Source organism: Marmota marmota, unplaced genomic scaffold, assembly GCF_001458135.2.
Source record: "Marmota marmota marmota unplaced genomic scaffold, marMar, whole genome shotgun sequence".
NCBI lineage: Eukaryota > Metazoa > Chordata > Mammalia > Rodentia > Sciuridae > Marmota > Marmota marmota.
The window spans coordinates 19,817,949-19,890,037 of record NW_025999982.1 but is presented as its reverse complement, the minus strand read 5'-3'; the positions used below and the strand labels follow the sequence as shown (position 1 = coordinate 19,890,037).

The 72,089-nt window shown below is 37.5% G+C and overlaps 2 protein-coding genes across 2 annotated transcripts in view; one reads left to right on the top strand and one right to left on the bottom strand.

The window, feature by feature from the left end:
- Positions 1-17,961: 17,961 nt before the first annotated feature.
- Positions 17,962-57,583, bottom strand: Fbxo9 (F-box protein 9). Its single transcript, XM_048805734.1, is given in 11 exon segments — positions 17,962-18,534; positions 21,342-21,493; positions 23,060-23,153; positions 23,470-23,576; positions 41,484-41,602; positions 42,348-42,478; positions 45,136-45,235; positions 47,561-47,618; positions 50,069-50,227; positions 52,289-52,375; positions 57,240-57,583. Coding segments are annotated over 11 exon segments (1,434 nt in total). The 5' UTR covers positions 57,558-57,583; the 3' UTR covers positions 17,962-18,425.
- A 2,754-nt stretch (positions 57,584-60,337) lies between these two features.
- Cilk1 (ciliogenesis associated kinase 1) overlaps positions 60,338-72,089 on the top strand; it is a 53,342-nt gene continuing 41,590 nt past the window's right edge. Inside the window, exon 1 of the mRNA XM_048805733.1 lies at positions 60,338-60,474. The gene's annotated coding sequence lies outside the window, so the exon portion shown is untranslated. The remainder of the gene's footprint in view (positions 60,475-72,089) is intronic.

Here is a 72,089-nt window from a genome sequence, read left to right as displayed (position 1 = left end):
TCTTCCCAGAGACTGCCTGTCTAGGCTTGGATGCTTATTTCCTCCCCAGGGCTTGTCTTGTCACTGGAAAGAATGTATTGGAAAAGGATCGATGTTATCAATCAATAGCTTTATTTTTTACTCACTTTTCCCAGGCCGCAGTATTCTGATGTTTTTCATTTTCCATATCCAACAAATTGTACCCATTTGTAGGGTACAGTGTGACAATTTTACATATATACAATGTATTAAACATGTCTTTTCTTGACTTAATTGGTAGCCCTTCCTCATTTGAGTGAGGAAATATGGCAAGCTTTGGCAGAGTAGATCAAGACATATCACAGCAAATTATCAATGAGCCTTTTCTCATTTTGTCCACTCCCTGACCACTGTTTTCCAGGGAGTTTGAAATGTGTGGATGTACATACAGGCACATCCCACTCATCTTCCTTCTGCTGAGGAAATTGTACCAGAGTAGGGCATGGCTGGAGCAGCAAATGTCACACTCCAAATGCTGCATTCACAGAGGCAGGAAGGATAAGACATATCAGAGGCACAGCTTTGAAAGGTGTGGGAGGCCATCCTCGCATGTGATTTGAGTTACCTCCCTGGCTGGGTGAGAGGCGCTTAGACACAGCTGTGTTAAAAGCCTTCCCCACCCTTTCCCAGGTCCAAGGGCTTGTCCGTGCAGAGGCGTGCCTGGCCACTGACCTGAAGATCCAATCATCGTCCTTGACCTTGGGATGCTGCCCCCTTAACCTTCATTGGATGGGATTTTCCCTGGAATTTTTTGTTCCCCAATAAAAGCTCACTCCCTGGCGTGCTCTCCCTCTCTCACTAGTCTCTTCTGTAAACCTCGCCACCGCATTAGGTGGCTGGAGGCGGGAGCTAGGAGAAGCCATCTCAGAGCTGGTTATTTAAGGTAATGAGAGTCTGTCTCTTTAATTTAAAACTCCCTAGTAATTTCTTATGAACCAAACCTTCTTTCATGAAGCTCGCACTGGTCACGTGGCAGAGAAAGGGAGTTTTCAAAAAATGTGGTCTTGAGACATCTCGTTGATGTTTTCAGAACACTTCAAATGGTAGTGGCAGATCTGCTGCTCAGTGGGGAAAAGTTCTTAGAGTTGGATTTAGCTGTCCTGGATCTCATCTAGAGCTGGCCCATGCCTTGTCCTAGTGAAGCCGGAATTAGACAGGCAGTCAGTCTAGATAGGTAAATCAAGTCAGGTCGGATCAAGGAGACCAATTTTGAGTGAGTCCAGCAAGTTGGAGACTGTCCCCTGAGGGATTGAAATGTTAATTCCTTCAGAGCCCTTCCTCTATCCTTATCAAACACCTCCCCCTGCTTCAACCTGTTGCCAAGGTAACCGGTCCCAGGAATTGCCCCTCCCTACAGGGAGTTATAAAGTTGTTGATTAATGTGTCCTGGGCTGCTCCATCCTGCCCTTCCCCCTTCTGACCACCTGTTTCCCACCTTTTGGCCAACCCACTGAGCATTCCTGGGCCTAGTCATGTAGGCTGGAAGGAGAAAGATAAGGGGAAGAGGGCAGGAGAACAAAGGAAGCCTAGGACACATAAAAAGGTAGAACACCTCGCTTCTTGGGATACCATGATACCAGCTATGGCCCCCTTCTTCCTCCCGGGAGAAGTCCATGTTACACTTTTTGAATAAGCCCTGCTTTATATGCTTGCCTTAGGTGCTTCTCTAATGTTCAAACTTCAACATGTGAGGGAGCAGGACTTGTCACCGATAACTGGTGGAACATTATTGAAAGCCACACTTCTCTGGGCCTCAGTTTCCCTCTTTAATCTAAATGTCTCTAGGTCCTCTGTTTAAAAAAAAAAACAAAAAACCAACTTTTTTTTTTTGTCCCTAGGGCCTCTCTTGACACTGATATTTTAGGATGGTAATGGCAGCACTAATCTGGATTTGCCAGATCTAGGTGCCATTTCTTCAGGGCATCTTCACCTGTTTCCAGCCATCTGGGCTGCTTTTGGTGGTGGTAAGAAAATGGTAAGATGGGGCTGGATCTTGCTTTAGAACCTCTGGCCATAGAGTCAGGCCTGGTATTGGATATTTCTGGATCAGCCAAAGGACAGAGAATGGAAGCTGGTAGACATGACCAAACTCAAATGTGTGCAAACCTACCTGAAGGAAGACTTGATGTATGAGATGATGCCTACAACCATGAGTACTAAGCTGCTGGGACTGTGTTCAGGCCAATGCCTGCCTGGTGATACTGCCTTGTAAAAAACTCTGAGCTCATAACCTACATTAAGACCCCTAGGAATGGAGGCATAGAGGTTGAGCAGTGCTGATGGAGCCCAGGAAATCATGGCTGTGCTAGGCAGAATAAGAGTCCTGAAGAGATGTTCATGTCCTAACCCCTAGAGCCTGTGACATAACCACATGTGGCAAAAGGGTCATTCGTAGATTGACTAAGTTGTGGATTTTACAGTAGGGAAAAACACCATGGATTATTCAAGTGGACCCAAATAAATTGCATGGGAAAGGGGAAACTTTCTCAGCTGTGGTTAGATAGGTAGCTCCGATTAGGCAAATATGGCCAGAGAATCAACATTGCTGGCATTGCAGATGGACGAGGGGGCTATGAGCCAAGGAATGCAGGCAGCCTCTTGAAACTGGAAGGGGAAAGGATTCTCTCCTAGAGCCTCCAGAAAGGAACATACCTTGCAGACACCTAGATCGTAGCCCATCCAGAGTCATGTAAAACTCTGACTTTGAAAAGTACACAATGATCAATTTGAGTTGCTTTAAGTCATTAAGTTTGTGGTAATTTGTTGTAGCAGCAATAAAAAACTAAAAGAATGACTGAGAATGAAATTAACCAGGAGACAAGGATTATTGCCAAGGAATTTTCATGAAGAATATTGAAACTTTGGGCTGGAAATTACCTTTAACATTTCTTTTCGAAAATTTTTATCAACACATGTTAATTGTGTATCTTGATGAATTTGGTATATTTCGATACATACACAGAGTGTGCATTGGTCATATCCAATCACCCCTTTCCACCCCTCTTTCCCTAATCTTCTCAGTCCCTATTGGTCACTATGCTATTTTCAGGTTGACATTTTCAGTTTCCATATATGAAACAGAACATGCAGTACTTGTCTTTCTGTGTCTGGCTTAATTCACTTAACATAATGTCTTCCATTTCCATTCATTATATTGCAAATGACAGGATTTCTTCTTCATTTTTATTCTAATTAGTATATATGACAGCAGAATGTATTTTGACACATCTTACATAAATGGAGTATAACTTCTCATTCTTCTGGTTGTACATTATGTGGTAGAGAGGAGGCCATGGACGCCTTCGCTTCACTGTGAAGGTTAACTGTGATGGTCTGGATTGTAAGTAAGAACATATTTAGGGCTGGGGATGTGGCTCAAGTGGTATCGCGCTCGCCTGGCATGCATGCGGCCCAGGTTCGATCCTCAGCACCACATACAAACAAAGATGTTGTGTCCGCCGAAAACTAAAAAATAAATATTAAAAAAAAAAGTAAGAACATATTTATTGAACATCTGTTAGAATCATGCTCTGCACTAGGTGCTCTGAGTTCTTGCACTCTGATTCAATTTATGATACACCACAGCACACAGCTCTCTGCATATCACAGGGCTCCAAAGAGATCCTCCTCTAGATCACATGGAGATGCAGCACCAATGGGGTGTGAAGAAGAAACAGGCAGGAGAGGAAACCTTTCTTCTAGCCTTACTCTCACACTTTAAGAAGGTACAAATCATAAGGCAAGGGGACGATCTCTCTTGGTAATTGTCCACATTAACTTGGGATTGTAGGTCCAAGCACAGTAGAAATCAGACATTAATCAGACTAAAATCAGGAGCAACTAATGAAGCCAGAATTAGATAAGCAGTCAGTATAGACAGGTAAATCGAGTCAGGTCGGATCAAGGAGGCCAATTTGAGTGAGTCCAGAAAGTTGGAGAGGGATTGAAATGCTAATGCCTTCAGAGCCCTTCCTCTACCCTTATCAAGATAACCAGCCCTTACTCCAACAGGTTACCTGTTGTTAAGGTAACCTGTCCCAGGTATTGTCCCTCCTTTTAGAGAGTTGTTAATTATGCCCCCTTCCTACTCAGATCTCCTTGGCCCCTCTGGCTCATCTGCTTCTCACCTTTTGGCCATCCCACCAGCATCTCCTGGACCTTGTCAGGAAGGAGAGAGATAAGGGGAAGAGCAGGAGAACAAAGGAAGCCTGGGACATATACAAAGGCAAAACACCCTCACTTCTTGGGATACCAGCATACCAGCTATGGCCCCCTTCTCCCTCTCCAGGAGAAGTCTGTTACCCCTTTTTAAATAAGCCCTGATTTACATGCTTGCCTCCGCATGCTTCTCTAATGTTATACTTCATTATGCGAGGAAGAAGAACTCCTCACTGGTGGTATCAATATGAGAAAAGTAGAAATTGATATGGATTTAGCTATTTTTCAAGCTGTTGATAATTACTGATACCAAAACCTCTGTTAGTCAAATGCAGAAGTTGGTGGCATTCTGCAGGTCTTCAGAACCCACTGCCGTGCCATGGGGGAACTTGCTACAAAGTGGTTTCACAGGAAAGTATGGAAATTAGTAGAATCTATTGACAGTCACTTTAGAAGAAAAGAAATGGCAAAACCAGAATAAACTTCAAGTTAAATCTGATGAAAAGCTGACTGTAGGGCAATGGCCTTATATAGTAACTATTCATCCCAATTTCCCCACGAGTCTTGTTTATGGTTGTTGTCCCATGAAATTATAAATAAAGTGCCATTCTTCCCACTAAAAAATATTCTGCTTTTGACAGTAAGTTGACTGCCACTTTGCTTACATAGCAGGTTTCAACTTAATGCTCTTTTGGCCTGAATACTATAAACTGGGTTGGATATATTGCCAGGATTTGAGAAAAAGTATGCCCAGAAAAGTCATTTTGTCAAAAAGAAACTGGTGCTGCTTATGAAATGTCCATATGATTATTCCTCAATCTGCTACCTGAGAGCACACACCACAGGTCTAGTGTTGTCAGTATTCTTAGAACAGTCTTGAGTCTTTTGTGAATCTCAGTTCTGCTGCTAAATGAATGGATTCACAGCAATCAGGTGCATATATGGAAACCTTGAGTGGATTTAATGGTGATCACCCAAATCTCTGCCCTTAAGCAAAAGAGCATAGGAGAGGCTCTGAGAGTAGATAGTCACACACTGGGCTATCTGCTTGTCAAATCGGGTCAGCCTGGCTTCTCTTCTGATTCCCTTCCAATTCTCTAACACCCCATAATCATTCCAAGATCCCTTTCCTATTTATTCCAAAGCAGAATATTCAATGTCCTCAAAAGGCCAAGACCCACTGGTCAGATAAAAACTGAGCAAGACAACTGGGGTTTCTTGACTAGTTGTTGAGGAGTCCATCACGGCAGGATGAAGGGTCCTGTCATCAGGTGGCTTTTCCTTCGGGATACACACCTGGATTGACAGATCCTACCATTTGCAGCTTTGATGGTCATTCAGAAAGATTGGGGTGCCCTGATTTTCATGGGATTGTAAAAGTCAATTTCCCCTAGTACTGACCACAGAAAAATAGAAAGTTCAGGACAAGAGTGACACCTAGTGGCAAGAGCTTACTTTCATTCATTTCTTTTAAGAAAGGTCATGGAATGTCTGCTGTGTTGGCGTTATTTTCTTTAATGATCACAACACAGATCTGCTTTAGAATCAGGGATTTGAAAGAACTGGACATTGTCCTCAAAGAACCCACAGTTTGATGGAGGGCACTGACACATAAAAACAAAATTAAATTGGCATGTGGAGTAAGGATTCTGGAATCATTTTTGTTTCATATCTGGGGTGAACTTGAGCAAGTGAATTTAGACTCTCTTAAGCCCAATTTTCTTATTTATAAAATGGGGAAATAACACCTGTGTTTTGTGATCATAAATGAGATGACATCCATAAATTAAAGGCTTCCCCACACACACTTAACACATGTCATCTTAACATTGTCAATAACTTTATTATTCACACATATATTCTTTTTTCCTCCATATTTTTATTGACAAATTGCATATATGTGGGCTATAATATGGCGATATATATATAATATATATATACACATACATATATACACATACATACACATACATGCATGCATTGTGGAATGATTAAATCAGGCCAATTACATTTCTATCACTTCACATTCTTAATCTTCCTTTATGATGAGAATATCTAAGATTTACCCTCTTAGCAATTTTGAAATATACATTAATTGTAGTCACCATGCTGTACAGCCAATCACTAAAATTTATTCCTTCTGTATCACTGAAACTTTATTTACCCCTTGACTAATATCTTTCCTTTCCCCACCTCTATCCTCTGGTAACCACTATTCTGCTCTCTAATTTGTGTGTGTGTGTGTGTGTGTGTGTCCATGCGCACGCACACATGCACGTGCACACACATGCGTATGAGCTGGGGATTGAACCTAGGACCTCATGATTGTTAAGCCTATACTTTACCATGGAGGTACACTTCCAGCCTCCAAATCCCATTTTTAATAGGTGCACAGAATAGTCAAGTGATAAATACCATAAAAGATAATAAACACTATAAGATTGAGAACAATTATAATAACCAGGAAGGGAGGAATCAGGGTTAAAGCTTTGCCCTAGGTATATAATTCAAGTCCACAGCCCTAGCCCCCAAGAGTACCCAGCAATTCTACCTTGTCTTCTCAGGTATAGGAAGCTGGTAGGGAGGAAAATGCAAGAGAGGAAAAGAGGGTGATTCAACACATTAATTCTTAGGCCAGATTCTCTCTCTTTTTTTTAATAATTTTTAAAAATATATTTATTTTTTAGTTCTCGGCGGACACAACATCTTTGTTTGTATGTGGTGCTGAGGATGGAAACCTGGGCCGCACGCATGCCAGGCGAGCGCGCCACCGCTTGAGCCACATCCCCAGCCCCAGGCCAGATTCTCTATGAGGACATGTGAACTAGTTTAAGCAGGATATGAAATGCAATTTCTGGAAAATACTTTTGTTGATTCCTAAGAATCAATCTGGATAATGCTGTTGGATTTCTACCGTACTGATTTCTGTAATATTCAAACACAGCAAATAAAAGACATTTTTTTTTTTTAAGTTAAAAAGCTTCTATTGTAGGATTTGCCAAGAACAGGAGAAAAAAGTCACATAGCAAAAATTTTTTTCTGGTTAACTTTGGGTATTAGGGTCATGTTTCTTATTTATTTATTTATTTATTTATTGCACTTGTTAGTTTTTAAATTCTTTTTATATACACACGACAGTAGAGTGTATTTTGACATATTATACATACACAGAGTATAACTTATTCTAATTAGGATCACCATTCTTGTGGTTTAACATGATATGGAATTATACTGGTAGTTTATTCACGTATGAACATAGGAAAGTTATGACTGATTCAGCCTACTGTTTTTCCTATTCCCAATCCCCTCTCTCCCTCTCCCTTCCCTTCATTCTCCTTCATTAAATCCAATGAACTTCTATTCTTCTCTCCCTCTCCCTTTATTGTGTTAATTTCCACATATCAGAGAGAATATTCAGCCTTTGTTTTCTGGGGGATTGGCTAATTTCACTTAGCATGATAGTGTCCAGGTCCATTCATTTACTGGCTAATGCCATAATTTCATTCTTCTTTATGGCTGAGTAATATTTCATTGTGTGTGTGTGTGTGTGTGTGTGTGTGTGTGTATGTATCACATTTTCCTTATCCATTCATCTTTTGGAGGGCACTTAGGTTGCTCCTATAACCTAGGTATTGTGAATTGAGCTGCTATAAACATTGATGTGGCTGCATCATTATAGTATGCTGATTTTAAGTCCTTTGGGTATATATTGAGGGGTGGGATAACTGGGTCTAATGGTAGTTCATTTCAAGTTTTCTCACGAATCTCCATACTGCTTTCCATATTGGCTACACCAATTTGCAATCCTACCAGCAATGTATGTGTGTATGTGCTTTTTCCCCACATCCTCACCAACATTTATTGTTACTTGTGTTCTTGATAATTGCCATACTTGTTGAGAGCCACAGCCGAAGGGGCCCCAGCAAACTTCCAGCTGCCGGCTGATGATTGGCTCACAGCAGCCCCAGCAACATCTAGCTGATTGGCTCCTCTGCGGTGATGCTCATTGGGCTGTTTCCCTGCCCTTTCAGACCACGGAGCTGCTCATTGGGGGACTTTTTTGGCTCCGCCCACGTGACCCAGCCAATCGGCCTCAAGAGCAGGAGGATTGTGGGAGGTGGAGAGAAGCTTGTGGGGGAAGAGAGGCTTGTGGGAAGCCGGTGGTGGCAGTTGAGGCTCTGAGGGTTTTTCCTGAGAGGCTGTTTTGTTTGGCGTGTGTGGTTCTAAAAATAAAGTTAGTTTCTTTTGACAAGTGGCTCCTGATTGTGCCCAGCCAGACTGCGGCATTTGGTGGCTCGCACGGGGAGCGACTGAGGGTAAGTGAACTGCTCGCCCCTGAGGGCAGGGCAAGAGGATGGGTAGCCATTTTAAGATTCTTCTTTTGTTATTTTGTTTCACTTTTGTTTTAAGTTGCCTGTCCCTGGAGATGTGTAAGATGGAAGAAAAACCGCTCACATCTGAGGAACAGATAGGGAGAAAGGACGGATGGACATTTCAGGAGGCTATTATAATGATTTTGTGTTGTTCCAATTTTGTTTCACTCTGTTTCAGTTTTGTTAGGCGTTATCTTGTTGGGTTGTATTATAGTAGAAATACGGGATCAGAAATTAGTAAAAAACAAACTGAAAGAGTGTTAAGTAAATTGTTAGAGGAAGGAGGCATCTCAGTAAAATCAAGAACAATCAGGGCATACGTTGATACAATACAAAAATGTAGCCCATGGCTTTTTAAGGAGGAGTTGTTAAATATATCACAATGGAACCATCATGGTGAAGATTTAAAAAGAATAGAAAAGAAAAGCCCAGGGACTCTGCCAGTTGGCACATTGCCATTGTGGACGTTCATATCTTGTTTGCTTAGTCCAAAGCCTTCAGTTCAGACAATGGTAGAGGAAGAAGAAGACATAATGATTCAAGTAAAAGAGAAGGTCTCTCAAGTTAGTCAGACAGAGGAAAAGATTCAAGTAAAAGAGAAGGCCTCTCAAGCTAGTCAGACAGAGAAAGAAAGTGTAAAACAGAAAAAGCCATCAGGGGGAAAGTTACAACAGGAGACTGCTACTAACACCTTTCTATCACCAGAGGGTGTAAGTGTCCAACCAACAGCACCACCTCTACAGGAGACTGCTACTAACACCTTTCTATCACCAGAGGACGTAAGTGTCCAACTAACAAGGCCACCTCCATATGCTGGGAGGTCCCCAACCCCCGCAGTTGATAGTTGGGATCCTGAGACAAGATCTCAAATATTAACATGCCCTGTATTTGAGGCAGGAGGGCAGCGATTTTACCAAGTTTTAAATTTCAAAACAGTGAAGCAGCTAAAAGAGGCTGTAACAACCTATGGTCCTCAAGCACCCTTCACTGTAAGCATGGTCGAATCCATTAACAACTTGAACATGACGCCAGCAGATTGGGCTAATATGTGTAAAGCTGTGCTAAATGGAGGACAATACCTGTTATGGAAGGTTGCCAATGAGGAATTTTGCAAGGAGACGGCTAGGCGAAATGCAGCAGCTGGTTATCCTCAGAGAAATCTAGATATGTTGTTAGGAAAGGGACCTTATGAGGATCAGCAGCAACAAATTGCATATGATCCTGGTGTATATGCACAAATTGCTGTAGATGCAATTAAGGCATGGAAGACTTTACAAGGACATGGAGGTTTACAAGGTCAATTATCTAAGGTAATACAAGGAGCTAATGAACCTTATGCTGAATTTGTAGATAGGCTTATTCAAACAGCTACCAGAGTTTTTGGGAATACAGAACAAGCAATGCCATTACTAAAACACCTGGCTTATGAGCAAGCGAATCGTTGGTGCAGAGATATCATTAGACCATGGAAACATGAAGATTTAAACACATATATTAAATTATGTAGAGACATTAATGAACAAGAGCAAGTCGTGGCAGCTGCAGTAAAACAGGCTTTAGATGCCAGAGACATTAATGAACAAGGGCAAATTGTGGCAGCTGCAGTAAAACAGGCTTTAGATGCCAGGCCAAGAACATGCTACAATTGTGAACAAACAGGACATTTTAAAAGGAATTGCCCCATTGGAGGAGGGTTTAACAAAACTAGGTATCAAAGGAGTAGAATACCAGGTATTTGCCCACGATGCCGTAGAGGGAGACATTGGGCTAATGAATGCCGTTCTCAAACCACCATAGAGGGTACTCCATTATCAAAAAACGAACAAGGACCAGGTGTTTATCCACGATATCGTGGAGAAAGGCATCGGGCTCCATTGCCAAAAAATGGACAGGGGGGCCCAATGCTCCGGGGCCCAAAACCACAAATATACGGAGCACTGGAGGAACCCAGCAACCCCATCAGGGTAGTGCCCAGGACACATTGTCCATCAGATCCCTCATCAGACAAACCAGAGGGAGCGCAGGGTTGGACATCTGCGCCTCCGCCAGAGCAGTACTAACTCCAGAGATGGGAGTTCAAATCATTCCCACAGGGGTGAAAGGACCTCTTCCCAAAGGAACAGTAGGCTTATTATTGGGACGCAGCTCTTCTACTCTAAAAGGACTTATGATAAGTCCTGGGGTAATTGATCCCGATTATGAAGGTGAAATAAAAATTATAGCCAGTTCTCCAAAGGGTATATCAGTAATTTCACCAGGAGATAGAATAGCACAGTTACTAATAATACCCAGCCTACATGATAAATTTTCCAGTCGTACTGTAGAAAGAGGTTCCAAGGGATTAGGCTCCACAGGTGTAGATTGGGCTATGCTTTCTTTAAATTTAGATTCTCGCCCCATGCTAAAACTAAATATTCAAGGACATGAATTTAATGGGCTACTGGATACAGGTGCAGACCTTAGCATCATCTCTCGTCAAGAATGGCCAAAACATTGGCCATTACAACAAGCCACTCAAACGCTTCGAGGCCTAGGAGTGGCGACTAATCCCCATAGAAGTGCAATGGTATTAGATTGGAAGGATCCTGAAGGATGTGAAGGAACTATACAGCCATATGTATTGGATCATCTTCCCGTAAATTTATGGGGACGAGATGTCCTAGATCAATTAGGTTTGACATTAACAAATAACATCAACCAAAATGCACCCACTATTATGACTAGACAAGGTTTTAGGAAAGGAAAAAGATTAGAAAAACAAGAACAAGGTATAGCAGCACCAATACAAATAGATCAAGGAACAGACAGACATGGGTTGGATTTTCAGAAAGGGCCACTGAGACAATAAAAATTACTTGGAAATCAGAAAGACCAGTATGGGTTCCTCAGTGGCCCCTGACTAAAGAAAAGATACAAGCAGCCCATGACCTGGTCAAACAACAATTAGCAGAAGGACATATACAACCTTCTGTATCTCCCCATAATACTCCCATTTTTGTCATCAAAAAGAAATCTGGTAAATGGAGATTATTGCAAGATTTAAGAGCCATTAATAATGAGATGGTTATTATGGGACCTGCTCAATCAGGGATTCCTCAATTGTCTGCTTTGCCAAAAACCTGGTATGTTTTAGTTATAGATATTAAAGATTGTTTTTTTTCAATTCCAATTCATCCTGAGGATAGTCCACGTTTTGCATTTACTATCCCTGCACTGAATCATGAAGGTCCTGATCAGAGATATGAATGGAAAGTACTCCCTCAAGGGATGGCTAACAGCCCAACTATGTGTCAAATTTATGTTAACAAAGTAATCCAGCCACTTAGAAATCAAAATCCTGAACTACAAATATTTCACTATATGGATGATGTATTATTAGCACACAAAGATAAAAACACATTGCTAGAATGTTATGCCACACTTACAAACTTATTAAAAAATTATAATCTAGAGATAGCAATAGATAAAGTACAATTAAATTTTCCAATTAATTATTTAGGAGTTCTATTATCCTCAACCATGGTCCGTCCACCAAAAATTCAAATACGAGTAGATCAACTCAAATCACTTAATGACTTTCAAAAGTTATTAGGAGACATAAATTGGATAAGGCCTTATTTAGGTATACCAACAGGAGAGTTGGGACCTTTATTTGATATCCTAAAAGGTCCATCAGATCCAAATTCACCCCGAATGTTAACGCCTGAAGCAAGAAAGGCATTAAAAATCATTGAAACATATATGGAAAATATGCATTTGGATAGAATTGATATAAGTTTGCCTTTATTATTTATTGTACTACCAACAAAAAATATTCCTACAGGAGTATTTTGGCAAGAAGGTCCATTATTATGGATACATTTATCTTATTCTCCTAACACTATTCTTACTAGGTATCCTGAGGCTGTAGGACAATTAATACTCAAAGGAATAAAAGCAGCAAAGGGAGTGTTTGGAATTTCTCCCAATAAAATTATTACTCCATATACTATGAATCAAATTGATGAGTTAGCTAATGAGTTAAATACTTGGGCAATAATCATGTGCAAATCTAATGTTTCATTTGATAACCACTTACCATCTAATCCTTTATTGTCTTTTTGGTCATTGCATCCTGTAATTTTTCCAAAAATGACAAGAAAAACACCTATCATGAATGCTCCAAATATATTCACTGATGGGTCAAATAATGGTACAGCAGCAGTAGTTACCCCTGATCAAACTTTTACATTTTTAGTACCCAAACAATCAGCTCAAAAGGTAGAGCTTAATGCAGTTTTACAAGCTTTTGTGATGTTTAAAGATTCTGTATTTAATTTATTTTCTGATAGTCAGTATGTAGTTAATGCTATAGTATCTCTTGAAGATGCTGGTAGGATTTCCCCTTCTTCTACTGTTTTCTCTTTGCTTTCCACTATACAAAGTCTAATCTGGGACAGAAAAGATCCATTCTTTATAGGACATATCAGGGCACATACAGGATTGCCTGGAGCCCTTAGTTTGGGCAATGATTTAGCAGATAAAACTACACATGACATACATATTTTCTCTACACTAGAAGAAGCTATAAATTTTCATAAAAAGTTCCATGTCAATGCTAATACTTTACAAAAGCGTTTTAAAATAACTAAGGAACAAGCTAGACAAATAATAAAACAATGTCAAAATTGTGTGACCTTTTTACCACAAGTTAATCTTGGAGTCAATCCTAGAGGATTGATACCTAACCATATTTGGCAGATGGACGTCACACACTTGCCAGAATTTGGAAAATTAAAATATTTGCATGTTACAGTTGATACTTCTTCTGGATTTTTGATGGGCTCCCTTCATGCCGGAGAAAAAACTAAAGATGTTATAGCTCATTGCTTACAAAATTTTGCCACTGTGGGTGTTCCAAAACAGTTAAAAACAGATAATGCCCCTGGTTATACTTCTACCTCTTTTAAACAATTTTGCTCAACATTTGGCATTACTCATATAACAGGAATCCCATACAATCCACAGGGACAAGGCATAGTTGAAAGAGCTCATCAAACTATTAAAATGTACTTATTAAAGCAAAAAGAAGGAATTGGGAAGGGGTATATATTCCCCAAAGATAAACTTAAAATAACCCTTTTTACTCTAAACTTTTTAAATTTGGATTCATCAGGACTTAGTGCTGCGGAAAGGCATATGTGTCCAAAAAATGTACATAAGCCCAAGGTACTTTGGAAGGATATTCTAACAGGACAATGGAAAGGTCCTGACCCAGTAATTGTCTGGAGTCGGGGGTCTGTTTGTGTGTTTCCACAGGGAGAACAGCAGCCGATTTGGATTCCAGAGAGATTAACCAAGGTCCTGACCCAGTGATTGTCTGGAGTCGGGGGTCTGTTTATGTGTTTCCACAGGGAGAACAGCAGCCGATTTGGATTCCAGAAAGATTAACTAAAGCGATTTCTACAGACCAAAAAGAAGATGATTTGGCTCAAATCCATAACAACTGATATCCAAAACTCCAGTTTGGCTATTCTTACATCTGCAACAGAACCAGGATGCTTTTTTCAATATCTATTTTATTATTGCCCTTTGCCATATCATGAAGTTCTATTTTGTTTTTTGAGCTCATACAGACCTAGGTTAATGTTTTGCTGATCAGTTCTATTTTTTGACTATAGAGTTTTTAAACATTGCAATGGAGATTTCACCTGTAAAAAGTTATAAGGCCTTTACTATAATGTTATGTGTTGTATGTATTATATTATGTGTGCACACTTGTGTTTTGTGTTATATGTTTGAATGTATGTATGTCCATATATCATATATGATGAGCGCTCATGATAAAATGGATCCAAATATTTTTTTTTCACGTGATTTATATGGTTTAATTTAAATTGGGTAAACAACTGTTGAGGATTGTTTTAATATGTGAACAAAAAAGAAGGTTAACAGATCTGTTTGTTTACTTTCACCTTTCCTTTTCATTATATTTAATAATTCTCTTAAAGACAATGTAAATTGTTAAGAAAATTGTTTTCTTTTAGTGCCTTCTGTAATGTTACATAATTTTTTCTTTAGCCATTATTGCCAGAATTCCTATCTTCATCCCAGTGCTGGTGAAGTCAAAGATAAAACCAATCTACAGCTTCTACAATAGCCATCACTGAACTGCTTGCAGAACTTGCCTGGACACATTGTGAGCTCACCTGTATGCATTGTGAACTATCTGTTGGTGCAGCGACTTGTGGTAGTGTTGGGGTATTTTTGCTGATGATGTCACCGGTGGTACAATTTTTCAAAGGAGCCCTCAATTGGCTTAATGTCATGGCATTTTGCATCCTCCTCTACTAGTGATGGTCTAAAATTTGGGGGCCAACAGAGGTGAGGCAAAGAACCTCACCCCCCCACTGGTGCAAAGGCCTATCCACAAGTATAGCTGTATGCTGGACCGGTAGTCAGTGACGGGTATGATCCAATTGCAGTGGTACCAACCTAAGACAGGAGGCTGACGCCTAGAGGTCAGTTCATCCGATGACGGGTAAGGACCATATGTTGAATTGGACTGCCTAACAGACACGGTCCCTAAGCCACATGCTTGTTGTTTAAACAGAGAGGGGGAGATGTTGAGAGCCACAGCCAAAGGGGCCCCAGCAAACTTCCAGCTGCCAGCAAACTTCCAGCTGCCGGCTGATGATTGGCTCACAGCGGCCCCAGCAACATCTAGCTGATTGGCTCCTCTGCGGTGATGCTCATTGGGCTGTTTCCCTGCCCTTTCAGACCACGGAGCTGCTCATTGGGGGACTTTTTTGGCTCCGCCCACGTGACCCAGCCAATCGGCCTCAAGAGCAGGAGGATTGTGGGAGGTGGAGAGAGGCTTGTGGAAGTTGGGGCTCTGAGGGTTTTTCCTGAGAGGCTGTTTTGTTTGGCGTGTGTGGTTCTAAAAATAAAGTTAGTTTCTTTTGACAAGTGGCTCCTGATTGTGCCCAGCCAGACTGCGGCAGTCTATGCAAACAATATAAAGCAGTAGACAGGTACTTAGATGCTATTTTGATGTCTACTGTTAACTGGTACACTATGTAGGAACAGTAGGATCAACATTTCCATGAGTAAAAACAATAGAGTCATGAATTATGTTTGGCTCAAAATCAAACAATAGGTGTTGTCTGACTTCTGCTGTATTAATTATTGCTGTGACATTGGTGGTAGGGGCAGACATTATATACATCAATTAGTATTATGAGGTGTTAAGGATAGAGTTGAGGATGAGGAAAGAAGAAGAGATCAGAAAATTGTTTACAATTTCAAAGGATGAATAGGGCAGATACAGTGGTAACTTAGAATATGTTGTTAATGTGAAAGGGGAAGAAAAAGTAGAATATAAAAGAAAAGAGAGAAAATGGAATTTAGGTGTCAGCAACAGAAAAAAGAGAGGGAGAAAGGGAGTTAGAGTAGCGGCAAAGACAACACAAAACAAAATATGATAATCAAAAACCCTAACCCTCAAAACAAATAGCATGGGAAAATAACATCTTCAGAAAAAGAAAAAAAGGGGGTGGGGGGCTAGAAAAGAGGAGAAACAAGTATGTGTATGTACAGAAGTGTTTGAATCAATCAGTACACATCCAAATAAAAAACTCAATATAGAAACCAAAAACAAAAAGGAAAACAAAACAACAAAAAAGGAAAAATCTTGGTGAAATGCTGAGAAATTAAGGAGTCATTTCCACTATCATGGACAAAACAGTCAGTGAGTATATGTTCACTATGCCCAGCTGATTTTATTTTTGTTTCTTCTTGAGGTATGGTCTAAGCGTCAATATGTGGGTTGCCGAGTCCTTCCTTTTTATTTTGTTGCTCATCGAGTTGAAGGTGGGGGTTTAAGACTTCCCAATTTCCCTTCTTGGGACATCAGTTTGGGTAGGACAAATGGTGAAGCCATTAGCTGGGGTAGATGGGCCTAGTAGTGGATTGGTGTGTTAAGCAAGCTGGGCTGCAGCTGGGCAATGACACAACTGGCCATGACCTAGGGGCCTAGCTGGCCTGGGCCAGGTGGATCAGGGGCAGATGCTAGGTCCTGTGGACTAGTGGCAAAGATGTGTGCTGGGCCAGATAGGCCTGGCAGCCAGGTGGCAGCCTGGCTTGCAGGGCTATGGGCCAATGGTGAAGCTGTGGGCCTAGTAGGCTGAGCTGTGGTCCAAGGTCTGAGGGTTGGGAGACTGGGGACTCAAGGTCCGGAGGGCCCAAGTTGAGTGCTAGACTGGTGCAGCACCTGGCATGTCTCTGATCCAGTGGGTGTTGTAGACTGGGGCGGGAGCCAGGGACAGAGCTGGTGGGCCTGGTGGGCAAGCCAAGAGCCAAGTACCCTCACACCCAACCTTCTAGTCTCCTGACCTGCTACAGCCAGCCCTGTCATCCCCTCAAGGCTGCAGGACTCATAGGGCTGGGGAGAATGGGTATCTCTCCAGCCTTTCTAACCTGTTCTCCTGGGAAAAATGCTCCTTTCTGACTTTCCAGGGTTTGCTTGGCCCAATCAAGCTCTTGCTAGGCTCAGACAGGCCCACGCAGACCTAGCTACAAACTCACAGATCTGGGTTTCTAGTTTCTGTTTGCTCCACTGCCTGTCTTTTTGTTCTTTGCGCATTCTCATTTTCTCAAAATAAATGTATGTTGCTCTGGTATTTTAAAAAAATATTGTATAGAGAGAATCTACTTTGTAAAAAGTTACTGTTTCTACCTCTAAACTAAATAAGAGAAAGTTGGTTTAGCATTTGCAAAAGTATCCCTGTTTGAACTCAGTGTCCATTACCTGGAACAGATAACCTGATCCAGGAACAAACTACAAAACACCAGACTTTTCAAATTCCACTTTCCTTAAGAATATATTTTTTTTAGCTATATGACTATGGGCCAATCATATGTTCTATTAATTTATCAAAAATAGTCATGTGGAGCACATCTGTAATCTTACTGAGGCAGGAAGATCCAAGTTCAAGGCCAGACTCAACAACTTAGACCCTGTCTCAAAAAAAAAAAAAAAGTCATACCATGGACATCTGCCTTATCTTAGGCATGTGTTTTTTTTTTTTTTTCTTTTATAACTTGAAAATTGATGATGGGGATGAAAACCCAGGGACACAATCAGTCTTAACATATGAGCTCTCTAAAATGCCTCATACTGAATTGTGGGAACTTTTTTTTTTTAATGTCAATATGAATTTGGAAGCAGATTTGAGTCAGATGAGCTTGTTGAAGAGTTCCAGTCCTTAGGGATTCACTCTTTGACACACACTTGTATAGTACCTGGATGAAGTCAGAACATAGTTTCAACTAAATATAAAGATGAATATTGAAATAAGGCAGTGTTTTTTAAGTCTTTGCTGGCTATCCTAGGACTGTTTATTAAATAATCTCACATTTTTAGTGAAATATATTTCCTTGAAAGAAACATTTATCTTTATTGGTTCAACAGTTTCAAACAAATCCAGAACAAGTTTTCACACTTTGAGCCTTAGTGCAAAGACACTATGTCATGCAGGAAATAAAATACTTATTCGGTAAAGCTCTCTCCTGATGCAATTAGATATTAAAATGATCAGGCAGAAGACAATTTATGTGATGGAAATTTGCTTGAAAAAGGACACGATTAAAACCTCTATTAAGGTTGTTCATAACATAAATTTGCTCAAACAACTTATAATTTCAAAACAAAACACCCCAAGAATCAACTATCCCTTTAAATAAAAAAAATAATCAATTTATACTCTTCTTAAAAGAATTCCAACAATTTAAAATAAGTTCCAATTCCATATATATATATGTACATTTATAACTTAGGTGCTCTTTTGCACTATATACTTTTATTCATGCAACAGTGATGGGACTGGACTTGAGGCTCTACAGTGGTCTTTCTGAGAAAGCAGTATAACTCCTTACTCTGGCAAAGAACAAGGGGGTGTACATCTTGTCAATCTCAAAAGCACTGACTGCAGTCTCACCAGTTGATCTGGAAAGAAAACACAAAATTATTAGTACTGGTATGGATCGGAACATCTCCCAAAGGCTCATTTGTTGAAGGCTTGGTCACCAATGCAGCAATGTTCAAAGGTGGAGCTTGTGGAAAGTGACTGAAATTATGAGAGGTCTGAGCTCATCAGTGGGTTAACTCACTGATGAACAATCTGATGGCATTATAGAGGGTGACAGAAACTATAGGAGGTGAGGCCTAGTTAGAGGCATGTCCTGGAAGGAAATTTCTTGTCTCTGGAACCTTCCTTTTTCTCTTTCTCTGCTTCCTGGCTGCCGAGAGGAGAGCAATCTTCCCCTGCCTTACCTCAGCCCAAGGCAATGGAGCTGTCCCACCATGGACTGATAACCTCTGAAACATAAATCTTTCCTCCTCAGTTATTTCTCATAGTGATGAAAAGCTGACTAACAGGAAAATTCCAACTCCTTTAGAAACCTTCTGTGTTTGTAGGGGTGAGTTTATTTTATGCATCATTAACTTTTTAATTTTTAATTTATCTCAGTAAGTTCTAAGTAACTTAGGCACACTGTAGAACATTTAGAAAATTTAGGAAAGTATAAAGGTTACTAATTGTTCTACCACCCATATGAAGTACTTCTCATGCTTTTCCCAAGCACCTGTCTATGGAGGGATCATACTCCATCATTATTATGGTTTGGAGAGAAGGTGTTCCCCCAAAACTCCTGTTAATACAGGAATGTCTAGAGGTAAAATGATTGGATTGTGAGAGCTGCAACATAATCATTCTGTCCTTGTTTGAATGGACTGGGTGCTACCTGTAGATAGGTGGGGGTCTGACTGGAGAGTTTGGTCACTGGGGGCATGGCATAGAAAGGTTGTTCATTCAGAGGCCCCTTCCTCTCTCTGCTTTTTGACTCCATCATTACTCCTCTGGGCACTTCCACCATGATGTGCTGCTGCACCTCAGGCCCAGAGCAATGAAGTTGGCTGTCTATGGACTGAGACATGAGCCCCAAATAAACTTTTTCTCCTCTAAGTTGTTCTTATGAGGTATTTTGGTCTCACAGTAATGAAAAAGTAAAACAGTAATCCTGTTTCCTCTACATTATACTGCCTGTCTAAACAATTTATTTAATTCTTCTTTTGGAGATTCAGGTTGTTTTTGGTATTTGGCAATCTTAAAATGGTTTGGTTTTTGTGTGTGTGTGTGTGTGGTGCAGTGGATGGAACTGAGAGTCTCATGCATGCTAGGCAATTGTTCTATCACTGAGCTATAACCCCAGCCTTTTTCATTTTATCTTAAGAAAGGGTCTCACTCAATTGCCCAAGTTCACTTCAAACTTGGGATTCTCCTGCCTGAGCCTCATAAGTAGTTGGGATTATAGGTATATGCTACTGTACCCTACAATGTGGTACTTTTATTATGTCCTTCAAACATATTCCTAAATATTCCTAAGAGAATTTCTAAGATACATATAATTTAAAACTCTTGTTAAAATATGTTTCAAAATAAATTATATTCCTAGAACAAAATACTTGCTTCCACAACGGAAAAATAACAGGTGAAGAAGAAGAAAAGCAGATGATAAATTATGCTACCACCGCCTTTTATTACACTGTTCCCACTAAAAAGAGACATAAGCAGAAAATTTAAGTGATTTTGCAAATATTAAAGTAAATCAATGTGATCACTAGTAGCTTCAAACAACACCTATTATAATATCCTTTTTGTCCTAAAAACAGATCCTAGTGAGTGCAGTGGCACTTGCCTACAATCCCAGCTACTTTAGAGGCAGAGGCAGGAGGACTGCAAGTTTGAAGCCAGCTTTAAGCAAGACCCTATCTCAAAAGGACTGAGGATGTAGCTCAGTGGTAAAGTGGCCCTGTATTTAATCCTCAATACTATCAAAACAATCAATAACCAGAACAAAACAAACAAACTAAAATACCTAGTCCCAGTTTTCTATGGGTCAAGCATGAAATATAGCTAATAAGTATTAGCTTGGTTCTACTTAATGGCTTTTCTTTCTTTGCACCAAATTACAAACAGAAGCAAAAAGGACTGGTAGCTAAGGTATACAAAGAAAAATATTCTCAGTTGTCAGAGCTTATCCAAATAAGTAGGGAAAAGTCATATGTAAGGTGGAAATGTAACGAGGAAAGTTTTCAATAATATGTCAAGATTGCAAACTTTCAGGATTTTTGATTCAATCTGAATGGTGAATCCTTAGTCATATACAGATATTCTTTCAAATCTACCACTGCTAACTTTAATTTATCAACATGAGTTGGTATTTCACTTCCAATTCCTTTGTTTTATTTAACTTATTTTTGTACTGCTCCTTTTTCACACACATCCTTCAGTTCATTGATTATTCCATACAGGTTAAATCCTACCTCATAAGGACCTTTAAACACAAGTCACCTACTATGTTTGACTTTGAAGTACATGAAATCTTATTATTTTTCATTTTATTTCCATTGATTCATCTTAAGGAATTCTAAAAAATAATACTGAACTGTAGGAGAGTAAAAATGATCTGGAAATTTAAAAGTGCCTTGAGTATGTCAATGAATAAGTAAGTAATAAAATGCCAATTTCATTTCCATGATGGTAGTACCAATTCACTGTGAGAGTGCTCTGCATGCTCTACTTCTTCACTTAGGCTTAGCCTTTTTAATTTTGGCCATTTTTTTTGGTTTGCAGTAGTATTACATTGTGGTTTTGCTTTGTTACGCAAATTGAAAACATTTAAGAGTTTCCTGAGCTGGATATTAACTATACATTTATGCTAATTTTGGTACTTTTTATTGCATTCACCTACTTGTAGGTAATGTGACAAGAATGATGGATCCAGATGAGTTTGTTGAACCTCTGGTGGCCACTGGAACACAGCTGTAGCCCCACATGAAAACTGTGATCTGCTTCTTGTACAGGGACACGACGAAAATATCTATATTTGTAGTCAAGTGGTTTCTGTAAAAGAAAAGGTGCATGAGCAATAACAAAGCTATTACACTTGTATATAAACATTTATGTGATATATTATGTAAGAGTAACACTGGAAGTAACAATATTTGCACAAAATAGAGAGCTGTCTTGGGCATCACTTATATAAAAGTGTACAAGTTCTTTGAAAAATGGCAAGCACTCTAAAAATATAAGGTTTCCCCCATCATCATAATAACTCCATGTGTTAAACATGACTGCATTATTTCTACTAATGGCTGAAGAAAAGAAGATCCAGAGAGGTCAAACAAATTAACCAAAGTTAAACTACCATCCCTTAAACCTAGTACTTCCTTCTACTAAAAAACACTAGGAATATTTTATTAGAATGTGATAAACTGGTACAAGCTGCAGAAAAAGTGCAGAGTAAAACTTAATGGAGAAATAGATGTGACAAGGTTCATTAAATCACACTTTTGTAAACACTAAAGCACAAAAATGGAAACACTGTGAATGGTTTCATTATAAAAGAAAACTGACAATCTTCATGGTATTTCCTAAACACTTATATTAGACAGAGCCTACTCAACTAGAGTCTTATAATTCCCAATTTTGACCTCAGAACACTCTTGGTTGTAGTCAAGGCAGTTATCTCTGTTCCTTAGACTGCTGCCCTGCATTCTCAGGGAGGCAGAGAAGCTAGTGACAGGTGGTTACAAGCAGAGAGGACTCACAGATGAAATGCTGCCCTATTTTGATACATGAGGCTAGAGAAGAGGGATTTCATACAACAAATTCCTTTCGAAACCTACTATTTACAAAGGCAATAGGCAAATACTTATTCTACTTACCTACCAACTGATTTCTTACATACACATTATGTTTTTTAACCAGGATTTAAAAAAATACATAAGGAGAAAGTTGTATAAAAAATTAGGTCTAGGGGAGGGGGGATAGTAGAGGATAGGAAAGGCAGCGGAGCACAACAGACACTAGTATGGCAACATGTAAATCAATGGATGTGTAACTGATGTGATTCTGCAATCTGTATACGGGGTAAAAATGGGAGTTCATAACCCACTTGAATCAAAGTGTGAAATATATATCAAGAACTATGTAATGTTTTGAACAACCAATAATAAAAAATTTTTAAAAAATTAGGTCTTCAATCTGTTAAGAGAATTTAAAGTACTCTAGAATACAGAATATATCAGTAATCACATTTGCTTAGCATTTTTTTTTTTTTTTCCTGCAAGAACAGGAGGAAGGAAAGCAGATTTCTAGTAGAAACTGAAATTCTCTCCAAGATACCTTTATATTTACTATATGGCTAACTTAGAAAGAAAAAACCTCTATGATTCAAAGTGAGAAGAGACAGAAAATATATTCAGGTTTAATTTTTTCACAGGAGATTTTGGCTTTACCTTTCATGTATAAAATCACTAGACTAAAAAAAGGAAACTCTCCAGCTCCCCTCAGATACTTTAAGTTGCCATATATTTTGTGAAGTAGTATAATAAAACAGCACTTTATTCTGAGAATGCTTGAATGAATAGTTAAATGAAAATTCTCAATTCCACCTTGCATACTCACTTCTTCTTTTTTCTTAGTTATTACAGCAAATACTTTGGTCTGATTGTCTGTATCTTGTGACAAGCGATAATGACCCAGCAGAATTGCATCGGTTCTAAAAAATAAAAAACAACACTTTATTTATCAGTTACTGTGAGTATTTAAGTAATCTAGGAAGTTATGAATTACAATAGCATTTACTCAACTTGCCTAAAGACAATCAGGTTATAAGTGAACCTTGATTCCAAGTCCCCCCAAACGTACTAAAGTATATTCTCTTGGAAGAGGCCCTGGTATTTTCACAACTGTCTTCCCCACCCCCATGATTGCTTTTTTGATTATCCAGGATTAATAATCCAATATTAATGTAAGCACTAGCTTACATGAACCTGAAAATGTGAACTGCATAGAAAGTTACAAAAAAATACTACCTGGTATTCCTAGTTCTTAGACGCGGAACAATGGACTGAGGCTCTTCAGGGGTTGTCAACATCATCACATGGCCATCAGGAAAGAATCTTATGTATCTACATAAAAAGAAAAATCATCAGGCTGGGGTTGTGGCTCAGTGACAGAGTACTTGCCTAGCATGTGTGAGGCACTGGGTTTGATCCTCAACACCACATAAAAATACGTAAATAAAATAAAGGTATTGTGTCCATCTACAACTACAAAATATTAAAAAAAAAGAAAAAGGAAAATTTAAAAATCAAAGCATACTATACACACAAAGCATAAAACAAGTCCTTATTTTTCAGTATCTAAACCTGTTCATGGTTTTGAAACCAAAACTGAAATACCATGGGCCAAAAAACTGAAAAAATATCACTGAAGCAAAATTTGATGGACAATCTGTTAGTCCAGTTGGTTTTGTTTTTTTCCCATTTCCCTTAGGGGGAATTGGTAAACTTAATTTCACTCACTGAATAAAAATGAAATATTGCTCTTTTATTAAAGTTCTTTGCTTTTCTAAAGCACTAATTAATGTCACACAAAAAGTAAAATCTGATAATTAATACATACATCTATTTCTCAATGACAGTAATATTTGGTGAACTGTGAATAACTATGGCTAGATAAAAAGCTATTTGAGGGCTGGGATTGTGGCTCAGTGGCAGAGCACTTGCCTAGAATANGCACCTGCATGGCACAGTTCCAAGGGAGAGAATAAAAGGCAAGGGAAAGGCTCTGTTCCTTTAATGATAAGAAAGTAAAAAGTAAAATGAGAGAGAAAACTTTCAGGCAGTATACTCAGTACAAAAATTCAATTGACAAAGTAGAATAAGTGGACAGGAATGATAACGTGTTGAGGAAACAGACTACTTCAGAGAAAATGGCTGGGAGAGGTCTCTGGGAAGGTATTGCCGGGATGGGAAAGAGTATGCTGGGCAGCAGCCACAATAAGTACAAGGCTCAGAGGCCAAAGGGTGACCTGTGGGCTCAGCTAAGAGTCAGAAGTAGCATGTGGCTGCAGCAAGGTGAGAAGAGACTACATAATCTAACAGGTAGTAAGGAACAGATGAGGTAAGTACCTTATAGCAGGGAGTGACTATTTATACAAGATGGAAGCCAATGGAGCATTTTATGCATGATTTATGTTTTTAAAAGATCACTGTGGTGGGGTTGGGGTTGTGGCTCAGTGGTAGAGTGCTTGCCTAGCATGTGTGAGGCACTGGGTTCGATTCTCAGCACCATATACACATAAATAAAATAAAGGTCCATCAATAGCAAAAAAATAAAAATAAATAAATAAATAAATAAATAAAAGATCACTGTGGGAATGTCAGGCATGGTGGTGCATGCCTAATCCCAGAGACTTGGGAGGTTATGGCAGGAGGATCACAAGTTCAAGCCCAGCATGAGCAACTTAGCAAGACCCCATCTCAAAATGAAAAATTAAAATGGCTCAGTGGTAAAGAGTCCTTATTTTGTACCCCCCAAAAAGAGATCACTGTGGGAGAGAGGGCAGATCAAGATGGTAGGACAGGACTCTGAAAAATTTAACAGAAATTGAATGAAAAAAATCTGAAATCCTGAGCTGAAAAATACAATGAATGACACAATTCAACAGAGCATCAACAGAAGAAGTGATCAAGCAAAAGAATTTGTGAAGATAGGTTATTTGAACAGTCAAGAAGAGGAAAAAAGAAAAGAATGAAGGTAGGTCAGGAAACTTATGGGATAGTATCAAAAGAGCAAACGTAGTAATTAGTGGTGCTCAAAAGAGTAGAGAATGAAAAAAGAATAGAAAGCTTTTCTTTCCTTCTTTTTCTTTGCTGACGATTGAACCCAGAGCCTTGCATGTACCAGGCAAGTGCTCTTCCACTCAGCTACATCCTCAGCCCTGGTAAAGACCTTATTTAAAGAAATAACAGTAGACAACTTTCCAAACCTAGAGAAAGATAAATATCCAGGTATGTGAAGTTCAAAAAATTCCAATCAGATACAAATCCAAATAAGACTCTTTCATGACATATCATAATCAAACTGTTAAAGATCAAAAAGAGGATACTGAAATCAGAATAAAAGGAAAGAAAGAAAAAAAAAGCAAATGACTTGTAAGGAAGTTCCAATATGCCTCGCAGCAGACGTCTCAACAGAAACTTTAAAGACCAAGAGAATGTAGGACAATATAGTTCAAGTGCTAAAAGGAAAAAAAAACAAAAACAAAAACAAAACCAACAACCTGCCAGTTGAAGATGAAGGATCCAACATGGCTAAAGAGAGGTGCTCTGCATGCAACTCTACCACAGAGAACCAGGGCAATCAAGGAAAACCTATATTTCAAGGAGAGTGATTATAGAAGAACTCTAGAAATGAGCAAGGAAGTGATGAGAACTCTAAACAGCAAGGAGAATTAGAAAGGCAATATGGAGAAAAGAACAAAGTAAATCACAACTTCAATCCTAGTGTCCGGTCCGAGGAGCTCCACACTGCTAATAAAAGGGAAGCAGGAAATACCAGCAACTGCCATCGCACCAGGAGACTGGCATCCTAACTACAAACTTCCATGGTCCTTACAAGCTTTAAGTACAATCTGGGAAGCTGGCTAAGAGTGGCTGCCCGTCTCCTAAAAGGGAACTCACATTGGATGTCCCCTACCCTCCAGAACCCCCGAGCTGCTACAACACCCATGGCAAGATTCCACCCTGCCTTAGGTGCCATCAGTTCTGGTTTTCTATAGCACAGCAGAGTGACTACTGGTTAAAAAATGATTTATGCTATTTAAAAATGACTAGAAATATGAAATTCCCAGCACATAAAAATAATTTATATTTGAGGAGATGGAAGTGCTTATTACCCCAATTTGATTGAGGTACACTGTATACATACATGTATTGGGTTACTATAATATACATTGTAAAGAAGTACGTTTCAATTTAAAAAGGGGGCATAACAAGATGACACTTGAATTAAGATTTTCCTGTAATCTCTTTCTATAGAAATACCAAACTGTTCACAGCTACTTATGCACCAAACTACCTTCAAGTGCTAAGAAAATCAGGTGCCTGCAGTATAACAAAATGGAAAAAAAGCATTGAAGAAGGAAAAGAGATGCCCTTGTCACACCTGCCAACTCCAAGCAGCTCTACATGGAGAGAGAATTAAGTCCAGGCCTTGAACTTAAAATCTAGTACCAGGCCTGCCATGGTGAAACCTAGGCTGGGCAAAAACCCAACCCCTACTGTCAGGACAACACCCAGGACTGAGCCTATGGAATTGAGTTAGGCCAGGAGGCCAACTCCCGCTACCACTTTTCCTTAGGCAATAAAGAGGAGACAAGACTTTACTCACTGGAAAGTAGGGTACAAAAGCTAGCAGAGAGCCTTGGAGTCTAGTACCAGTCCTGCTGAGGTGATACCAAACACTGGGGTAGAAACTGAAGGCCTTATACACAGGCCACACCTCACAGATGGAGACTCTAGAACAGCCCTGGCGCTTGGTGGAGACCTGTGTGCCAGTAATACACTTGAGTTTTGCCCTACATCAGTTCCAGCCTTAGAATGGACCACAGGCACACCCAATGCAGGCTACTTGCAGCTGGGAGACTTAAGTACAACCAAGCTCAACACCAGCCTTGACAGACAAGGGGTTATTTCCACTACCCATCTCTCCAACCCCAGGTAGCACAGTTATCACCAGGCCAGTGCTCCAGAAGGGGAGCACTACTCCAGCACAAAGCAAAGACCTGCATCCAAGTGGGATGAACTATGTTTTGGCCGGCATCACTGCCAGCTGTGGCATGGGCCCTAGTGCACCCTTGAGCTATTCAGGTCCTTGTGGATGTGAGACTCAGGCACAACCCATCTTACCATCAGCCTGGATTGGAGAAGTCTGCCTTCAACAACGCATAGCATGGTGTAAGACCCCACATGCTGGGGATAGGACAGTTCAGTAAGCACAAGAGTTTGCCCTGGATCTCAGTACTGGATAATTTAAAACCTGATACTCAGCAGATCCTAATGGTCCCTATCCTTAGGCCTTCTTGTGAATGGAACCTGTGGAATAGTTCTAATGCATGGGTAAGACACATAGCCCTAGTCCATCAGATTGCTATTCCAGCTGGCATCACTTGTGACAAATTGCAGTGGTCTTGGGCCACAAATCTACCTCAGCAATAGGCAGCCCATAGCAATGTGGGCCACTGCCCTACTCCAGTGTTACTGCTAATCTTAGCAGGCTGTGAGCTCAAGGGTATGAGACGGCTTGGAAGCATGGGTGACCACACCCATGATGTAGGAGCACAGGGATGGTCCACATATGATTGCCTGCATCCTGAATTCCCGCACACAACAGACAAAACACTGCACCCTCCGAGTAGTCAGCTGCAGGCCCCTGAGGTGGCAAACCAGAACCAGTTGGTGGGTAGTCCATAGGAACTAGGGAAGTGACTCCTGTGCCCTAGCAACTCTGGAGGGATCCACAGTCAAAGAATGATGGACACCTGCTAAATGTCAAATGAAATCCAAACCAAGATTCAACAAGAATTTTCTTCACCTTTGCATGGTTTATTATAAATAACTCTAATGTCAACTGAGATCACATATATCATTCTCTAACTTGATTGACAGTTATTACCCTAAAGGCCAATATTGCAATTTATCTTTAACCCATTTGATTGTATATCTTCTTCTTCTTCTTCTTTTTTTTTTTTTGGTTGAAAACAGGGACACTTTACCTCTGAGCTACATTCCCAGCCCTTTTTACTTTTTGAGACAGGGTCTTGCTAAGTTGCTTGCACCTTGCTAAGTTGCTGACATTGACCTTGAACTTGTGATCCTTCTGCCTTAGCCTCCCAAGTTGCTGGGATGACAGGCATGCTCCACAGTGCCTGGCTGAATGCATGTTCTCTAATTATTTAAAGCATTAATTGGAATCAACCTTTCTATCTTTGTTTATTTGTCCTCTTATATTATCTGCTACTACCACAAACAGCCACCATTCATTTCTCCTTTCTACTTTGGTGTACATTATTCTTTTCTATATTTTCTTTCTTTCTTTTTTGCCCAATCTTTCTTCTTTTCTCCTTTTAGTCCTCATTTAATGTTATAGCAATTTTGCTAAATTTAATAACTTATTTTTCAACCTACCCCAGAACTTTACTACAAAGTTTATACCTGGATTTGAGGAACTGGGAGAACAGTATCAACAAGCTTTTTGGTTTTCCTAAGTTTGAACAATATGAGGCTTGGCTCTCAAGTGATTGTAGTAAATAGGGTTCAGTGGCACCTCTCAAAGTGGTGCTGATAATGGATCAAGCAGTGGTCACACACTGACTTAAAACATCAATAGATGGATATTCACCCAACCTAGGGCTCTTAAGAGAAAGAAATTCACAGAGTAGAAGTGATAACTATTCCAGGAGATAGGTAAAATTGAGAGCCAATAATGCTTCAACAACTGACTCCATTGACAACACAGTGGAGGAAATGTCAGAGAAAGAATTTAGAAAGTTCATAATTAAAATGTTGTATAAGCTAAAAGAAGATGTAAACAATAAAATTAGAGAGAAAATAAGGAAGTGAAAGATCACTTTCAATGAAGAGAGATTCTGAGAATCAAACAGAAATTCTGGAAATGAAAGACTCAAATAAAGCCAATTAAAAATTCAATGGAAAGCATCACCTATAATTAGACAATTTTGAAGACAGATTTTCAGGTATATAATCTTGAAAATAAAGCCAACCATAAAGCAAAGATGTTAAGAGACTATGACCAGAATATTCAAGAAATCTGGGATAACATCAAGGGGCCAAATTTATGCCAGGCATCATATCATGTCTCTATAATCTCAGCATCTTGAGAGGCTGAGGTAAGAGGATTACAAATCCAAAGTCAGTCTCAACAACTTGGTGGCCCTAAGCAACTTAGGAAACCCCATCTCAAAAAAGAAAATAAAAAGGGCTAAGGACATGCTCAATGATTAAGTGCCCCTGGGTTCAATCCCCGATACAAAAACAAACAAACAAACAAACAAGCCAAATTTAAGACTTATTGGGATAGATGAAGGCTCTGAAATACAAAATAATGGGATACACAAGCTTTTCAATGAAATAATATCTGAAATTTTTCCAAACCTTAAGAATGAGATGGAAATTCAGATATAAAAAGCATATAGGACTCCAAATATATAAAATCACAACAGATCTACTCTAAGACACATAATAATAAAAATGCCTAACATACAGAATAAGGATAGAATTTTAACAACTGCAAGAGAAAAGCACCTGGTCACATTTAGAGGTAAACCAATGCAGATTTCAACTGATTTCTCAACCCAGACCCTAAACACCAGGAGGGTTTGAAATAACATATACTTTGCTCTGAAAGAAAATGAATGCCAACTAAGAATACTATACCTAGGCAAAAGCTAGCTTCAGAATTTAAGATGAAATAACCTTCCATGATAAACTGAAGCTACAAGAATTCATAACCAGGAAGACTGTACTACAAAACATACTCAAATATTTCATGAAGTAATTAAAAAAAAAAACAGTGATGAATAGTCAATTAAAGGAGAATAAAGTCCAACTTAGAAATACATCAAATGGCACAAATAAGTAGCATCTCTGCATAACAATACTGGATGTAAATGGTCTAAGCTCTTTAATCAAAAGACATATATTGACAGATTGGATTAAAAAACAAGACTTAACAATATTGTTTATCAACTCACAGGCACAGACATCCACAGTCTGAAAGTGAAGGATGAGAAAAGACATACAATGCAAAAGGAACTTGAAAACAAGCAAGGGTAGCTACTCTTTTACCAGACAAAGTAGATAGTAAATATTTATGTCCCAAACAATGGTACATCTATATATATACAACAAATCCTTCTCAAAACTAAGAATCAAACAGACCACAATAAAATAATGTCAGGTGACTTTAACAGACCTCTATCATCACAACATAGATCTTCCAGACATAAACTAAAGATTCTACTAAACTAAAAAATACAATAATCTGGACCTAACAGACATATAAAGAACATTTCATCCATCAATGATTTAATTCATTTTCTTCTCAGCAACATATGAAATATTTTAGGAAACAGATATATTTTAGGTTACAAAACAAATCTTAGCAAATATGAAAAAAATGGAGATAATACCTTCACTCTATCAGATCATAATAGAATGAAAGGAGAAATCAATGGTAAGATACAAAACAGAAAATTCTCTAACACCTGGAGATTAAATAATACACTTTTGGCTGGGCATGGTGGTGCACACCTGTAATCCCAGAAGCTCAGGAGGCTGAGGCTGCAAGTTCAAAACCAGTCTCAGCAACTTAGTGAGGCCCTAAGCAACTTAGTGAGGTCTTGTCTCAAAATAAAAATAGAGAAGGGCTGGAGATGTAGTTCAGTGGTTGAGCATCCCTGGGTTCAATTTCCAGGTACCTGCACCCCCCAATACACTTTTAGATGATAAATAGATACCAGAAGAAGTCAGGGGAAAAATAAGAACGTTCTTAGAAATTAATGAGAATAGTGATGAAACATCAAAATCTCTGGGACAGTAGGAAGGCAGTGCTAAGAGGAAAGTTTATAACACTGAGTTTATACATTAAAATATTAGAAAGATGTCAAATAAATAACCTAACATGGCCCCAGAAAAGGAACAAACACCCAAATCAGCAAAAGACAGGAAATAATAAAAATCACATCAGAAATTAATGGAATTGAGAATAAAAAACAATACATAAGATCAATAAAATGAAGAGTTCATTTTTGAAAGCATAAACAAGACTGAAAACCCCTTAGTCAAACTAACCAAAATAGAGAAAATTAACAAAAGTAGAGATGAAGTATCATGACAGTCACTACTGAAATCCAGAGGATTACCAGAAACTATTTTGAAAATTTGCACTTCAATAAGCTAAAAAATCTTGAAGATATTGACAAATTCCTAGAGACATATGACCTACCCAAATTGAACCATGAGGCTACAGAAAACTTAAACAAATCATTATCAAGTAATGGAAATGAAGCAGCTATCAAAAGCCTTCCAAAACAGAAATGCCCAGAACTGGATGGATTCTCAGTTGAGTTGTACCAGAACTTAAAAAACTAATATCAATACCTCTCAAATTATTCCATGAAATAGAAAAGAGGGAACACTGCTAATCATTCTACAAAACCAGTATCACCCTCATACCAAAACTCAACTAAAACATATCAAGAAAAAAATTTCAGGTCAATATCCTTCATGAACATAGATACAAAATTTCTTAATATTGGTAAACCACATACAAAAACACATTAAAAGGATAGTGCATCATGATCAAGTGGGTTTCATCCCAGGGATACAAGGTTGGTTCAACATATGTAAATCAATAGAAAAAGCCTTTGACAAAGTATAGCGCCCATTCATGTTTAAAACACTGGAAAAATGAGGGATAGAAGAAACTTGTCTCAATATTGTAAAGGCCATATGTGACAAACCCAAGGCCAATTACACTGAATGGAGAAAAACTGAAAGCATTTCCTTTAAAAACAGGAACAAAACAAGGATGCCCACTTTCAACACTCCTATTCAACATAGTCCTTGAAACTCTAGCCAGAGCAATAAGGCAAGAGAAGGAAATTAAAGGGATACAAATAGGAAAAGAAGAGCACAAATTATCTGTTTGCTGGTAACATGATCCTATATCTAGAAGACTAAAAATGCCACCAGAAGATTTTTAGAGATGATAAATAAATTCAGCAAAGTAGAGGATACAAGATAACACTTATGTTCCTATACTCCAATAATGAATCGGTTGAAAAGAAATTGGGAAAACTATCCCATTCACAATAATCTGAAAACAAAACAAAATGAAAAAAACAAACAATAACAACAACAACAACAACAACAACAACAAACCTTGGGAATCAACCTAACAAAAGGGTAAAAGACCTCTACAATGAAAACTTTTGAACACTAAAGAAAGAAACTGAATACCTTAGAAGAGAGGAAAGACCTCCTATGTTCTTGGATGGGCAGAATTAATATTGTCAATTACCAAAAACACTATATAGATTCAACACAATCCCCACAAAATTCGAATGACATTCTTCACGGAACTAGAAAAAGTAGTGCTGAGGGGCTGGGGATGTGTCTCAAGTGGTAGCGCGCTCGCCTAGCATGCATGAGGCACTGGGTTTGATTCTCAGCACCATATAGAAATAAGATAGAGATATTGTGTCCACCTAAAACTAAAAAATAAATATTTTAAAAGGAAAAAAAAAAAAAAAGAAAAAGAGTGCTGAAATTCATTTGGAAAAATAAGAGATTCAATAGCCAAAGCCATCCTTGGTGAGAAAAGTGAAGTTGAAGGCATCACAATAATGGAGCTCAAATTATACAACAGAGCAATAGTAACAAAAACACCACGGTACTGGCACCCAAAGAGACATGAAGACCAATGGAACAGAACAGAAAACACAGAGACAAACCCACAGAAATACAGTTATTCCACACTAGACAAAGGTACCAAAAACATAACTTTGGAGAAAAGATAGCCTTTTAAACAAATGGTGCTGAGGAAAACTGGAAATCCATATGTAGAAGAATAAAATTTGATGCTTATTTCTCACTCAGCACAAAAATCATCTGAAAGTGGATAAAAAACCTAGGAATTAGACCAGAAGCTCTGCAACTGCTAGAAGAAAATATATGCCCAACCTTCCAAAATGGTGGCACAGGAACCTACTGACTTAATAACTGATTTTCTTAACACTCCTAATGCACAAGAATAAAATCAATAAGTAGGATGTCATCAAATTAAAAAGCGTCTTCACAGCAAAGAAAACAATTGAGAACATGAAGAGAGAATGGGAGATCATCTTTGCTACTTGCTCCTCAGAGCATCAATATTTAGAATATACACAGAACTCAAAAAACTTAACACTAAAAACAAACACCAAGAAACCCAATCAATAAATGGGCAAAAGAACTAAAGAGAAACTTCTCAAAAGAATACAAATTGTCAACAAATATTTGAAAAAATGTTCGATATCTCTAGCAATTAGAGAAATGCAAATCAAAACTACATTGAGATTACATCTCATTCTAGTCAGAATGATAATTATCAAGAATACAAATAATAAATGTTGGCAGTAGAGAAAAGGATACATTCATACACTGTTGGTGGGACTGCAACTTCATGCAACCACTCTGGAAAGCAATATGGATGTTCCTCATAGAACCAGAAATGGAACCACCGTATCACCCAGCTATCCTACTCCCAATATATATACAAAAGATCTAAAAATCAGCATACCACAGTGATGCAGCAATTCACAATGTTTATAGCAGCACAATTCATAATAGCCAACTATGGAACCAAACTAGATACTCTTCAACAGATGAATGGATAAAGAAAATGTGGTGTATATACACAATGGAGTATTAGTCATAAAGAAGAATGAAATTACTGCATTTGCCAGTAAATGGAAGAAACTGGAGACTATCATAGTAAGTGAAACAAGCCAGTCTCAAAAAGTCAAAGGTTGAATATTTTCTCTGATATACAGAAGCCAATCCAAAATAAAGCGAGGACAAGGAGAAAGAAAAGGGAGAGGGAATTTCATCAAAATAGAGGAAAGATCAGTAGAGTAGGTAAACGGGATTAAGAGGGAGGAAGGAGGGATGGGAAAAGAAAAGAACAAGTGGAATGAATCAGACTGAACTTTCATATGTAAATATATGAATATAGCACAGTGAATCCCGATATCAAGTATATACATAAGACACTAATTTAAAAAAACTGTAAATAAACTGTAGAAGATCAGTAGAGGGAAGTGAACAGGGGGTAGAGGAGGGGAGGAGAGAAGTGTTGGAGACTGTATCTAGTAAACTATGTTCTGTGCTTTTGTGATTATGTTAAAATGTATCCTTTTTATATATAAATAAAAAGAATCAATAATAAAATCTCATCAAATTTCACACTTTAAATAGATGCAATCAATTGTATTTCAATAAAGCTGTTTTTTTTTAAATTCTAAAAAAATCCTTGATCTACAAAATATACTCAGCAAATTAAAAACATAGCCTAAGAATCAATAGCAGGATAGATCAAACAGAGGAAAGAATTAGCTTGAAGACAGACTATTTGAAAACATAAAGTTGAAGGAAAAAAGAAAGGAGCAAGAAAGTTTATGGAATTTAGGACAGTACTAAAAGAATAAATATTCAGGTAATTTGGGTTCAAGAAGGGCTTGAGGATGTCAAAGGGATAGAAAACTTATTAAAATTATAAGAGAAAACTTTCCAAACCTAGAGGATACAAATATCCTTATACAGAAAAGTGAAAGGTTACCAGAAAAATTTAAGCCAATCTACCCCAAGACAGCTTACAATCAAGCTCTCAAAGGTAAATGACAGAAAAAAATAATCACGTGGTATTACAATTCTCCTGACAGCAGACTTCTCAGTAGAAAGTTTACAGGCCAGGAGAAAGTGGCATGAGTACTGAAGGAAAAAACTTGTCAACCAAAAATACTGTACCCAGAAAAGAAAGATATCCTTTAGGAATGAAAGAGGAATAAAGACATTCCTAAACAAAAGCTGAGCGAATATATCTCCACCAAACCTATTCCATAAGAAATGCTAAAGGAAGTTCTTCAAACTGAAACAGATGCTACTAAGAAAGAAGAAAACTCACTGGTTAAGAGTAATTATACAAACAAATTCAGAATGCTCTGAATGGGTAAGCCATTCATATTACTATGAAGCTAAAAAACAAAACAATTAAAAATGTACAGATCTAATGCAATCTCCATCAAAACACCAATGACATTCTTCAAGGAACTAGAAAAAAAAACAATTCCAAAATTATACAGAGCACAAAAATCTCAGAATAGCTAAAATCATACTTAGTAAAAAGAACATAGCAAGGGGCAGTATATCACCTGACTTCAAAACATTACAGAGCTTTAGTAATCAGAACACCATGCTACTGGCATAAAGTCAGACACACAGAACAGAACAGAGGGCCTAAAAGGAAGCCCATGCATCTCTAGCCAACTGATTTTTTGACAAAGAGGCTAAGAACATGCACTGGAGAAAGGATAACCTCTTCAGTAAATGGTGCTGGGAAAATTGGCTCTTTGTATAAAGATTAAGGAAGCCAGTTACAAAAATCAATTCAAAATGGGTTAAAGACTTAAATGTAAGACCTGAAATTATGAAAACAGTAGAAGAAAACATAGAAGAAACTTCAGAAGGTTGGAATGGGCACGAATGTTTTGGACAAGACCTCAAAAGCAAATATTGACAAATGGGATTATATCAAACTGACGAATTTCTGCACAGCAAAGGTAACAATCTACATAGAACAGAAATAAAGGAATATCCTATAGAGTAGGAAAAAATATTTGCAGACTACATATTTGACAACAAGCTGATATCTAAAATGTATAAGGGACTCTAAAAACTCAATATAACCCAATTAAAAGTGGGTAATAGGCCAGCACAGTAGCATACACCTGTATCCTCAGAGATTTGGGATGCTAAAGTAGGAGGATTCCAAGTTCAAGGCCTTGCTACTTAGAGAGGATCTGTCTCAAAAAAATTAAAAGGGCTGAAGATGTAGCCTGGGTTTAATCCCCAGTACCAACAACAACAACAAAAAAGTGGGTAATAAATCTCAATAGACATAAAATACAAATGGCCAATACGTACATAAAAAATGCTTAGCATCAGTAATTAGCAGAAATGCAAATCAAAACCACAATGAGCTATTACCTTATTCCAGTAAAGAACGGCCAATTTCAAAGACTAGGTATAACAAATGCTGGCGAGGATGTGATAAAAAAGGAACCCTTGAACACTGTTGGTGGGAATGTAAATTGGTATAGCCATTATGGAAATCAGTATGGTGGTTCCTCAAAATATTAAAAATAGATCTACCATATGATTCAGCAATCACACTACTGGGTATATATACAAAGGAAATGAAATCAATATGTTGAATAGACACCTGCACTCCCATGTTCCCTGTAGCATTATTCATAAAAGCCAAGAAATGGAAACAACCTAAATGTCCATTGACTGATGAATGGATAAAGAAAACAGGATACATATACACAATGGAATGCTATTCAGCCACAAATGGGAAATCCTGTCATCTGTAGCAAACATGGATGAAAATATAAATCATTATTAAGTGAAATAAGCCAGGCTCAGAAAGATAAGCACCACATAATCTCACTTATGTGAAATATATATATAAAAAAAATTGATCTCATAGAAGTTAGGAGAATGTTGATTGCCAAAGGATGGGGAAAGTAGCTGGAGGAGGAATGAGGAAAGGCTGATCAAAGGGTACTAAATAATTATAAGATAGGAGCAAGCTCGGGTGCACTACTGTACAGTAGGGTAATTATAGATACCAATAATATGCTGTACATTTCAAAACATTGGAAGAAAGGATTTTAGAAGTCTTCACTGTAAAGAAACAATATTTGAGGAAGTAAGAATGTTTAAACTTATTTGAATATTATGTGATATATATGTGTATTGAACACTAATTATGTGGTACTCCATTAATATGAACAATTTTTTAATTTTTGTGAATCAATTAAACAGTAAATAAACACAAAAATTCAAACAAAACAAACTTGCCAACCAATACTGTATCAAGCTAAGCAGTTCTTCAAAAAAATGACTTTCCCAGATAAACAAACCTTATGGTGTTCACCGAACACCAACTTGTCTTACAAAACACAACATACCCAAATCAATGGAATTCAGCAAAAGCAGTTCTAAATATTGCACCTCAAGGAACTGAAGAAAAAAAAAAGGAAAAAAACTCAACCTAGAATCAGAAGAACATAAAGGTGAGAGCAGAAATAAATGAAAGAGAACAGTAAAATATGAAAATAAGCCCAACAAAATAAAGGATATTTTTAAAATGAGAAAAATCAACCAACCAATCAATAGGCTAAGGAAAGAGAGGACTCAAAATCAGAGACGAAAAGACAGTCATTATAACTGATACTGCAGAAGTACAAAGAATCATAAGAAGAGATAGTCTCTTCAATAATTGGTGTTGGGAAAACAATATTAAATGTGCAGTAGAATGAATTAGACCTTTATTTCACACATATACAAAACCAACTCAAAGTGGACTAAAGATTTAAAAGTAAGACCCCAAATCACACAACTACTAAATATGTATATGATAAGCTCATGACATGGATCAGGGATAAGAGTTTTTGATACAACCTCAAAGGCACAGGCAATAAAACCAAAAATAAACAAACGGAATTATAACAAATTAAAAAGCTTCTGTACAGTAATGGAAATAATTAGGATGAAGAGAGCCTACAGAATGGGAGAAAATATTTGTAAACTATATATCTGGTAAGATATTAACATACAAAATATGTAAGTAACTCAATCAACCTGATAGTAAGAAAACAATAACCCAATTTAGAAATAGGCAAAAGATTGAAACAGTTCTCAAAATAAGGTATATAAATGAAAAACGGGTTCATGAAAAAATCCTCAACATCACTATCAGGAAATTTAAATCCAAACCAGAATAAGCCATTACCTCATGCTTATTAGAATGGCCATCATCAAACAAAGAAAAGATCACAGGTGTTGACAAGGATATGGAGGAAAGGGAATCCTTATGAATTGTTAGTGAGAATGTAAATTAGTACAGCCATTATTGAAATTGGTATGGAGATTCCTCAAAATATTAAAACTAGAACTACCATATGATTCAGCAATTCTACTTCTGGGTATATATCCAAAAGAACTGAAATTAGTATGTTGAAGAGATATATTCACTTGCATATTTACGACAGCACTATTCACAACAGGCAAGATACAGAATCAACCTCAGTGTCCACTAAGGGATGAATGGATAAAGTAAATGTGGTACATATACACAATGGAATATGATTCAGCTATAAAAAAGAATGGAGAACATTATGTTAAGTGAAATAAGTCAGACACAAAAAGACTCTGCCGCATGATCTCACTAAAAACAAACAAACAAAATCAGTTGATTCATTAGCTAAACTATGGAACCAACCTAGATGCCCTTCAACAGATGAATGGATAAAGAAAATGTGGTACATATACACAATGGAATATTACTCAGCCTTAAAGAAGAATGAAATTATGGCATTTGCAGGTAAATGGATAGAACTGAAAACATCATGCTAAGTGAAATAAGCCAATCCCAAAAAACCTAAGGCCAAATGTTTTCTCTGATAAGCAGATGCTGATCCACAGTGGGGCAGGGAGGATAATGTAGGGAAGAATGAAGGAACTTTGGATTAGGTAGAGGGGAATGAGTGGAGGGGTGGAATGGTGGGGAAGGGAAGGACAGTAGAATGAGACAGCCATTATTATCCTATTTATGTGTATGATTACACTAGTGGTATGACTCTGCAGCATGTACAACCAAAGGAATGAGAAGTTCCATTTGTATACAATGTGTCAAAATGCATTCCACTGCCATGTACAACTAATTATAACAAATTAAAAAAGATAGAAGTGAGACCAATAGAATAGAAGAGGAACAGGGGGAGGAAGAGGGGTAAAGGGGATAGACTGGGGATTGAAATTGATCAAATTATATTATTTTATTATGTGACTATATGAATATATTATAACAAATTTTTTTTTTTTTTTTAAATTGATCTCATACAAGTAGAGAACAGAATGGTGGCTAACAGAAGCAGGGGTGGTTCAGGAGGGAAGGGGAAGATGTTGATTAAAGAATATATAAACACAGAAGAAAATACATTCAAGAAATCTATTGTACAGCAGGTGACTAGAGTTAATAATAACTGTATCCTTTGAAAATGCAGAGTGGATGTTGAGTACTATCATCACAAAATGATAATTATCTGAACCACTCCACAGTATAATAAATGGAATAACACTGCTTGAAGCTTCAATTTTGAAAGGTTGGTTATGATTCAACAGTTGCTTACCATTTTAAATTACAAGTTTTCAATTCTGCAAATACTTTAATGACACAGGTGCATTAAAATAAACTACTTCAAAGTATATGTACTTCAAAACATCATGCTGTATGCAATACACATATTTTTTCTATCAATTTTTTTTGAGAGAGAGAGAGAGAGTATTTTTTAGTTTTCAGTGGACACAACATCTTTATTTTATTTTTATGTGGTGCTGAGGATTGAACCCAGTGCCCCGCGCATGCCAGGCGAGTGCACTACTGCTTGAGCCACATCCCCAGCCCCGCAATTTTTTAAAAATAAAAAATTTTAAAAACCCAATTACTGAGGATTTATAGAGATATGTGCTAGGATTAGAAGAGTGAAAGCAGCAAGGCCATGAAAGATGCCACTGCATTTTTTCATGCAGAATGGTGGCTGAGTAGGAATGTCAGTTGCATAAGTATGTGAAATGGTCAAACTGGGAATAAATTTCCAGAATAAGCCAAACCCAACAGAACTTTGTTATAGAATTAGTAAAATGAGCTGAATAAAAGATGTATTGAAAATTGACATGATACTGATAAACTCAAAATATGTTTAACTCCATTTACAACTTAAAATACCCAGTTTTAAAGAAGCAAAATCTACTTATATTGGTGTCAGACTTGAAAAGATAAATCCTTCAAAATTTATGTTGAAATGTCTATTTAAATTTTTTTCTCACTTTTATGACACATGAAATTTTATTCCTGAAAATTTCCTTTCTTAACCAAATTTTTGTTTCTTATACATAATAAATGGAATAATACTGCTTGAATCTCCAATTTTGAAAGGCTGGTTGTAATTCAACAGTTGCTTACCATGTTAAATTACAAGTTTTTAATTCTGCCAATACTTCAATGACACAGATGCATTAAAATAAACTAATAATACTCAATTTAAGTGTTCATAGGTGTTCTACATCTGGAATGATAATGGGATAAAATGCGCTAATAGGTACTTGTTAAGTAGAATAACACAGAGAATGAGCAAAAACAAAGGTTTCAAGAAATTATAATATTTTATGCAAAATAAGATTCCAAATGGAATTAGGTTATTAAAAAATAATGCATTTGAATTTTTAACAACCAGACATGAAAAGATTCTAGATTCTAAGGACTACATATATTAATTTATATAAGAAACACATGAAGATCAGCTTCAAACAATTTTATACTCAACTATTTTTCACATAAAAATATTTTAAAAGTTATATTATTTAAAGAAAGTTCTTGTACAATATAAATTCAAATCATTATCACTTAATGGGTTTAGAATCACTATAAAAATAACTTAAGCCTTAAAGAAGAATGAAATTATGGCATTTGTAGGTTAAATGGATGGAGCTGGAAAATATGCTAAGGGAAAGAGGCCAAACCTAAAAAAGCAAAGGCTGAATGTTTTCTCTGATAAGCGGATGCTGATTCATATTGAGAGGGGCGGGAAGAATAAAGGAACTTTGGATTGGGCAGAGAGGAGTAAAGGGAAAGGATGGGGTGTGAGGGTGGGAAGGACGGTGGAATGAAATGGACATTATTACCCTATATACATATGTGACTACACCACTGGTGTGACTATAACATGTCCAGCCAGAAGAAATTGTGCTCCATTTGTGTCCAATGTGTCAAAATGTATTCTCCTGTCATGTATAACTAATTAGAACAAATTGTTCAATTTTCAAAAATAAAACAAAAAAATAACTTGAACATACTTTTCTAATATAATTATTTTTTCCAAGTGGGCTACTCTGGCATACAAACCCTATGGAAGCAGGATGTGAGACTGCATCTTTTCTACATATTTTTTCTATACCCTGGAAATAGTCAAATCGTAAATGCTAAGTTATTTTAGAAAATCATGCTAAGTATAGCTTTGCAAAACTTTTGTTCATTCTAAGCTTTTACTCAAAACACCAACCAAGTTCTTTAATGATACTGGCAGAAAAATAATAATCCTTTTCCCCACTTCATGAGTTATTTAAAAAAAGAAGCACCTGGCACAGATATAGAATCCTCTGCACACTAGAGACAACTGCTCTAATGATCTGAGGTCCAAGTCACTGGACACCACCCATCGGAAGATGTACATCAGGACTTCCATTGGCAGCACTGCAAAAGAAAATCATCCTTCAATTACTCTCCTGTTTGTCATTGCACTGTCAAAAAAAAAACTACATTCTCAGTGCATTTGTGCATTACTAGAAATTTATGAATGTATAAATCACACTATTAGTACTGCTCAGAGATACAGCATTAGTGTATTTAACTACCCAATAGTATCAATATTTTTAGCATCAAAAGACAAATATCATTGTTTTTTTCAGTAGAGAATAAATTTGAAGCTACTTCTATAAAGCACACTTTTCCTTTATAAGATTATTTCACCAGGAAGTTATATTAAAATAAATGTTAGAAAAATAATCTAATGTATGTGTGTGATCCATATTGCATTCATTAACACTAAAGAATTATTTGCTTGAAAACTTTAAATTGTCTTCCTCTGAAAAATTCTTTAACAATATTCAACATTTGAAGAAAAATTACAGTAACTTCAAACATTTGGCTGCCTCAAGACTATTTTCTACCCTGCTAAAATCTTTATGGTAGCAGCATTACTCCAATTTTCTGAGGACTACTTCAGCAACTCCAACTGACCCATTCAGATCTTCACTGAAAAAAGTATGGCACCCTTGAACAATTGCATTTCAACTCTTATCTGTTTCAGATTTTGAAAAGTTTATTAGTATATACAAACAAATCTAGGTAAGTGGATCTCTCACCATATTGCAATTATCTGGCAATATGTAGGTCCAGAAAACTTCAACCTAAGGTAAAAACAACCAAGAATCCACACCTGATATGTGAGTCTGACTGCTCTCAAGCTCAGGCTGACACAGTTTGAGCACAGACTCCTGAAATGTGAGCTGCTGCTGGAAGTAGGACAAGAGATCTGCCATCTTGCTATCATCATCATTATCTTCAATGCTGAAAAAAGAAGGGAGATGAATAAAGTGTCTCAGACTATGAACATAAATTTAGAAACTGATTTTTCATAACACTTTCAAATCTGTTTTAGAAAGTCATTAAAAACAAGCTTTCTTACTGCTTTAAAAAACTGCAATAGTAGTTTATCCTGCCTTGTAAAGGAGTTATCACACCAAGTTTTTCAAAGAAAAACATTTCAGTGATAACCCATTAAGAATTAGGGTTTGGGGATTTAGGTAATGAGATTACTTAGTTTTATTTTAGACATTTCATAAGTTAAGTGAAAATTGTCAAATGAACTGAAAATCTTACATAAGTAATTTTTTAAGTAATCTAAATTCTTTCTAACTAGATAAAAATCAAATATTCTGATATCATTTGAGGTTCTTACTTACCAAGATTTTTCTTATAGATATATCTAATTATCTTTTAAAAGAAAACATCTACTTTGGAAAGATCTTAGGGTCCACACATATCACCTACCATGATATAATAATGTGTAGTTAAGAATTTTTAAAGTCTAGCTCTCCATTTTTCTTGACATTAACATTAAAGATGATCAGACTTACAAAAGGCTTGAATGAGAAATAAGGGAACCAGAAAGGTTTTTTTATAATACAACAAAAAGCAAGTCTGACTGAGGTTAGTTGGACTCAATGGCTAGTTTACTAATATTTTACTGGGGAAGGCAAAAACCAAAACAATAATAAGCCCATCAAACTTCCAAGGTTTATCAATCAGGTAATTAAAAACCGACTATCTTTGAAAAACTCTGATAGTACTTGGGTTTGTATAAAAGAATGGGACAGAAAAACAAATGCTTCTTTAATGTTCTAACACAATTTTCCTTAACAGCACTCAGCCTTTTTTTTTTTTTTAAATTGGCTAAATACCTAGCTCTGAATGACTCTACCCAAACTTAAAGAAGGTTTAGAAAAAGCCCAAATGATTCATTTTAAGTATGAACTCTCTCACACTGTTAACTCCAATTTGGTGAAAAATACTGTTAGATCAAAGTCTCAAACAGGCAGTTAACATTGACTTCATTGGATGTTTACAATATGGTTTATCCAATTCTTAAATGCTTATATATGTGTGTTTATATACATATGTGTGTATTAAATATATATACATAAAATATACATATACACATACACATATACACATACACACACATCACACATGCATTTAAGAAACACTGGCAAATGCATGCCTATAATCTAAGTTACTAATGAGGCTGAGGCAGGAGAACTGCAAGTTCAAGGCCAGCCTGGACAAGCTAGCAAGACCCTGTCTCAAAAATAATTAAAATGGCTTAGAATTTAGCTCAGTGGTAGAGCACCTGCCTAATATGCATGAGGACCTGGCTTCAATCCTCAAAACCACACACACACACACACACACACACACACGGCAATAAGCACATATCACTGATAAACGTAACCTAATTATTCATAACAATGAATATAGTAATAGTCAAAATCTCCTTACCAAAAGTCTATTTTTAAAACCTGACATTCTCCCATAGGTACAGACACCCTTTCCTTCTAATATCATCAAAATGGACTCCTGGGGATAGAGGTATTGGACCAAAACAATTTTATAGTTGTCTTACAAATATCTTTGATAACATTGACTTAAAAATATGTTCTCTTGGTCTTTGTTCATATTAAACCTTCAGTGTAACTTCATAACTTTGATGCAAATGACATCCACAGAGTGAAATGCAATTTCTTTTAGAAATATTTCCATCTTACATCTTTTTTTTTTTTCTTTTAAAGTATTGGGAATTGAACTCAATGGTACTCTACCACTGAGCTACATTCCCAGTCCTTTTTTAAATTTGAGACAAGGTCTCACTAAGTTGTCCAGGCTGGCCTTGAACTTGTGATCCTTCTTCCTTGGCTTCCTAATTTGCTGGAATTTTAGGCCTGTGTCACCCTGCCCGGCTATACCTATAGTTTTAAACAATGTTACTTTAGAATTTATGAGATTAATATTTTGTTAGAGTTCAGCATTTTCCTAATAAAATCCCACTTTTAAAATGTAAAATGTTTTGCTATGCTCTGTGGCACACACCTAGCAACTTGGAGGCTAAGGCAGGAGGATTGCAAGTTTGAGGTCAGCCTCAGCAACTCAGTGAGATAAAAAAAGAAAACAAGGACTGGGAATGTAGCTCTGTGGTAAAGTGCCTCTGGGATCAATCCCTAGTACTGCAAAAAATAAAAAATAAATAAATAAAGTTTAAACACAAAAGCAGAAAGACTGATGTAATGAAATTTCATGTACGCACCATCCGATTTTAACCACTATTAACATTTGGTCAACTAGCCCTATTTTATATTTTAGTATTTTTATTTCAAATGTTTCAAAAGGATGAAGTGTATTCTTTAATTTACTCCTTTCAGCAATCATTGCTTTTATTTAAAAAATTCATCACCTTACTTTTGTTAAAGCTATTTAAAATGTACATTTTCATATTTTAATCTAAGAGTTTCCTAATTTAAAAATTTCTGTAAGTTATAAATAAGGATATACTAAATACTACATAGCTTAACAGAATTAGCACCATCTTCTCATCATGTTAAGAGTCAGCATGGCAAAGACACTTAACTTTAACACACTATGCATTACTGTCTATCAAATTATATACGCACTAGCTGTTTCCAACGCCATCACCATCTGGAGACCGGGTATAAGTAATCTTGAACTCTATATCAGGTACAAGTTGCATAGCCCTACGATAAAACTTGATGGCTAAAAGAAGAAATAAAGCTAAATTAGCTAGGACCACACATTTTTGTCATTTCCTTTGATTACCCTTAACTGTAGTTTAATTTTGTAAACTTCTTTACAAACAGCCAAACTCTCTTTTTATAGATGCAATAGAAGCATAGTGAAGAAACTTATTTCCAAATCTTACTAGAAGATTTGGAAACTTTTTCTCTTAAAGTTAATGTGTTATGGAAACTCATGATGTATTTTACTGGTATCTTTTTTCCCCGTCTCAGGGTTTTCCTCACCCTTTTATGTCTCTCTTCAGAAGTCTTTCTTCTGACTCTGAAATTGCAATTTCTACGGCCCCAACAAAAAAATTTCTAAGCAAATTTTTTCATTCTAAGACACAGCTATTAAAATCAAGTGCCTCCTACTGGATGTAACAGAAAGTGTTTGAAATTTTACCTTCAAATCCAATTTCCTTTAGCTTAGTTGCTTCTTATTTAGCTAAATAACTTTAAAACCGATTTTTTTATAATCCTCCTGGCCAAGTGGTTTAGAACTGTAATACTCAATAGTCTGGGGCTGCGGAGGCTAATTAGTTCTTTTTCCCCTTGGATGAATTCTATTCAATTCAATATATTCTGCCATGTTCATTTTTTCCACCTTTTAAAAAACTGGTGCATTAATGATGGTATTCGTTATTACATATTTGTACATGCACACAATATAATTTGACTAATATCACTATCCAGCACTTCTTCCCTCCCACCACTTGGACCCTTTCCTCTACTGATCTTCCTTTGATTTTCATGAGATCCACCCCCACTTTTTTCTTTTTCCTTTCTAGCTTCCACATGACAGAAAATATACAACCCTTGACCTTCTGAGTTTGAATTATTTTATCAGAATGTTCTTTAGTTCCATCCATTTTCCTGCAAATAATATGTCATTCTTCATTATGGCTGAATGAAACTCCACTGTGTATATAAACCACATTTTATATGTTGTTGGCCATTTGTATTCCTTCTTTTGAGAAGTTTAATTCATTTGCCCATTTACTAATTGTGTTATTTGATTTTTTGTTGTAAAGTTTTGACTTCTTTATATATTTTAGATATTAATCTTGTCAGAAAAGTAGTTAGCAAAGATTTTTCTCCCATTCTGTTGGTTTTCTCTTCACATTCCTAATTGTTTCCTTTGCTATGCAGAACCTTTTAAATTTAATGCTGTCCCATATTAACTCTTGGCATTATTTCCTATGCTTTAAGGGTCCTATTGAGAAACTTGCTGCTTATGCTAGAGTGTTGACCCTAAGTTTTTTCCTAGGAGTTGCATAGTTTCTGTTCATATATCTAGATATTTGATATATTTTAATTTGATTTTTGTGCAGGGTGAGAGATAAGAGTCTAGTTTCATTCTTCTACTTATGGATAAGCAGTTTTCCCAGCAACATTTGTTTTAAAAAGGCTCTTTTTTTCTTTAATGTATGTTTTTGGCACATTTGTCAAGGATCAGATGACTGCAGGTGTGGATTTGTTTTTGTGTCTTCTATTCTGTAACACTGGTCTATGTGTGGTTTTATGCCAGAACCCTGCACTTTTTGTTAATATAACTCTGTAGTATAATTTGGAGTCAGGTATTATAATGCCTCCAGCATTGCCTTTTTTTGCTATGTTCTATTTCATTCTGGGTGAATTACCATATTTTAAGCTGAATCGGAAGTATTACAAACAAGACGGAAGACTGAATAGAGATGTGACCAACTGGACCCTTTAAAAATGTGTAAGAAACTTGCAAGTAAATAAAGTAACTGTAAATGTTGGTTTTTTTTGGTATTTCCAAATGCTTCAAGCAAGAACATTTTCCCCATGATTATATTTACCATAAAAAATGAAAACACATATGAATTTCTATTGGGTTATTAAAACAAACTATTAAAGATGAAGCATATACTTTTGACAAAATGTAAATTAGAACTCAAAAAGGAAAACATCTATGTATTCCTTGATTTATCCTTTATATTTTCCTCCTTTGAAGTAACTTTCACCTATGAAAATATACCCTATTTTAAGATGAATACAATTTTTAAGGTTTTATTAATGAAGAATAAACACTAAAACTAAATGTAGAAAAGCATTGTTTTACTCATCCTTCCAATACAATGTTTCCCAGAAATTATTTTTTGAAACAGACAAGTTGTATAGAAATAAAGTCTTAAAACTCTTTGACTTAAAAACTCATTTCAAACATAGGAACATTGATGTTCTTTACTAAATAAGATTTAGTTTAAAAAAAATCAGTAACAAAGAGTTGTTCTTAAAAAAAAGTCATAACTACATAATCTTGGGCCTTGAGTTTTACCTTCATAGAGAGCTCCATTTTGTTCTTCTTCTACTGCTTTTAGGAAGAGTTCTCGAGCCTATATAAATAAAAAGTGGAAAATAACTTTTGAAAATCTGTATTAAAAGTGAATATGGATAGCAGTAGAGTCTTTTCAACAACTGGTGCTAGAGCAATTGCATACTAACAGGCAAACAATGCACTTCGATCTAAATCTCATATCTTACATAAAAATTAACTCAAAATGAACCATAGACTCAAATGTTAAACCTATAAAATTATTAGAGAGGAAAAGAAATGTAAGAAAATCTTGGAGACCTAGGATTATGTAAAAAGAGTTCTTACACTTGACACCAAAAGCAAGATTCATAAAAGAAAAAAGTTGGTTGGTAAACTGGACTTCATCAAAAAACTTTTGTTCTAGAAAATTCCAGGACTTGTATCTAGAATACATAAAGAACTCGCAAAACTCAACAGTAATAATATAAGCAATCCATTTTAAAAGGGCATAAACATTATTTTACAGAGAGATATATAGATGGGAAAAAAAGCACATGAAAAGATATGCAACATTATTATCCATTAAGGAAATGCAAGTTAAAATCATAATGAGATATCACTACACCTAGTAGAATGGCAAAAATTAAAAAGCAGTGACAATACCAAATGCTAATGAGGATGCATAGAAACTGGATCCCTCAGATATTGCTGGTGGAAATATGGTACAGACACTTGGGAAAAGTTTGGCAATTTCTCTTATGACAAAACATGTACTTACCATAGAACCCAGCAATTGCATTCTTGGGTATTTATATCAGAGAAATAAAAACTTACTTTTGTAAAAAAAAAACCTGCATACAAATATTCATAGCAGTTGGTTAAAAAAAAAACTGGGGAACATTTATACCAGGCAATACTACCCTGAAATAAAAGAGAACAAACTGATGACACACAACATGGACAGATTTCAAAGGAATTATGTCCACTGAAAAAGTCAACTTCAGGAGGTTATATATTGTGTGATGCTATTTTCCAAACATTCTTGGAATGTAAAAATTATAAAATGAAGAACAGATCAGTGGTAGCTGCCAGTGGTTAGGAATAGCTGGGGAAAGTGGGAGGAAAGGGAGAGCATAACTATAAGAATAAAGGATCCTTGAGGAAATACAATAATTTGTGAAAGTTGTCAAGACTCTAAATGAAGTCACTATGTCGACTTTAGCAAAATAAAGCTGGAGGATCATGAGGGAAAGGCTCTCACATATGATTTGCCTGAAAACAAGAACAGACTCTGCCATAACTGCAAACTTGCCCAAAGACCATGGCAGCTCACAAAGAATACTTCTATAAGAACATTTGCCCAGCAGTTAATTGCTTGTCAACCTTGAGTTGATACCACAGTTGTTATTAACTCTTGAATACAAGGTTAATTGTTTCAAAACAACTTATGCAATCTTATTCATTGTACCTTTTAAAATATTTCATTTGCCTCCCTGAATATGCCTAATAGATCTATCATAGCATCCATATTCCAGATTGCAATTTGCTCATTCTACAATAAAATCTTTTTTTTTTTTTTTTTGTACCAGGGATTGACCCAGGGGTGCTTAACCACCGAGCCACATCCCCAGCCCTTTTTAAACTTTTTTATTTAGAAATAGGGTGTTGCTGAGTTGCTAAGTGCCTCACTAAGTTGCTGAGGCTAGCTTTGAACTCAAAATTCTCCTGCCTCAGCCTCCCAAGCTTCTGGGATTATAGGCATGTGCCACCTCCAATGGGGAGACACGTTCTATATCTTGATTGTGGTAGTGGTTATATAAGCTACCCATGTAATAAAATTACATAGAACTATTTATACACATACACATGGATAAGTAATTGTAAACCCAGAGAATATGAATAAGCTCTAAGGACTGTACCAATGTTTATTTCCTATTTTTTTGATTTTGTACTATAGTTAGGTAAAACATTACTAAGGAAAGTAGGGGGTGGCTAAGTGAAGGGTGCATGGAACTTCCCTGCATCTGTGAACCTATAATTATTTCTAAATAAAAGTTAAAACAAGTTTGGCAGATTTTAATCGTCATTAATAATGTCAATTATTTGAGTAATTATAAACAAAAACTTGGATCTGATTGTGTGAAGATGAAGCCTCTATAAATGAGGATAATGAAAAATGAAATGGTGTGCTGTGCTTACTCCATGTGACTAAGTACAGGAGAGCAGTGAGCATTAGTATTCAAAATATTTTCACTGTAAGCACGTTCAAATTTTTCCAAAATAACTAATATAGCATTATAATATTTCGACTTAAAATATAAAGAAACATTACACGAAGTAAAGATTGCCTTTCAAAAGACATTAATATTTGAACAATTTCTTTTGAAATTTTTTTACATAAAGAAAAAACTCTTTTATTTTACAAATTATATGTTTATGTCACCAGAGTATGATAAATGATTACTTATGCCAGTGAAAATTCTATGTGGCGAAAAAAAAGTAATTTGTTAAAATGTCATTAATACTTAACTTTTCTTCTTTTGCCAGTTCTTGTTTTCCTTTGGTATCTGCTGCTGCTTTCAGTAAAGAGCCTCTTGTTGCTTTGCAAGGTCGAGTTTCTAAACTGCTAGAGCCTACACCTGGGGCAAGTTCAAACATCCACTGAGCACGGAACATCTGGAGTTGTGCCTAAAAGGGAAAAGCATTTTAGGACACATTAAAGAAGGATAGCTAAACTCTGGAACAATTTATCAATATTTCCAGGTATATTTCTTGTTATTCTAAGACCAGAAAACAGTCTTATAAATTACTAACTACCCAATAAATATTTATCATCTTCTCAAATAATTTTCTACTTAAAATCTTAAAAAATTAAAATTAACCTCAAATAAGTCTGATTATACAGCAAAAGAATTAATAGTATTGGACAGCCAAATTTAAATTAGAATTAAAAATATAAGTCATGACTGAGGGACTGAAATGTAAAGCTTCCAATAATTTGTTAATAAGTTTATCATTTGGTAGACATTAAGAATGCTGCTATCGTGCGAGGCCCTGGGTTCAATCCTCAGCACCACATAAAAATAAATAAAATAAAGATATTGTGTCCAACTACAACTAAAAAATAAATATTAAAAAAAGAATGCTGCTAAAAGTTCCGTAGATGAGTTCAAAGTATTTCTTTTAATAAAAGTCTCTATTTCAAAGAGAATATAATTTTTTCTAACACCTACCATATTAAATATGTAAAACAAAAATGTGAAGACCTGTATAAGGTAGACTATGATGAGCTCTTTTTTGGGGAATAAAGAACTTGTAACCCCAAATTTCTGAAGAATTATTTGAAAACAGCCCTGAACTGTCAACCCTTCTGGTATTGCCTCAGCATGGTCACACTGCCCTGGGCACTGATGCTAAGTGCCCAATAAAATCTAGCATGGCAATCTCCACTCCTCTGCTTCCTTCCCACTGAGCCCACAATGGGGTATCCCCCCTCCCAAAGATAGCTATTGTTAATAGAACTGTATTATTGTTAGATTCCTTCTTAATGGTAAATATGAAATGTTTTAAAAATAGTTTGTCTATATCCTGGACACTGCTTGGTCCCACACATGGTTCTAGCATGTCATACACATACCTCTTACAGCATCTTCAATAGCATTCCAAATAAACAAGTATTAGAAAGCTTATGAATTCCCTATTTCAATGCACAAAGATTTACTCCATCTTTTTAAACGGCTGTAGTGTATCTCATCCTATGAATGCATCATTATTTAACAAAAGAAGTGGATATTTAGAGCTAGGCATGGTGGTACAAGCATGTAATCCCAGAGGCTCTGAAGCTGAGGCAGGAGGATCATGAGTTCAAAGCCAGTCTCAACAAAAGTGAGGTGCTAAGCAAAAAAGAAGTGGATATTTAGGCTGTGTGACACCTCTGCATATAAACATTTTTGCCTATGCGTATTTACTCACTTCCTCCATTATTTCCTTAGGAATGATGTACTAGAACTGCTATTCAAGGGGAATGCATGGTTTTCATTTTGATCCATATTGCCAATCTGACTTCCAGAAAAGCTGTGGCAATTTAAACTTTCATGTATACTGCATGAGTGATCTCATAGCCAGCTCAGCAATAAACACTATTTACCATACAGATTAAAAAAAAAATTTTTGTTTTCCAGATGGAACCCAAGGGCACTTTACCACTGAGCACCCACCTCCTCCCCTTTTTTGGTCTTCTGAAATTGCTGAGGCTGGCCTTGAACTTGCAGTTTTAGCCTCCTCAATAACTGGGATTATAGGTACTTTTCTGTTAACTGTCAATTCACATATTTCTACCCCATGTTCCTCTAATTTACAAGAGTGGTCAGCAGATTAAGAATATGAATCTTCTGCCCATATGTGGTAAACAGTTGTTCTTAGCTATTTGTTAACTTTATTTTATATGGGTTTTAAAACTTTTAGCAGGTCAAACTCATCAATCTTTTTCTTTAAAGTTATGAGTTTTGAGTGATGCTTAAGCCTTATTTTGAATACTTCAAAACCATATAATACATGGCAATAATTAATACTTCTTTCATAGAAAAAGAAATCTATAAGTTATGTTATATAAGTATTCTATAAAGCAATATGAAAATTGTTAAATTCAACACAAACACAAACCTGCAAATTTCCATAATCATGACCAATTTCTGTTTATGTATGGGAAGCAGTGGAATAAGAATCAAAAATATAATTGAAAATACATGCCTGCAGATCTGTTTCAGCAGGACTTTCATTTTCTTCATCATCTCCTGCTCTGACAGTATCAGAATGACAATCTTCCTCAGCTTCTGCCTGAGGAAAAAATAACAAAATAACATAAGGATTAATACACTTAAAATTTTTTTTTAATATTTATTTTTTAGTTATAGGTGAACACAATGTCTTTATTTTACTTTATGTGGTGCCAAGGACCGAACCCAGTGCCTCATGCATGCCAGGCGAGCGCTCGACCTCTGAGCCACAACCCCAGCCCCAGGATTAATACACTTTCATGTATACTGCATAAGTGTTTCCCTTTGTAATCTAATCTCCTACTCAGCTACTTGGTACTTAATACCACAATGTCAATAGTTAGTGGAATCCTCTTTAAAAAGCAAGGCTGTAGGGTGCATTGGGGACCTTACTATTTATTTCCAAAGGAAAATAAGTCTGAAAGGCATATTCTTAATTCAAAACCACAGTATTAATATCACCATGAATCTTAACATTCTGTTCCCCCAAATTTAACATCAACTCCATTCATCCCCCAATCAATCTATATATAAAATAATTCAACTCCATTACTATAAATAAATGATTTAATATAATTAGGTAAATGAAGCCAATTCCTCCATCAATATATATCCTGTAAGCATTAATTTATTATCTAAACTATTTCACTTTTTCTTAGAAAAAGATGAAATAAAATACAACATCTCTGTTTTCCTTTTTGGTTCCATAACAACAACAACAACAAAGTACTGTCTTAACTTTTTATGAGAAAAATATTTAAATATACTCAAGAGTAAGGAGAATAGTGTAATTAATCTCCAACTAATTATGATTCAGCTTTAATAGTTATCTATATAAACAAAAATTTCTCAATATCAAATATCCATTCTTTGTATTCATATTTCTGAAAATAGTTTGTGAAATTAAGATTCAATATGTACATGATTTCACAACCAATGTAACTCTACATTATATACAACCAGAAGAATGATTGAGTTATACTCCAAATATGTCAAATATATTCTACTGTCATGTATAATAAGATTTTTTTAAAAAGATTCAAATAAGGTATCCATATCCTAGTTTATTGGTACATTTCAATTCTTTTGTAATCCTCTCATTCTGTTGTTCTCCCTCCACCACCACCTCCATACTGGGGATTGAACGCAGGGCCTCAAGCCTCTAGGGAAGTACTCTGCCACTAAACTATGTCCATAGTCCTTTTTTGGAGACAGGGTCTTGCTATGTTGCTGAGGCTGTCCTTGAACCTGTGATTCTTCTGCATTAGCCTTCTGAGTAAGTCTCCTGAGTAGTTAAAATTACAGGTGTGTGCTAGAATGTCTTGTTTCTCTTTTTAATAATTTATTTGTGGTGAAAAGGGGACATTTTTCTTTATGGTTTGCAGCATTAGTAAATATGTTCCTTTGTCCTCTTACTTCCTATAAATTGTGACTAGATCTAGACAGGCTTATTTGATTTTGGTTTATTTTCTTCTTCTTACCCAAGACTACCTCTTGGGTGAGGTTACATTTTCCATCCAGAAGGGAAGTTCTGAAATGCCACTGACAAAGTGAAATGGCAGATGTTTTAAACACAATTGTTACAGTACAACAGACAAAAAAAAAAAAAAAAAAACCCTCAAATAATTTTAGTGCCCACAAACTTCAGCAAGTTCTTAAACCAGAATATTGTTTCATATTAATGAAACAGGGTTGTTTTCCCATAGATTATCTTCTACACTGGTAAGTTTAATGATAACCAATCAGATAAATTTTGATACAATTTTTTTTAATACTATAAAATCAACTCCACTGGACACTAGTTTACCGTGTTTTAGTAGGTGGTCAGAAAGAACAATTTTGCTCAGAAAATGCTTAGTTGTGGTACAGAATTATGTAAACAGTTTTTATTTTATGGATGGCTTAAGATTACAGTCCAGGGCTGGGGGTGTAGCTTAGTGGCAGAACACTTACTTAGCATATGATCCCTGGGCTGGATCCCCAGCATCACAGGGAGGCAAAACAAAATGAAAAACTAGTCCACAGAAAGATAGCCCTTCTTTTTTATAAGAGGCACATTATTAAATGTGCTCTCTGTAATATGACTTCTGCTTATTAATATTTTAAATGTACTAGAAAAGCTTATCAAAGAATTATAACAAGAAACCTATTTTATTTGTCTTATAATCCAACTTTTACATATTGGAGTGGTTTAAGGTGGAATAATTCTGGACTAGAAATTGTGTGTGTGGCTTTGGACTTAACAGAGGTCTCATGTTGGAATCCATCCATTTTATCCTTTTATTTTCAATGTTTGTTAAAATGAATCCTACCTTCTAGTGAAAATGTTGCCTCAGTTCAGTCTGTTAGCTAACAGACTTATTAGCAAACAGAATTTGCTCAACATTCAATGTGCTCAGTCCTATTTAGAAATGTGGCAATCAGGAAAATTATGTTGAAGTTTAACTAGAACTAATAATAAAACCAATTTTACCTAGTTCCAAAGTTGGCAAGTTTTATGATTGCAAATTTTAGCTGTAAATTATTTCCAGGAAAAAAAAGTTTCTATAACACAGTTCTTTGAACACAAAAACTTGATACACTTGCACTACATTACAGTGCAACATAAATAAGTCTTTTGTATCTTATCTCTGGAAGCCAGACTCAAAGTAGGGATGCTTTTGACACTTGAACTAGTTACATTAGTAGGTAGTAAAATACTTGGCAACTGTGAAGGCTAAACCAGTAAAAAAAATAAATGAGGCAGTTAAATTGGCAGGTTTGCCTACTGCTTTGGTTTGGCTTAGTGTCCCCCCAAGGTCCATGTGTTGAAGGCTCAGTTACCAGGGTGGCACTACTGGGATTTGGCAGAACATTTAGGATGTGGAGGCCTGTGGGTGTAAGTGTCCTTAAGTCACTGGGGATGTGCCCTCCAAATGAGTAATGCGACTCCCTTTTTTCCCCTGCTTATTAGCTATAAGATGAGCAGTTTGTTCCATGTGCTCCTACTATGATGTACTACCTCATCAGAGGCTCAAAGCAATGGGGCCACTGGATATTTAAGTAAAACCTCTACAACCATGAGCCAAAATAAACTTCTTGTCTTCAAAAACTTATCTCAGAGTATTTTGTTATACTAACAGGAAGCTAATACTAAGAACATCACTAGTAGGAAAATACGAGGGACTGAATTTATAGATCTCTTTGAGAAGTGTATTTCTCAGGAGCCTGATTTATTACTGTAAACTCGAAGCACTGCCAATGGGAGAAAAGGGTTCTATAGGGTATTTTTTTTAGTAACGTACCTTTCTTTCTCTTGCCTAGCAATGAGACTATGCTGATTTCATCTGAAGAAATGCCCCTGCTTTCTCTAGATAGTGCTCTTGGTCAACCTTTCTAATTATCCGTTTTGTGTCCTCTAATACTGATAAATTATTTTTGTTTCCTTCACTGGAGTTAGTGCACTGAGGACAGGGAATGCATCTTGGTCATCTTTGTAACCTTAGGGCCAATACATTGCTTGATTCACAGTACAGGCCCATCTAGGCTTCAGCTGTCCCCTCTTCAGAGACTTCTGTGAAGAGATTTGGTGATTTCTGAGATCCCTTTTCAGATGTGACATTTCATGATCAAAAGTTTATCATAAATCACCTTACAGATTTGGTTGAAAATCTATTATACTAAAGTCTAACACCATACCAGGCTGAAAACAGGTACTCAAAAAAATTAGTTGAATTAATAAAATGTCATGTGGCTATATAGTGCATACCTCAAGAATGGAGAAAACTGTAACAACGCAACATCTTCCTTCTCCCCTGAACTTTGTGTTATAATACAGTTCTAGCCATTACCTTGATTTTGACAGTAAAAAATTGTTGTTTTACTACATTTGGTCAATTCAAATCGTACTTGAAATAAGTTGGTCCTCAGTTACCACCCAGAAGTTTCCACTTTTCTTCATAATTGAATTTGATCTAAATATCACCTTTCACTAGAATAGTTCATGTGTTGAGGAGCTCAAGTCTTCATTTTACTTATTCGGCAGATAGGATTAACATAAAGGTTAAGAGCTTAATTCCGGGCAAAGGACTCAAAGTTTAGAGAGAGAGTCAAATGGTTCTTTTTCCATCATCCAGCACTAGTTACAAGAAATAAATGCATTCAGCCATTTGCTTATTCAATAAGTATTTGAGTTTTCTAAGAGCTAGTGTGGTACTATTTCATTCTTGATTCATCCAGCCCTGGCCAGAGTACTTTTATCAGATGGACAATTTATTCGATACCAAAGAAAGGCACAGGGGAAGGACTATATAGTTCATGCAACAGTTCCATGACATTTGTGCTGTCAAACTCTGGAGCTTAGCTGTTTCTCTTTTCGGACTTTAAAGAAGCTGCTTAGGCCCTCAATGCCATGAAAGTGAGACAGGATCTTTCCATCCCCACTCCTCCAGGACCACCTGCCAACATCCTAGCCAGGCACTGCGTTTAAACTCAGAGCTCCTGAAAGGGGCTGGAATCGCCGCCTCTCTGTGGGCTTTGCTTTCCAGAAGAGGAGTAATCAACAAGTGTCTGCTTGCCAGGGCTCCCTCCCAAATTCGGATGCTGGGAATGCTCACCTCAATCCTCAAAAGCACACTGCTTTTGATAAAATCACTGAAGAGGGACGAGACTAGTTCTGCCTAGTAAGTCTGGGGCATTTTTCTGCGATGTACTGCAAAACGCTCACTCCTCACATCAGGGCTCACTTGGGTGGGGGTGTCGTTTACCAGAAATGAACCCTAGGGACCTGCAGAACCAGTATCCCCTTCACTCCCCCTCGGACCAGGGCCCTATATTGGTGGTGACCGTGCAGCTCCCACTCGGCCTTCAGCCCCAGGCCCGGCCCCTCTTGCACACCGCACCCGCGCCCGCCCCGCAGCGTCCCCAGGACCCCCTCCCCAAGTTACCATGCTGGCGGGGCGGCTGGCCGCGGTCGAGGGGCTCTCTGCGCCCCCTCTGCACCGCCCCCCTGGAGAGGGGTGCTCGGTGTCGGGTGTCTACTCCTGCCTGTCTACTGCAGCTGGGCTTAGCAGAGTTCTCGGTCGGAGAAGCGCACCAGGCAGCGGCAGTAACTGCGGGCCCGGCGTACGGCAGCCATCTTCGCGGGACAGGGGGCCAGATNGAGGACCGTACGAGCACAAGAGCGTCGGCCCTGCTGGAGACCTCAGACGCCGCTGTGGAGCTGGCCGCTCTGCTGCGGAAGCCTGCGCCGACGCACCGAGCATGCGCAGTGTCGCCTCCGCGGTCCGTGCGCGCCGCGGGCTGTCCGGCCGCTTTGCCCTAGCTACGGGCCAGCGGGGCGTTGGCCTACTATGTGCGCGACCAGAATCCGGAGTGCGGCACTCTGTCCCCTGTGTTCGGCCCAGTGAACACCCAGGGAAATGTGAACAGACATTAACTCAAAAAAATGTTTTCTCCTAAATTTGAGGGTAAGCCCTAATTAAGCCGTCCGGAGGAGAATCAAACCCGAGACTCCAGAAGATCGCGACACCGTCCTGGGTACTCTGTGTGTGCGCGCGCCAGAAATGCAGCCGCACTCATAGGCTGTTATGAAAATTAATCTTAAGTGCACAGACTCTTAAGACTGAGGAAAGGATGCGCTTATGTGCGCTGCACGAGGGTAGGAAAACGGCCAAAGTGAGGAGCATCCCCCTACAGATCCCACAATGCAATGGGGGAGGCGTGCAGCTCTGGCGGAGCTGGAGTCCTGCCGAGGCGGGCTGGCGGTGCACTCTGGGATTTATAGTCCGCTACTGCACGCTGCGCGCCAGGATTTACTCACCGGCCTGCCCCACCTCTTAAAGCTCAAACACCTCATTTCACTTGAAGGGGAGGCCCACTGGTTTAGCACTACAAATCTTTGTGGGTGTATGTTTTAAGAAAACGTATAGGCGACATAGCCTCTTACCTTCATTTAGCAAATAAGAGTTTCTAAAGTTTCTGTAAGTGCCAGCGATTAATGGTCACCAGGATTCCAAGAACCCACATTTAGCAAGCTCACAGAATTTAAATTTCATTATTTTATTCTGAAGCGCCTAGAAATGCATCTATTGCAGAGAACTGGATGCCAAAAATACAAAAAACAAACAAACAAAAAACGGGCAGGTTTGATGAGCTACAAATAAGAAAACCCAAATGCTATATTTTAATTTTAGGATACACCTTTTGGTTGGGTGTGTTTTTATTTATACCCCCAAACTAACTACATATAAAAAAGTACCCCCATATTTAACAAGGGCCAACAATTTAATAGTTTTAAAAGGAGACTATAAGATTTAAGTCTTTTAAGGAAAAATTTCCTCCCAATGACCTCTTTAAAATTGAATTTTGAAATTTAAATTGAGGAAAAGGTTTAGGATTTATAGCAGAAGAAAATGATTAAAGGGACTCTTGAATTCTAAATATCAATTTTGCAAACGAAGAATGGGATTTGAAATAGTTTGAGAACTATTGAAAAGTGTGGCATGTTTAAGGTGGTCTGGTCAATTAGCACAGATGGTTTTTGTTATTCTAGCAAGTAATTAAATAATAAAAATAAATATTTATAAAGATAAGTTGAATACCCGTTTTATTAAAATACTGTTATACTTCACAGTTATTAGTTTTCTCATTTAGATCAGTTCCACTGTATCAAATAGCCCTCATTACAGGATTGTATTTTGTCATATTGTATTTACAGGGCTGTAATTTTTCCAGAAAGTTTGTTCCATTTGTGAGGTAGACTTGCCTGGACAATTAGACTAAAAACTAATCATTTTAGTTACTTTAAAAATTGTTTTTCATAGGAGTAGTATATGATTCATTAGACTCCTTGTCTCCCTATGTTTTCACTGATGATGATTTGCAATTTTCATTTGCCATATGGTTTGGCTATTGCTAAGTAAACACAAAGGTAGATAAATGTTATATGTTTCCCCAGTAGGATGACCCTTTATCCCTTGGGAGAGGAAACCTAAGGGTTCTTAACCAACTAGTAGGTTTCTTCAACAGGAGAAAGAGGAGGGATATAGTGATGAACTGGGAAATTTAAACTCAGAGAAAAATCCTCAATGTGTTGAAGAGTTACTGATTTGTTAATTAAAATTGTGTTGTTTAAGGAAGTCTGATTCCCCTGACCAGCAACATCAACACCAGAAACGCCAAGTGTAGGTCCCTCAAATTTGTTTTAAATAGCCCTCCAGGTGATTCTGGTTGCTCCTGAAAATGATTGAGACGCACTGGCTTGCAACAGTTAGGTAAATTTAAACGAGGGATCTGAAAGCAATTTCTTTTTATAAAGTGCTTCACAGCCAAGCCTTATGATTTAAGGTAAAGTCTATAATATAATTGTGAAAAAGATAATATGTTTAAAAGGCATATGTGTTAGATGAAACATAACTAGCACAGAAAGAACGAATATTATGTAGAGGACATGTATTAAGCCTCCCAACCTGGATAAGGAATTCAGTCTTTTAAGTTAAAGATGCTAATATTGTAGACACTCTTAAAGATTCAAGGGAATGCTACAGTGAATTGGTTGAGTTTTTATTTTAAACATTTTTCTATTATAAAATATATATAACAAAATTTGCTGTTTTAAATATTTGGGAGGGTACCATTCAATGGCACTGGTTGCACTCACAATGTCGCTCAGCTTACGTTTTTTAAAACCAGGAACATGTTTCAGCCGGATTACCTTTAATTAGTGGTGCTCAGAGCATGCAGCGACAGTCTCCATTTCTAAATCTTGACAGCCGATCTGTAGGTGGACTTCGGGTCCTGGGCAGCCGGTCCCCGAGCTCTCAGCCTCCTCGGCCGGGCGCAGGGCGAACTGGCCGCGCTGCAGGGACGCGCAGGGCCAGCGAGGGGAGCTGCAGGGTAACTTTTCCCAGGGAAAGCGGCCGGTCGTCCTCACTAGCAGCCACCCTGCCTTTTGTTTGTTTTCCTGAAGGAGGCTGGAGAGCAGCCGGGTTCCAGCTGCACTGCCATGCGCTCCGCGGCCCGGGCGACTCGCCGGACCTGCCGGGCGTCCCTGCGCGGAGCCTGCGGCCCATCCTAGCAGGCATCGCCCCGCTTGCCAGTTCCCGGGCCGGCGGCGGCGCCCCACTCGCCGACGAGCTGCGCTTTCGCAGGGGCGGGCCCCCGCCTGAGTCCGCGGCGCCAGTAAGTGGGGCTCGTGGATGGAGGGGCTGCACCCCGCACCTTGCCAGGCGCGGTGGGGAGTGGGCTGGGGCAGCTGAGGTCCCCTGTCGATGGCCCCGCGAAGCCTGGGGGGGCAGGAAGAAGCTAAGCCGCTGTGGTTCCTCGGAAACCGCGGTTGTATGGGTGTCTCTCTCCTGGCATGAAAACTCTGGACGATTTTGATGGGTGTGTTTACCTTTTCCTCTGAGAGAGGGGGGAAGATCTTGGCCCTCTTGAAGCCTCTCCGGGGATGTTGAGGACGTGGTCTTGCAATTTTCTTAACTAGGCCCTTGGCTGTCCCGCAAGGGGTCTGTCTGAGCAAGAACCCCCACATACTTATTTGCAACCATTTTTCACTGAATATCTTTCTGCTCTGATTTCTGTTTTACTAACCTGAGTAGATGTTTTGAGAAGAAGACTGAAGGATTTGACTGAATAACTGTTTCTTTTGTAACGTTGGCCTTTTAAACTTTGACAACAACAGTAAGAGCTTATGTAGAACGTAGTTTAATGCATCATTCTGCTGAGAAGAACATTCATTCCCACTTATAACTAAGTAAAATTTTGTGTTTGCTATAAAGCTGGGCTAGGCTGAGGGAATACCACCCTGAATTTTGCCAGCGGACTGGATTTTTCTAAGGTATTGATGTTCGTTATTAATTTATTTTTTTGGCCTTCAGCACTCTTTATTAATAGAAGTTTGATAGTTACAGTTTTCATTTCCTAGTGAGTAGGGTTTCAGGGTGTGCCTCAATAGTGAGTGGTGCCAATGCTGAATATAAAATTTAAATGAGTTTTAAATTTGATTAACATATAAATTATTAAGAAGAATTTGTGCCTCAGCCATATGCCTAACTGTGCAAGGAGTTAATATATGCATAAATATGCACATTTGAAATAGTTTCGGAACAAAGCTCTACAATTTGGTAAAGAATCTTTACCAAAAAAAAAACAAAAACCCTCTTCCTATCTATTTGAGGACCAAGAATTATAAAACCGTAGGAAGTGGGTGTAGAAATGAGAGAAGTGCTGGGATTTTTTATTTTAAATGACATCCTGTACCATTTCCCATCCCAATCCCTAAGGTCTAACTCTATAGTGACCCTGCACATTTTTGGTTTCTCCCTTTCCACTTTGTCTTGTCCCCTCTGCCAAGTCAAAATGGTGGCTGGGTGGGAAGGGGGCAGCCATGGTTCAGATGGTGGAAGGCCCGTGTTGGAGGCTTGATAGAGCTTCCTGGGTAAGCACAACCGCTCTTCCTTGCCAAGGCAAGAGCATTTACAGCAGTCACAAAGAAGTGTTTTTCCTCATTGAAGTTTCTTCCCTACAACGTGTACAGGCACTACCAGGGTAATGAACAGGCCATTTGGAGTTTTATTTATTGACTTTTCAACATCATCAAAGCCCTTTTCATACTTTCCCTGTTTGCTGTTTGTTTTTATCGTCGTTGCCTTTTGAGGTTCCTAGTAAAGGTGGAAATTATGTCAATCTTGAAACTTTGGAATTTCCCTTTATGATCTTCTCCTTCATTTCTGACATCCTTTGTATTATCAAGTCATCAAGACCTTTGAAACATGTTTTCTACAGATCATTCCCTCTGTACTCTACTTCTGCCCTCGCACTTCCTCTCCTACAGCACTGGATCCACCTTTTATTCAGCCTCCCAAGACTGACTCTTAGTGAGCCTTCAATAAATGTTTGCCCAATGAATGAATGAACAAATGAACGAGAAGCTTCCTTCTCTGGGCTCTTCAGCCTTCTGTTGCCCATCTAATTTTCTTAAATGATCCTTTTATCATGTCTCTTCTGGCCTTGCAAACTTTAGTTCCTCTCCATGATCTATTATCTCAAGTCAATTCTAGTATGTCTGATTTTTTTCAAGATTTTTCATAATGGGCCTCACCCTTCTTTGTGCAAAGGATTCTTTTGGTTTTCTTTCTGTCCTGAGAGGCCCAGTCTTGTTTCTACTGAAATGTCATTTATATTGCTTTCTCTAGAAATTCCTTTCCTTCTCTCCACTCTTCTGTACAACTCCATCCTTTGGAGAGGAGTCCAAGTCCTACTTTTTTATCATATTCTCTAAGTATTCATTTCTCTTTCTTTAAAGTCTTGAGATACTTGTTTGTTAGCCCTTCATTACATTGCCTGTATTGATCTCTAATTCACTTAGGTTATTTTAAGCCTCTTTAGGTCAGGAGCCATATTTTATGCATAGTAATGTGGTATTGTGGGCTTTGGAGTCAGGCAGAATTGTGGTCAGGGCTTGACTACTATTTTTAGTCACGTGGCCATGTGGAATTTTTCTAGCATTACGATTCTTGAGTGTAAAATAGAGGAATGTTTTCCCCAGCCAATTGTGGTGTGAAGGTGGTCTACAGTGCCTAATCAGTAACTGCCATCCACCTGACGAAGTTCTGTTCCTCCCTTGACAATGACTAGTTCTGAATATGTGGCGTATATTTAGTAAATGTTTATGGTCAGATTTGTAATAGACCATAAGTCATGGGTCAGCCAAGAGGCCCAGAGGATCAGGGTAACTATGCTGTGAATCTTTAGTAAGTATTATTCTGCCCTTACTGAATATGACTTGAGCTTAAGTTATTCCTGGCTACAGCTCTGCTTCTGGGATCTGTTGCTATTTTTCCATCTGAACCTTGCCAGGAACACTCTGCCTTTGGAAAAAAAAAAAAGAAAAAAATTTTTTTTTTTTTAACTTCTGCTCTTGCAGCAAGCTCTTCCATTTTCTTTTATAGGATCTTACTGAGTTAAAGATGTACCTAACCCTTCTATTGATGTCTGCCCTTATAAAAGCATTTTTCTTCTTGTGGAGTATATGATTTATGCAGGACTACTTACTTGTGGTTTTTGGGCAGTTTCTGTGTATTGTGACCTTTATATGTAAGTATATGAATAGTATCTCACTTACTGTTGATTCTTTAATCAACATTCTTTAGCCATGGCATTCTGAGAAGGCCTTATGACTAGAATATCAGCAATCTACTTCCTGTGACCCTTGGTATTTATGGGTGATGTGGGTGACTAGGAGAATATACAGAGGTGTGTCCTGAATGACTTATGTTGTCTTGAGGTCAACTGTATGCTAGTGTGTAGCTGTGCTTACCTTTGGATCATAGCCTTAACTTTCTTATAAAAATACATATGTTCTAGAAAATTACATTGTAAAAATAATTTGGTGAATCAAGTAATTTTCCAGAACAAATAGCATTAAAATTCTAAGGAAATATTGTGGCAGGGAGAAAATCAGAGATGTTTTTACTGCAGCCAGAGAAGAAAAGTAAAAGAAGCCACTCAGAGTCACCTGAAAATGAAAACTGAGGTTCTGTGTGCATTCATGCTCAGACTCTGCTCCTCTTGATCTGCTGACTGATGTTAGGAAATTACCACTGTTCAACAAATTTTGGGGAAATATTTAATACAAGCAGAAGGCTGCCTCCATTCCTGATTTCCTTGCAGGGAAATTGAAGTGTCCTTGTACGTTAAGTGTCTCACTTGCTGTGCCTTGAACATTGAAATCTTCATTGACAAATGCAGATAGTCCCCCTCTCATGAAGAAATTCCTCTCTCATGGTGGGACTCGCTGTGCAGGCTACAGTCATAGCCTATGTAGATTGACTTATGAAGTTTGGGCTCAGGATTAGCAAAATATTCACATACATTTACCAAAGAAAGGAAGAGGCATTGTGGTACATCTTTTGTAGAATAAAATATGATATACTCACACATTTAAAAAATATGCTATTTCTGAAGATAACAAAGGTTCTTTTGTTATTTGTTGAGTCTCTGAACCTCATCTTTCAAAGTGAGAATGTTGGATGATCATTAAGTTCCCTTACAGGAAGAAAAAAAAAGAGTTTTTATTTTATGGTCTGAGGGTTTCCTTAACATTATGCTTTGAACTTAGATCATACTGAACTTAGCTTTCAAATCTACCCTAATTAACATTCAGTTATTTATTATCATACTTTAAAAATTTTCCTAAACTTTAAGTTTGTCATCCTAACTCAATTTTTGAAATGAAATAGCCACCGTAGAACCTCACATTTCACTTGGTTCTTTCTCCACCACGATGGAGTTCTGTACTGGGCCCTTGATAAAATCTATGACATGATAACTGAGAATTGGGAGAACCACACTTTTTTGAGGAAAGCTCAAAGTCGATTTTTAACCTTTCTGTGGGTACAGAATGACCTGTGATGAAGTGCTGTTGATATGTGACTGCCCTTGTGACTGCTTTAAAAGATAAATGCCCCAGAACCACAAGGATAAAGTATTATGGTGTAATGTAATGTCTAACTACTAATTGGACAAGACCATGAATGTTACTAAAGATTGAGCATTCTTAACCCAGAAATTCAAAATCTGAAATTTTTTAAGCACCAACCTAATACTACAGGTGGAAGATTCCACACCTGACTTTATGTGATAAATGGCAGCCAAAATACAGGTGTACTCAAAATATTGTATAAAATTACCTTCAGACTATGTATATACAATATATATGAAACATAAATAAATTTCATGTTCAGACTTGGGTCCCATCCCCAAGCTATCTCATTTAATATGCACATATTCCAAAATCTGGGAAAAAAATCCCAAATCTGAAACACCTCCGATGGCAAGCATTTTGGATAGGGATATTCAGCCTTAATCTGCATAAACTTGAAGTTCCCAGAATATACCAGTTAATGGTTTTGTCTTTTTGCATATTAACTTTGTTTTAAAAGTGAATTTATCAGAATGATTTAACTAAAACAAAGTTGAATGAGAGGAAAGCAAGATATACATGTCTTTCTGTTAACTGTTGAAAAGCCAATGTTTTCCAAATTAATGTTATGTTTTTAGAAGTACTCATATTTTGGTACCTTAGTCTCACTATCATTATTCAATTTTGAAAAGAAAAAAGAAAAAGGAGGGCATAATGGATGGCAATGGGGTGAATTTCATGGTACAGGAAAATCAGCAATAATCAGAATTACCTTCAGAGGTCTATAGTTGCTCATTCATTCATTCACTCATTCATTTAATACATCTTTCTTATGAGAACCCATAAGTACCAACTGTATGCTAGATACTCTTCTAGATATCAGGAATACAGTTGTGAACATAACAAAATTTCTATTCCCATAGAGCTTATGTTCTGGTGATAAACACACTTTTGTGTAGGTGACCCTGTAACCTGGAAGTAAATAAGCTATATATGAAAAGTGCTGAAGTAAGCAAAAATGTTTTTGCTTATATGTGGGATTCCTATTTCACGGGTTGATAAGCTATGGCCTGTGGACTATATCCTACCTGCTGCCTGTTTTTTGTAAATAAAATTGTCTTGGAACACGGTGAAGCCATTTATTGATGTACGGTCTATGGCTGCTTCTGCGCTACAACAAGAGAGTTCAGTAATTGTGACAGACATGTAGTCTTCAAAGCCCAAAATAGTCACTGGCCCTTCACAGATAAGTTTGCTTACCCCTACTCTGTTTTATTCTTGTATTAAGTTCCTGTTTCTTCCTTAATAGATTTGTTGATTTATTTGTTATATATGGTAGTGAAGTGCCTTATAATGAGGTCCACTCCTTAGTTAAATGTGTAATATCTGTATAGATTATGAATATATGATATTTTTATTTGTCCCTTCCCCCATCTTAATCTCACCCACCCTGCCCACCTCTAAAACATGGGGTGGCAAAAAGTTGGAGTGAGATTATTGCCTCCCTCGCTGCTCTTTGTTAAGCTGGGGAGCTCTCATCCCAGCTTATCCAGTTTCACACAACTCCAGATGAGGTTATTTTTCTCTAACCCTCGAACATTTTGCTCTTCCTTTAGTTCTTCACATTCCACAAAAGCCACCTATGTGTCATAGTTGAAAATCATCTGCAGGTGATCGAAGATTTTTCCTTCAGGCGTGGGGCATGAGCACCCTTGGTGGTACAGGAGAAGTGATGGGGAGCCATAGGCCCTTCTTAGAAGATTAGGACTTGGCGCGTGAGGAATTCTTTTCTCAGAAGCTGGGGTTAGAGGAGTAGGGGAAAAAAGTATGAAGCAGTTTCTTGGGCATAGAAAGCACACCAGAATAACTGATTGTCTTCTGTTAGCATCTAGTTGAGGCAATAACTGAAAACATCTTGAGTGAAGTCCTCTGTCAAGGTAAAGATAAAGCAAGTTCCACAGAAATAAGTTCATTTGGCCTTGTAGCTAGCTGTTGTTCTCAATGAAGAAAAAAGCACTCCTCCAAGAGGCAAAATGCATAAAAGATTTGTTTGCCAAAATGTGTATGGACAGAAGAATTAGACCCTAGAGTCATAAACAAGCTATACTTACTATTTTTAGTACCCCTTTAAAATAATTTATTCACTCTTATGAAGTTATGGCACACTTGAACCTAGAATGTGAAGTGTAGTTATAAGCCTGTAAAGGTAGAATGAATTCAAAAATATCATGAGAAGGGTCATTTATGAAGTTTTCACATAATCCAGGTTTCTTATGAGGACAGATGAACATAACAGAATCTTTTCAGTGTACAGTGATTAAGACTAGGTAGCCAAACTTCTTCTAAGGGTCTGAAGAGTGTAAATGTGCTTGGTAAATCACAACTCCCAAAGAATCCCAAGTTTGCACATAATTTTATGTCTGTGATCTTTAAAAAAAAAACCATATAATTGTGACATTTATCCCATGACTATTAGGATTTCAAAATAAAAAACAGAATACATTTGTCCTGGCTCCCAGCTTGTTTTCTGGGCTATGAATGAGCAGGGCCCCTGATGTTAGTCAACTGGTGGTCATGAACAGATGTTCTTTGCCTCCACTGAGGATTGAAGCTGAGGGGAGGGAATTGGGGCAGAGGACAACAGGAAGGCTTCCCCAATATAGCCTAGCAAGGAAAGTCATAACATGTACTTCAAATTTGCTAGAATCCTTTCTCTGTTTGTGGGATACAGCCTTACCCAAAGGCCAAAGACCTGATCTGGTAGCATAGAGAGGCCTCTCTGTGATTGAGGGCCCCCAGCATTCTATGGTATTTACTATTTTTCCACTTCAGAACTTCAAAACATTTCTGTTCAAGTCAAACAATTTTCTGATCTTTACTTTGGACATGAGGAAATAGAAGCACTGAGAGTTTTGAAGTACTTATATAAGGAGGTACAGAAAATAAATTGCTAAGTTTAAACTTCAAATTTGGGCCAAACAGTCTTTGAGGACCTGCTGTGTGCAAACACAAAGCCAAAGGTGGTACAGGTTGCCTTCTGGTGGACATGCAGAGGACTAGCTTGAGAGTCACTCACCATAGAGGCAGGAGCTGCAGTGAGGTGAAGGGTGAGGTGTTGTCATGGGTGAGGACCCTTAGCTATTTCTGTCTGTGTGGGTTGAACAGGATGCCCTGGAAACTATGCGTTAGCTGGACTGATGGAAGAAAAGGAAGCGATTCTTAACTTTGGGGCCTGGCTGAGGCACTGGGGTACCTGTTCCTCTCTTGACTGAGAGACATTGCATAGCATAGAGAGCCCTGTCTTCTTCATTAGCCTTTGTGCATGGGATGAGAAAAGTGGAAATGTTTATCCATCTTAGACAAACTCTAGCTTCACAAAATCACAGAGCATTCAAGGAGGTAATCACCTCGCATCATTGAGTCCAATGCCTGATTCCACTGAAAAAGTAAACCTGGAGACTAAGAAGTGCCCTAAGAAGTTATAGTTGGCTAGTGCTGAGTGAAAACTGGGACCCAGTCCCTCTTCATCTGCATTCACTTTGCATCTACTGAGGCTGTTTAGTGCTACTAAAGGCCCTTGCAGATTTACTGGTTATTATCATTGAATTTTGGGCTTATTACTCTGTGTGTATTAGTTATAATGAGTGATTCATTCAGGTTAACTCTGTGACTCAGTGGTATTTAGGAGTATGCTGGTTCTGACATGCTAATTCCCAAGATAATGAATGGGCCCCTACATTCCATTTTCTTCCTGGCAGTGTTAGCTGTCTATACCAGGAGCTGAACTTAAACACACTCAGTAGTAGGGAGGAAATAGAAGAGACTCAAGAAGCTGCGTGTGTGCTTATCAAATGGTCAGAAATAGTGCTTCTTTTCTAAAAAAGAGCATTTTTTTCTTCTCTCTTAATTTTTCTTTAAACAAAAACATTTTTTTTAATTTTTTTCTTCATCCTTTTACTTTGTCACTTTGGGTAGAGGCATAGGAACAGGAATTTATTTATTTTTTTTCTAGTAAAACAAGTGGCTGTGAAGACACACACAAGGACAATTGAAAAACAAACAAACAGACAAAAAACAATGGCACCTGACAACAGGGAAGATAGGGTCCTGAAGAACTGCAGAGCATACCCAGCCACAAAGCTAGTAGCATTTCTCTAGCTTTCTATTGGTATGGAGGGCAAAAGACCCTGTGTTGTTAGCTTTTTGGTTTTCCAGGGAAACCCCAAATTTGGATTTATATATGAACTTTGTTATTTTTAAACATAGACTCAAAACACACTTCTGGATTCACCACCCAGACTGCCCATTTGTGGCCTATGGTCATACAATGTGAAAACTCCATATGCTAATGTCATGTATGTGGAGATTTCAGGCTAGAGGTGTGAAGTTCAGTCCACTGTGCAAAGTTAAATAGAAATCCTCTATACTTCAAAAAGGAAAGCCCTTGTGTTCATTGGGTAAGCATAGATTTCTGATTTCATTTTTTTTTTTTTTTTGTACAGGGATTGTACTAGCGTGTGTAACCCTTTTTATTTTTTATTTTGAGAGAGATTCTCACTAAGTTGCTTAGGCCTTTATTTAGTTGCTAAGGCTGGCTTTGAACTTGTAATCTTCTTACCTCAACCTCCCAAACCACTTCCATTTATTTCTAATGTACTCAATTTTGAATGAATGAATACCAGTGCTGTATAATTTAGATAACTGTGTGTCTTTGGGATGTTAATTAACTTCTTAATTAAGAAGTTAAGGAGAATGTTAATTAACTTCTTAAACCTATTTCAGCTATTCCTGTATATGTGAAATAAATAAATAAATATGGGTGTGTGTGTGTGTGTGTGTGTGTGTGTGTGTGTATATATATATATATATATATATATATATTTTTTTTTTTTTCCTTTTCTTTTTTTATTTTCTTGGAATTTAGCCCAGGGTACTTTACCACTAAGACAGGGTTTCTGCTGAGGCTGGCTTCAAACTTGCAATCCTTCTGTCTTAGCTTCCCCGAGTTGCTGGAATTACAGTCATGTGCCACTGTGCTTGGCTTGAAATACATATTCTATAAAAATAAATTTTTCACATATTTTTATATCATACAACACAAATGTGGGTAGACCTCACAATCATAGAAAAGATATGTGTTAGTCTTTTTACCAAGTTGTAAAGAACCCAGTGGTAGAAACTGCCTTCTACTTTTGGACTGAGGGGTAAGTGGAATGACTTATGGGTAGATGTAGAAAGGAGTAGACAAGATATGCTTGAGTGGAACCAGAGTGGCATGGTAGTGCTTTGTTTCTATACTGAATTGAAACTTGAGTTAGATATAATTGAAGACACAGGGTATATTTGTGGTCATTGTTTTTAAAAGAGCACTCCAAAACTTTGGGTCAATAAAATCTATCTAGGAATACAACTTAAAAATAGCTGTTTCACATATGCATTTTACATCTTTGGTATTTTTTTTTTCTTCTTTAAAGAACGGACTCTAGATTTAGATGTCTCCCATTAAATATCAAAGAAGAATTACAATAAAAATAGTTGTTAATGTGCTAAAGCCTTTTTTTCCTGCTTAAACCTGAGAGTTGTTTTCTCTTGCTGCTTTTGACATAAGCTGTGCTGATAACTGTGGTAAATTTCATCAGTGACATGGAGAATGAGCCCCACTGGACTCTACTTGTCATGCAAGGTATGATCCATTCATGATTGCCACCTGCCATGTTACAGGGTTGGGGCGGATTCTAGAAGCTCATGCAGCATGGATTGAGGAAGAGGTTCTACTGGAGAAACTTTCAAATCAAGAGTAGCAAGAAAGAAATGGAGGTTGCAGTTTCTTATCATTTTCATAAAGAGCCATACTGGTCCACCTTCTTTGTTGAACATGCCATGTGGGCATGAGAACAGTCCTGTCTGAGGGGGAATAATCAGAGAATTTGCAGTCTGAGTTTAGATGCCAGCTGTGGATAGCAGTTTTCTGGGAGAACATCTGCTCACCCTGTGGGGAACTTAAAGTTCCAAAGGAAGTCTGGTTTAGAAACAACCCAGGTAGAAGACAGAAGCCTCAGTTCCAGCTAGCTAGTTGTCCAGGTAACCCTGAATGATACCCAGGGCCTTTTTTTTTTTTTAAACATTCTTTATTGTATCACATTGGTTTATGTCATTTTTATATTAGATATTCTTCCAAAATGGAAGCACATAATGGTGGGTTAAAAATGAACCTTAGGCTAATAGAGAATTACTTCTAATTTGTCTCCAGCTACATACCTTTAAAACTATGTTAACTATCAAGGTCTATCACCCCCTGTGTAGAATTTTGTATTGCATTTCCTTTGTGAGTGAAACCTTAGCCTGCTGTATCTGGAATGCAATCAGCTGTACTTGATAGACTAATAGTGACTGTGGCAACAAAGACCTTTAATTAGGTCATCTAGCAAGAATTCAAAGGCAGTTTTTTTTTTTTTCAGAGATCATGCAGCAGCCCACTGATGTCATGGAGGACTAAGCCTCTTTGTTCATCCTCAGTGGACAGAATTCTTATCTTTAGAGTTGATTTCTTATAGTCACCAGGCTTTCTAAGCCCTATATAATACAGTTTTACACAACCATGCTCATGGTGGAAATGATACAAAGGGTCAACTGTTTTTATCAGGGAGTGGATTCCTTCTTAGAAGCCTTCCTCTCCCTCACCAGCTCACTTCCTTTTATTCCCATAAGTGAGAGCCATAGTTATAGTCCTAAACAGCTTTCAGTAGTAAGTACAATTGCTTTGCTTGGCTTAGATTTATCTAGTTTATACCCTGGAGCAGGAGTAGGGGGCTCCTGAGCCTAACTATGTTGAATTCTGAATAAAATCAGTTCTATAAACTAAGCAATAAGGGTAATGTGGCTGTTGGGTAGACAAGCAATGGCATCTGCCAGAGCTCCCTTCTTTTCCCTAGGGCATTGTCCAATTTCCCTGTTGTTTTCCCAGAGCAACAATGAGTTTTTTTTTCTTTACTTTCTGATTTTGACATGAGTCAACATATTTGGGCCACCACAAAAATGATGAATAACTGAAAAATAGGGATCTCACATGAACATAACCACTTCTTGCTAGGATATGCTTAGAACCGATTGTGGGCTCATAAGTGCTTCTTGTCTGAAGCTAATTTGGCTAATACCATTTCATTTTTTTTTCTTTGTATGAGAACTAATTCACCAGTGTGAGGATAGAAAACTGTGACAACGATCATGGTTCTATTTTATGAGTTCATACATAAATGCAGCTAATCTTTCTCTATGTTGTCCCTTTGTATACTTGAAATAATTATTTTGACTCCCCAATTCTCCTTTGCCTCTAGCATCCTGTGTTTCTTCATCTACTCTTCTTGTGTTTTCA